The sequence below is a fragment of the Monodelphis domestica genome, chromosome 1 (assembly GCF_027887165.1).
Source record: "Monodelphis domestica isolate mMonDom1 chromosome 1, mMonDom1.pri, whole genome shotgun sequence".
NCBI classification, from domain to species: domain Eukaryota; kingdom Metazoa; phylum Chordata; class Mammalia; order Didelphimorphia; family Didelphidae; genus Monodelphis; species Monodelphis domestica.
In genome coordinates this window covers 600,005,373-600,077,461 of record NC_077227.1, presented here as the reverse complement: position 1 = coordinate 600,077,461, position 72,089 = coordinate 600,005,373, and the positions used below count along the sequence as shown (strand labels likewise).

The following is a 72,089-nucleotide window of genomic DNA, read 5'->3' as shown; positions in this document are numbered from 1 at the left end:
AGTGGAATCTGGGTCAAAGAATATGGCAATTCTAGCTGTTTTCTTCACAGAATTCCAAATTGCTCAACTCACAGCAAAACCAAGCATGAATTCCTGTGCCCATCTTCCTACAGCCCTTCCAATATTGACTACTCCCATCTTTTGTCATTTTTGCCAATTTGATGAATGTCTGGTAAAACATCAGAATTCTTTGGATTTGCATTTTTCCCCCTATGGTTGTCAATAGTTTGTAATTCCTCTTTAAACAACAACAACAACCTACCCTTACTTTCCATCTTAGAATCAATACTGTGTACCGGTTCTAAGGCAGAAGAGGAATAAGGACTAGGCAATTGGGGGGGGGGGGGGGAATAAGTGACTTGCCAGCTAGGAAATACCTAAGGTAGCTCCCATCTCTGGACCTCGTGTAATTCCTCTTGAGAATTGTTTGTTTATATCCTTTGATTACTTACTTCACTCATTTTTACTAAGCTACTTTCTTTTTTTTTTAACCTTCTATCTTAGAATCAATACTGTGTATTGGTTCTAAGGCAGAAGAGTGGTAAGGGCTAGGCAATGGGGGTCAAGTGACTTGCCCAGGGTCACATAGGAAGTGTCTGAGATAAGATTTGAACCCAGGACCTCCCGTCTCTGAGCCTGACTCTCAATCCACTGAGCACCAAGCTGCCCCCTTTACTAAACTACTTTCTGTTCCTTGATCAAGAAAGATTCTTGTCCCAGATTCCCCAGGACAGCACTATAGGCAGACTCTCTCTGTTGTTGTTTATTTAGTGCTTCACTTTTTGAAAGGGACCAGTGGCATAATGGAGTGATAGCTTGACTCGAATGTGAATTGGATTTAAGTGAGGCAGAATGGCACAAAGCTGTCAGCTTCACTCTCTTTTCCAGCATCATCTTAGTCCAGTGGCAAAACCAAAATCAGAACAACTGGCAACAACCTGAGATATGGTGGATGTTGTTGGTGTTGCTCTCTGAATAGGTAATGGAACCATGGGCACCATCTTTTTCCTTCTTCAAGGAGCATGATGCATCAAGAAATCCTTTCTTTCTTCGTAGATCCAGTGCCCAAATCTCAAGCACGGGCTCTCTTTTCCATAAGGCAATTCTCAATGCTGAAATAGCCAAGGCATCTTCCTCCTCTGCTAAAAACTAGATTCTGAGATCGCGTTGCCTATGGCATTCAAAATTTGCCCTGTCCTTTACAAATAGGGTTGAAATTTAGGACCAACCTCCTTAAAAGAACCCCTTAGACTGCATGCAAGCATTTGTTTTTAGATGGCCCAGTGGATAGAGTGCCAGGTCTGGAGTCAGAAAGATTCATCCCCCTGAGTTCAAATCCAGCCTCAGACATGTACTAATTGTGTGACCCTGGGTGCAAATCACTTAACCTTGTTTTCTTCAGTTTCCTCAGCTGTTAAATGAGCTGGAGGATGAAATGGCAAGCCACTCCAGTATCTTTAGCAAGAAAACCCCAAATAGAGTCAGACACAATTGAAAAAAATGACTGAACAACTGAACACTTGTGTTTTTGTGAGGTCCAGTTTGGAGTACCCCTCTTGCTGAACTTTGGAATAAATCTCAGTGGGGAGGGGGAGAGATCATGGTGGAAAAAAAGCAAAGAGTATATTTTAAGAACTCCAACCTTGCTTTATAGGCTATGAAGGAGTGGTTGATACTTCACTACTGCTCCTAGTGTCTAGGAGATTCCTCATCCTATCAGTTTGATTAGTGAACTCTTCATTTGATAATAGCCCACATAATTTCATTTGGTTGATTGATAAACTTCTCCATTGGATCAAGAACTCCCCTTACAGCTAGGTGATACAGGGGATAGAATTCTGGACCTGAATTTAAATCCAGCTTCCGACATGTACTAGCAATGTGACCCTGAGCAAGTCGCTTCATCCCTCTCTCGGGCAGTTTCCTCACCTGTAAGATGGGGATCATACCAGCACCGCATCTTAGATTTGTTGTTTAAACTCAAATGAGATAATGTTTGTAAGCACATAGCACAGTGCCCGGCCCATAGTAAGCACTTAATAAATGCTTATTCTACTCCTTTCCCCTCACTTGCAAGCAAGACCCTTTTGAAATGAGTTTGGTCCATATTACAGAGAATAGCTCGACCATGTGTCTACTTAGCACTCTTTTGTCCTGGGATTTCGGTATGAACTATCACAACTGTCTAAAGTAAATCAATGGTCCAATCTGTTTTGGAACCGACAACTGCTCTGATGTCATTGCCACCCTAGTTTTCTCTCCTCCCCCCATTTTTCTTTCCTTTCTCTCCTTTTTCCCTACATATAGTATGAACTCACTATGTGCTGGGTTTTAATTTTTAAGTGTAGCCCTGCTGGGCTCTAGTAGCTACTCTTTGCTGCCAGGTACAGTCCCATTGGGTGCAAGGTTGTAGAGCTTTTCTCTGCTTACCTCCATTTCTTTTTTTTATTTTATTTAGTCAATTTTATTTATTTTATTTATTTATTTATTTATTTAGTCAATTTAGAACATTATTCCTTGGTTAAAAGAATCATATTCTATCCCTCCCTCCCCTACCCCCACCCTTCCCATAGTCCATGTGTAATTCCACTTGTATTTCCATTTCTTTACATGACCTCATTTACATCTTATAGCTATGAATTGGATGCCACAGATGTTATTATTCCCATTTTTAAGAAACTCTTACCTTCCACCTTAGAATTAATCCTGTGTATTGGTTCCAAGGCAGAAGAGCAGTAAGGGCTTGGCAATTGGGATTAAGTGACTTTCCCAGGATCACACAGCTAGGCAGTGTCTGAGGTCACATTTGAACCCAAGACTCCTCTCTTCCAGGCCTGGCTCTCCTATTCACGGAGTCACCTAACTGCCCCATTCCAATTTTACAGATGGGGAAATCGACTCTCAGAAAGGTCCAGTGACTTGTCTGGGATCATACAGCTTCTAAGTGCCCAAGGCTAAATTTGAACTCATCTTTTTTGACTCCAAGTCCAGCACTCTATCCACTACGCTGCACCGTCTCTCAGTTCTGACATCCTCTTACTCTGAATCCATCAGTCAGACTGGGGGGGACCCAGGCTGTGAATTTCCAGAGGATCCCTTCCTGGTGCATTCTTGGTTCTGAGCCAACATAGGCTGTAATCCGACTCCTACTTCATCTGGGCTCTGTAGAGCTTCCTGTCGCCCCTGAGTCTCCCAACTTAATGAATTGCTTTTAAAGGAAACCCAAGCTCTGCCAGTCAGGCTCCATCGCCTCTCCCCTTAGCAGTAGCCGACAAGGGCTTCGGTTACTGGGAAGCTGTGATTCCTCCTAAACTTCCCAGCCAGGGTCCTCGTTAATATTTGATAGGGAGCTACTTTGGGCCACCCAGAGGCGAATGGCCCATCCCTGCGGGCTCCCAGGGTGATTCCCAAGGATGACTGCACTAGGCTTGGTCTCGGGACACGGAAGAGCTCACAAAAGGGGCAGAAGCTAACAAGGGGCCCTGAATTGAGAACAAACTGAATAGGTTGCTAACAACTCTCTGGTCCCTTTAGCAGCATGAAAATAACAGTTTAGAATCTAATTAACAGGATTGATTAATTAATTAAGATAGGAAGCTACCAAATGTGGAGCTGAGGGGAGCTCCTATCGCCCACCCTCTCCTGATCCCTATAGTCTACCCCCCTTAGAGCTATCTGCCCTCTCTACCTCCCCCACCACATCCCTGGGCTCACGCTAGTGTCTCAGGGTCGCTGATCCCCCTCAACTGAAGGCGTAGCCGGTACTTGTCCTAGGCAAGAAACATTCCTAGCTACCTCTCTGGTGGGGGGAAATCTCCGACCTGGAGAGGGTAAGGCATTTATTGAAGATCTCAGAGGAGCAGAGCTGCCCCCATGTCTAAGCCAAAGAATGGTTGCTGCTCCTTCTCTGTTGTGGGTCCTGGGGGCAGACAGGGGTGTGGCCTTCTAGCTTCCCCCCTAGACAGAGCCGGCATGAGGGGCTGAACATAGACGGCCCCTACTCTGAAACCTCCAGACAGGCTTCTTGGAAACATGTCCAGGTCTGAGCATCGATCCTGAGACTGCCCTTAGGAAGCATCACTCTAGCCCCGGGCTGACCAGTTAAGCCCACAGATGTGCAAAGATCCTAATTTAAACTCCCCCCAAAATAGAGCTAGGGAGCACCTGCCTCTTAAGCGTCTAAGGGGACCCCTGAGGAGGTCAGGAGTGATCTGCTAATATCATCCTCTTGAGCCTCCACTGGTGTACTTCCTCTGAAAATGGTCAGTAGATAATTTTTTTAATAAGCTAGATAAGCAGTTTTTAGGAAGGGGGCAGTCAGATCAAATTGCTTATCTTAATATGGGAAGGAAGGGGAGGAAAGGAGAGAGTTTGGATCTTATAATTTTGGAAAATATGTTGAAAATTATTTTACATGTAATTGGGAAAATAAAATATCTTTGAATAAAAAAGAGGAAAGGGAAGGAAAAAAAAGAAAAGAAGAGAAGAGAAGAGAAGAGAAGAGAAGAGAAGAGAAGAGAAGAGAAGAGAAGAGAAGAGAAGAGAAGAGAAGAGAAGAGAAGAGAAGAGAAGAGAAGAGAAGAGAAGAGAAGAGAAGAGAAGAGAAGAGAAGAGAAGAGAAAAGAAAAGAAGCATTTACTAAAGTAGTTCAATAAGAATGATTTGTACAAAATATCTCCCCAAAGGTCAGGGACTCTTCCACTCATGCAAGCAGAGTCCAGGAGAAAATGGAATTAGACTTAGAGATCAAAAGTGGCAAAGGAATAACTCAAAGTTCTTGGTTGCTAGAAGTCCTGTTCCTCACATTTGTAGGATCCTAAAGATATTTCCTTTAGGCAGCAAGATGGCACAGTGGATTGAGTACCAGGACTGGAATCAGGAAGACTCGCCTTCCTGAGTTCAAATCTGATCTCAGCTACTTACTAGATGTGTGACCCTGGACAAGTCACTTAACTTTGCCTCAGTTCCTCATCTGTAAAACAAACTGAACAAAGAAATGGCAAGCCATTCCAGTATCTTTGCCAAGAAAACCCTATATGGGATCACAAAGAATCTGACACAACTGAACAACAACAAAAAGACATTTTCTTTAGGCATGATGTAGTTTCTTTTCTGGACTCCTCATGGACTCACAAGTCCATTATGTCTTTGGCCCCAGTTATGTAAACACTGTTGACAGCTGTTTCAGAGATGCTGTCTAGGACCCTGAAGATTTTCCATGTGCCATCATCCTCTAGAACCTTTAAACCTGGAAGGTCAAAGTAGGATAGGGAGTAAGAGTTGGCAAAAACCCAGGCTTCCTTCTCCCTTCAATCCAGGAATTTTCTTCCTCAGCACTGTGCTGGAAAATCACACTTGTTCCAGTTTCTGGAAAAGCCTCTCATTGCAGCTAACTTGATGCTTTTATATAAGACCCAAAGGACATCATAAAATCCCACAAACAGTCAGAACAGACCTCTCATCTAGGATTATTACCCTTCATCAAATGGCTTCCAAAGGCTTTTCACATTTAGTCTGGAACTTTTTTTTTTTTATTTAAAAATTTTTTTATTTTGATGACAATTGTTATCTGACATTTTGTGATTCATTTTATCTCCCTCCCTGAGGTGGTAAATAGTCCGATATAGGTTATACTAGTACAGTCCTACCATATATATTTCCACATTCCCAGTGTCATGACAGAAAACCTATATCACACACACAATAAAAAAAAAAACTCATGAAAGAAATAGAAGAAAAATTGGCCTGCTTTGAGCTGCAGAGTCCACTGGTTCCTTCTTTGGCTTTAGCACTCTTCATCATGAGCCCCTTGGGATTATCTTGGATCCTTGTTTTACTAATAATAGTTTAGTCCTTCACAGTTGATTATCACATAATATTTCTATTGCTGTTAACACTGTTCTCCTGGTTCTGCTCACTTCACTCTTCATCAGTACATATATAAATCTTTCCAAATTTTTCTGAACTCAGAGTGTTTCTCATTTCTTATGCCACAACAACCACATACCACAACTTGTTCAACCATTCCTCTATTGATGGATATCCCTTCAGTTTCTAATTCTTTGCCACTACAAAAAGAGCAGCTATAAATATTTTTGTACAAATTGGTCCTTTCTCCTAACTCTGATCTCTTTGGGATACATGAGTTTAGTACTCTTTTTTTTTTTTTTAACTCTTACCTTCTGTCTTAGAATCAATACTGTGTATTGGCTCCAAGGCAGAAGTACAGTAAGGGTCAGGCAAAGGGGAATAAGTGACTTGCCTAAGGTCACACAACTAGGAAGTGTCTGAGGTCACATTTGAACCCAGATCCTCCCATCTGAAGACCTGCTTTCAATCCACTGAGCCCCTAGTCTATTACTCTTGATAAATCTTTAGATCACGTGATGACTAGATGAAGTACCTCTACTCATCAACTAACTGCAACTCAAGGGTTTCTTAAACTTTGCGGGGGGGGGGGGGGGGGGTAAGGCAGGCAGTCTAGTGAAGCTTATGGACAACTTCTCTAAATAATGTTTTAAATGCATAAAAATAAAATATATAAAATTACAAAGGAAACCAATTATGTCACAATATGATCCAAACATTTAAAAAATAAAACCAGTTAATGAATTCCAAGTTAAAATCCCTTACTATAATTAGCAAGTCATTTTGATGTGGGTTGCCTTGTGGACAAGTTGCTGTGAGAATGTGGGTACCCCTGGCCAATCAGCTTTGAATGTCCTCTCCTAACGAAGGAGACCTAGAGCTACCCTAGGTACTTGACATATCATTAGCATATCATTTGCATTACAGTTTGTACCTCCCCCCAGGAGGAACAAAGTGAATCATGGGTAAAAGTGAAGTCAGTCCCTTAGTTACAGCATCTGTCCCTCTGTTATGATAAAGCTTATAACCACCCAAACAATTAACTCTTTCCATGACAACCAAGTAAGGTAAAAAATCCCTCTCAAAATCCTCTTGGGCTCCATCACTGTGGCCATATCACCAATATCCCTTCCTAAAAATAATAAAGCTTGTACAGCCTGGAGATTGCCCGAGTTAGCAGTTCTTTGAACAAGACCCTGATCTGCTGCTCATGTCATTTTAACCATTCTGAGTCTTGGTTTTAACATTTGTGAGATTAAAGTTAGGCAATTTGTTGTGGTAGGATTACCAACTCTTTCACTTGTTCAGTCACTGATATCTTGATGCTCATTTTCCTTATCTGTAAAATGAGAGTTTTGACCATCTGATTTCTAAGGTCTCTTCCAGCCCTGGATCTTATGATCCCTCCTAAGAATTAGACCTTTCCCGGCTATTCTTCAGTAGGAGTTTAAGCTTAAGAACAAAAATAACAAACTCACAAGTGGACACTAGAATTGCATCACTGTAGTTCTGGTTTAAATTCAAGAAGGAAATATTCTACAGTCGCCCTTAGGCATAGACTGCTTGTGTGAGAGGACTCTGTGAGTCTTCTGGGTATGAGACACAAGAATATGTGCATATAGATAAGAACTTTCTCTAAAGTGGTGGAGGGATTAGTCAAGCTCCACTGTGGGGACTTTGCTGAGAATAAAAAAGAAGATGGAAAAAAATTGGATGGTTGAATAGTTCATTTACTTATTTGCTTATTTACTTATTCACTTATCTATTAATTAACTTATCCATTTATTTATTTGTTTATTTATTAATTCATCATTTCTTTGTTTTGAGAGTAGATCATTCTCACTTGCCCATCTAGAAGTCCAATGGTTGAGACAACTGCTGATGAGCACAGAAACTCTTTGACTTGCTCCATGTTTCCAACTGGGGCTAGTTTACTCTCCTTTGGCAGCCTGGGCACCCTTCCCTGTCCCCTTGGGTTCATCATATTGGCAAAGATTCCTGATTTGTCCAACCATCTGTTGTCCAGAATTCCCATAGTCAAGAGATCCACTGGCTTCAGACTTTTCAGTAGCAGAGATAGCAGGTTTGTACCATCACAACTGGCAGGAAATGTTTAAAAAGGAGAGCACTACATTCAGTTCAGTCAAATGAACATTTATTAAGCCCTTACTGTGTACAGAGCCCTGTGCTAGGCATTAATGGAGACTTAGTTTTTTTTAGATAACTTCTCCTTAAAACTGAGGAAGAGTGGTATAAATTGAAATCAGAACCAGGAGACCATTGCACATCATAACAACAATAATATATGTGTATGAAGATTAACTGAATAAATTAACTATTAGCAATTCATTCTGGATCCCCTCTTCTCAGTGTTTTCCAGCTGATCAGTGTCATTCCTAATGGGAAAACAGAGCTGGATGGGCTCTCGCCTTCCTTAAGCCCTGATTCTTCTGCTGGAGCCTTGGATCTCTGTTAGCTTTTTGGAGTCTCACATCACAGTGTTGTGATTCAGAAAAAAATCCTTTTCTTCCCAATTACTATCTAATTATGCACCTCCTATGCTGTGCTTTTGAGAGTTTATTTTTTTGAACCAAGTGTAAGTTTTTACATTTATCCTTATTCTATTTCCTTTTATTATAATTTTAGCCCCATTGACCTAAGAATTCCTTCCTTCCCCACTCCCCACCCAACCTCCAAACCCACAGCCTCCTTGAGTCATTGGCCATTGTGGTGTTGAAAGGAGCCTCAGAGGTCAGGATCTGGGGTAATCCCTGGATTTGGGTACAGCAGTAGCTGTGATAACTTGGATCCTGAATTGGGCAAATACAATCTGGCTTGAGGAGGGAGAGGTTTTTTTCAGCAATTTTGCTTTCTGCTAGTACTAAGTCTTCTTAAGAGGTTTTCAACTTTCTTGTCAGGGAAATCTACTTTTTTTCTTTCTCCTGAGGCTAAAAATGGGTAGAGAGTGAGGATGATGGCAGTGGAGTCTCCCTGGGTAGAGGGGAGTAACTGATGGATGACAAGTTCTTAAATGGAGTTGTTGGGGTTGTGTACTTCTGGGAATCCTAGAAAGGAATTGAGAGGGGGCCTGGTAGGGCCACCTGGCATGAAGGACTATAGTTACATCTCAGCTATCTTTTGTCAGTCTACTGAATCATGCCAAGGTCTTCCTGTGGGCCTAAGAGGGACAGAATACATTTAAGAATCATTTTAGGAGGCAGAAGAAATAGGAGGTTCTCGGTTCAAATCTAGCCTCAGACTTTTCCTAGAGTGCAACCATTAACCCCCATTGCCTTGCCCTTACTCTCTTCTGCCTTGGAATCAATACACAGTATTAATTCTAAGACAGAAGGTAAGAGTTTAAGGGAAAGAAAAAAAGAACCAGTTCATTCCAACCCTTATCTGAGCATTGTCCAACTATTTAGTGATTCAGTCAACACCAGATCCACTTGGTACTGTTTCTTGGTGGATCCAGCCTCACTGTCTCTTGAATTTCTGGATAATATAGTCTATGGACAACTGAAGCAGAATGCGTATTACAGTGGAAAGAACCCCAAAAGCCACCTAGGTTTGAATAATGACTCTATACTTACCCACTGTGTGACCTTGGGCAAATGACTAAAACTCTCTGGATTTGAACCTTCTTTGTAAAATGAAGAGATTGTACTGGACGGTTTCCAAGGGTTGGTCCTGTATAATTAGAATCTGCTCCCCAGGACTCTAAATCCCAGCTTCCCATGTTCCTTCTCATGTTAGGTCCTTGGGATTTGGAGATAAAATTTGTGTGTGACCCCACTCCTCTCTCTCTCTTTTCCCCTGATTATGGCTGGGAGAGCTGGCTTTACTCCGGCTTTTATTTTTGTCTTTCATTTCTTTTACTTCAAATGATTATTAATAAAACTTATAAAACATAATACTTGGAGTTATTGGATATTAATTTAAATCTTACAGTCCTTTTATGATCCCATGGTCTAGAATCCTTAGGCAATGAATTGACTTGATCCAGGTTTTCTAGATAGCTGAAGGAACTGCTATGTGCTAGCAAATGTTTAACTACTGCTCTTCAGGAAAAAAAAAAAATCCACACAACACACGTCTTTTTATTTTTTATTGACATTTTTTATTTAATTAATTTGGAATATTTTTGCCATGGTTACATGATTCATGTTCTTTCCCTCCCCTCCCCCCCACCCCTGTAACCAACATGCAATTCTACTGTGTTTTATTTGTGTTATTGTTCAAGACCTATTTCCATATTATTGATAATTACACTAGGGTGATCTTTAGAATCCACATTCCCAATCATATCCCCATCGAACCCTGTGATCAAGCAGTTGTTTTTCTTCTGTGTTTCTACTCACACAATTCTTTCTCTGGACATGGATAGCCTCTTTCTCATAAATTCCTCTGGATTGTCCTGGATCATTGCATTGTTGCCAGTAGAGAAGTCCATTACATTCGATTGTACCACAGTGTATCAGTCTCTGTGTACAATGTTTTCCTGGTTCTGCTCCTTTCATTCTGCATCACTTCCTGGAGGTTGTTCCAGTTCCCATGGAATTCCTCCAGTTCATTATTCCTTTTAGCACAATAGTATTCCATCACCAACAGATACCACAATTTGTTCAGCCATTTCCCAACTGAAGGGCATCCCCTCATTTTCCAATTTTTGGCCATCACAAAGAGCACCCACAACACACTTCTAAGTTTAATTTGCATTATAAACATCTTCTCTATCACTTTCTTAAAACTACACAATCAACAAAACAATAAAACAAACCCTATTTGTAACTTAACAACCTTCCAAGAGTGGGACACTCAGCTGCTTAACTTTTTGCCCTGGCTGCAAAGTTTATCCCATTAAAGTGATACGGTTAATATTTGAAGACATTTATTTGGTTCTTTAAAGCCTGGGAACTACTTCACATATTTGAGAACACATAGTTGAGTAGTATGAGAATTACTTTTCATTTGAGCCTCACAACAGCCTGTGAATAGCTATTATTATTCCATTGTACAGATGAGGAAACTGAGGTTCAAAGAGTTTGAAAGACTGTCCAATGTAGCAAAACTAGTAAAAGCCCCAGACAGTCAGAATGCTATATATATTTTCCCAAGAATAACATCATTTATTAATAAGGCATGAGATCTGAACAAAGGCTGGGTCTATCTTGCATGCCTTCACACTGAAAGACATAAATGGTATCCTTGGATCATCTTTTATACCAAAGGTGTGTCTCCTTTCTGACTATCCTGGCAGTTCATCCTTCAGACGTTCCCTGGCAGTCCTAGTTGGCATATTTCCCCTAGAAGTCCTGACTGGTGGATATTTTGAAAGAGGAGGTGAACTTAGATGTATACATTTTGAATGGAAGTTTCTAAAATATTTTACATCCTTTCTTGCTATCTTAATTCAAGCTCAGTCTTTCCTTGGCAGTTTCAGGGTCATAGTTAGAAAGATTATTCCAACAAATATTTATAAAATATTTACTTGGTGCAAAGCTCTGGGTTAGATGTTAGCAAAACAAAGATGGAATTAAAATGTGTCCCCAGAACCACCAAGGTATGCAGAGATCAGGTATGTTTACCACCTCCTCCCCTAGGACTCAGATTGATGTGGAGGTTTAGTTCCTACATCTACTTTTTATAGTTTTTCTGTATCTTGCTACCAAGCGAGCAGTGGGTCTTGATAGCAAATATCCCCCCTTTTTCCTACCCTTCTTACTGCTTTTGGCTAAGAAACAAGAGCATCATGCGATTAGAACTAAATTGGGCCCTACCTCTGAGAGAGAACCCCAAGGTCTCTCTCTTGTAGGAGTAAAATGCATTATTAAGTATACCACCTTGATTCAGATTGCTTCAAATTTCCAGAAACTTCTTGCTTCCTTCTGGTTTTTGATGGTGCTCCAAATAGGTGTGAAGTCAAAATATTAATTCTTAGATATCCATTGGCTTGGGCAATGTTAGTCTAGTTAGTTAGTCTAGGCATTAGCTCTTGGTCTTGTAACTAGTTTCTGTGTACTTTGTTACCATGATAAAACCATCCTGTATATCTTCCCTCTCATTCTACCACATACTGTAAAAAATAGACTCGAATCCAGGACTTCAATCCCCAGAATTCCTTGCTCCACTTCCCCAGAATGCTTTATAATATCACTGAATTCTCACCTGGGCCGAGAGTGAGATGGAGTATTTAAACCTGGTTGTGAATGGGCTCAGCCTCTTTTGGACTTCCATTTTGGAACAAACGCGTCTCTTTCATGATGTGAGGTTATCTTGTCTAGGCCTCTCCGGCCTAGGCATATGTTTTCTTATTCTGTATTTTCTTTAATCCTTAACCTTTAATAAACCTCATAAAAATATAATACTCCTTGCAGAGAGCAACTAATTTCTACCTGCCTCAGTCTCCCCTAATTTTTAATCTTTACAATACTCTAAGAAAGGGAGGGGGGAAGTCCATAATCAGTCTCCCTGTACAAGTTGCTATATCTCTGTACCTTGAGGCAGGTACAGAAACCTTAGGCCAGTGATGACAAATCTATGGCACATGTGCCAAAAGGGCTGCTCCCCTCCCCGGCTCCATACATGCCTGAGGATATTTGTCATATGACCCTCCCCTCTGCTCAGCAGCCCTATGGAGTGAGTGGTTCCTCCCTCCCCTGAGTGGAGGAACTGGGCCACTCCCTTCTGTTTCTCCATACGTACCTAAGGACATTTGTCACATGATCTGCTCCTCTGCCCAGCAGCCCAATGGGAGTGCTTCCTCCCAGCCACTCCCCTCCCCCTCTCCATGTGTACCTGAGGATATTTCTCACATGACCCACCCCTCTGCCCAGTAGCCCAACAGCAGCTCTTCCTCCCTCCCCTGTCTGGGGGACACACATGCTGTGTGAGGATTATAGTTTGGGCACTTGGTCTTTAAAAGGTTCACCATCACTGCCCTAGACCAATGTTATCCCCAAATTCCCAAATTAGACTGATTCTGGATCTTAGTCCTTCCCTAGCTCTACTTTCTTTCTGTCTCTAAGACTTCCAGGGGAATAGAACAAATACTTGAGGACAAGGGTTGGAGGAATACAATGGCTGAACCCAGCTGGGTCCTCATCATGGACTTTGTCAACAGATTCTAAAGTTCAATAACATAATATTGGGTTAAATGTAGGCATCATATGTGTTTACCTTTCCTCCTATACTAAGGCAACTAAGTGGTGCAGTGAATAGAGTGTTTGGCCTGTAGTAAGAAGAAATGAGTTCAAATCTGGCCTGAGACACTATGTGATCTTGGGCAAGGAAGGAACTTAACCTCAGTTTGCTTCAGTCTCCTCCTCTGTCAAATGGGGATAACAATAGCACCTAATTCATAGGGGTATTGTGAAGGACTAATGAAATAATATATAAATATAAAGCACTTTGCAAACCTTAAAAGGCTTTATAAATGCTAACTATTATTACTGTTCAAGTGGTAGACTGCAAACTCAGTATGAAAACTAAAGAGCAAGAGGAGGGGAGCCAAGAAACCTTCTAGGCTTTTTAATAGGATGTCAGTCTTCTGGCAAAACTCTTGGAGACTGGGTCCATGACTGAATGAGTCTCAGGACTCCAGCTAAGTTATAGATGACCATTCTCACTAATGGCCTCCCCATTCCCATCAAATCTTCCCTACCACCCTTGGGTGCTTGTAGAGGAGGGGGCTATGCAGAATGGAGAGAGAGATGTGGGGAAGAAGTGGATTCTTCTCTCTGTACCTATAAATACAGACATGCATGTATGTTAACACATGTACATATATGACTATATATGTATATATACATACATAGACAGTTAACTCTTTCCTAATAATACCCCCCATCCTATGTGTGTGTGTATGTGCATGTGAGTTTATACATACATATATATACATATGCACACGCACACACACACACACATATATACACACTGCAGGGATAACTAGGTGATGCTGTGGATGGAATGTCAAGTCAGAGGCAGGAAGGCTCCTTGTCCTGAGTTCAAATCTGCCTTCAGACACTTACTAACTAAGTGGCCCTGGGCAAGTCATTTAATCCTGTTTGCCTTGGTTTCCTCATCTGTAAAATAAGCTGGAGAAGGAAATGGCCAACCACTCCAGTATCTTTGCCAAGAAAACCCCAAATGGGGTCACAAAGAATTAGAAACAATGGAAAACAACTCAACAACAAATGGACACACTATACTGCCTCTGTAAAGAGAGGCCACCTGACTGTGAGCTTCCAGGTAAATTCTCTTTATCCAGCAATACAAGGCAGTGGAAAGCTCAGACATCACTGCCTTCAGAATCTGGAGATTCAGGTTCCAATCCTGCCTCTGATCCTGGCTAGGTTACTGAGTCTTTCTGGGACTTGGTTTGAATATCAGAGATGAGTTTGTACAGTCCTAAATCTAGGAGTCATCTCACTCTGCTGCTTTAGGCTTAGTTTTATCTTCTCTGATATCACCATATTTTCTAGGGGTGGGAGGGAGAAGACAAAAGTAACAACAGCATCTCAGAGCTGGATGAGGAAGACTTAAATACTCATTTTCACACATAAAGGAAATCAGGTCAAACATAGCTAATAAGTAACAAACTAGGATTTGAACCTTTGTCTTCTGACTCCCATCTTTCCCCTATATCAGACTACCCTTTAGCCAAGAAACATTTTTTTGCACTTGAAAATTATCAGCAAATATAATAAAATACTCAGAAACTAAAGATAAGGTAAAAATAGTCTAGTTACTGTGTTCTGTGTATTTCACAATGTATTGACAAGCTGTAGGAACCAAGGAAAGGACTTTGAGCATTTATCTGAAACTTGGCTTGGGATATCTGGGATAGAAGAATGAGATTCAGTGTCCTTGCTCTTGGATTGTGCCTAGGATCCTTTGGGATGCCCTGCCCCTTTATCATCCTTAAGGAATGAATTGTTGAGGGAACACTTGGGAAAGAAGGTATTTGTGGGCTGTTGTTCAGTCATTTCAGAATCTTCATGACCCCAGGGAAAGAGTTGAGTGGACTATTGCAGGAATACTTGGGAAAACTTGTTTGAAAAGCTATAAAGCATGGTGGACAGATTAAACTATAGTATCAGTATTGTAAAACTGACCAGTTCTGCAAGATTAAAGAACTCTGATTAACCCAATGATCAACCATAATTCCAGAGCACTCATGACGAAGAATGTTGCCCTCCTCACAACCAAAGAGAGATGGATTAATGTTGTTGTTGTTCAGACTTTTCAGCCTTTTCTGACTCCTTGAAATCCTGTTTTGGGGTTTTCTTGGCAAAGATACTGGTTGGTTTGTGTAAACCTTAAAATTTCTTAGACTTATGAATGTTGGAAATTTCCCCATTGGGAAATCTCATACTGGAAAAAATTTCCTACTGATAGTAAGAACTCTTTTGGAATGTGAAACCCCTTGGCATGGGAGGATCCTTCTCCTCCCTACTTAAGACTACTTTAGGACAAAAACCTTTTGCTAAACAATGGAAAGGGCTTTGACCTATGCTTAAGCATAGAACAGGAAGTTCTTTGAGTCATGATTGATTTTAGAATTGATACAATAGAGATACTTGGAATGACAGAACCAGGTCTTGGAAAATATAATCTCCACCCTACTTAGAGTAACAGGATTTAGGAAGGGCTGCAGCAAAGGTCAAGATTTAATTATTTGAGAATATGACCTTCAACAGACATGTGCAAAGCCACAGACCTCTGGGCGGTCCTGGGTTAAACTAGAGCCACCATTGGCACAGGGGAGACATCAACAGTGATTGGTAGATGTGAGAATTGAGGGGAGGGAACTTAGATGGTTTCCTTAAAGATAGCGGGGTCTGAGGGAGAGGAGAGTTTTTTTTTTTTTTTTTTTTTGCTCTGAGAGGTTTTGCTGGAGAGAGAGTTTTTTGCTCTGAGAGGTGGCTCTGAAGGAGGACTGAGGAGGTTGCTCTGTTGGAGGACCAGGAGAGAAGGCTGGCTCTGAAGGAGGAGAATTCTCTGGAAACATTTCTTGAAAGGAGGCTCTCTTGAAGGTGGAGCCTGAGGTTGGCATGAGAAGCCTTACCTAGAGAGATCTTGGGTGAGTGATAATTTAAAACCAACTGACTGATTTATTCATTCTTATTCCTTTCTTACTTTCTCTCTTTTTCTATTGATTAATCAGTGTATTATAAATTAAATTTCTCTATAAAACCCAGTTGGCTTGGGCATATTCATAAATTGGGAATATATTCCCTGGTGACCATCTTATATTTATATAAAACCAAGACACAGTAGAAAACATATTTCAGCGGTCATAACTGATATATATATATATATATATTTCCCTTGCTCCCAAACATTTTAATTATCACATTTGCCATTTCTTTCTCCCGCTCATTTAACAGATGAACTGAGGACCAATATGAAGAATCAAAAATGTATTTGGCTATAACCAATGTAAGTATTTGTTTTGCTTGCCCATGCTTGTATGATAAAAAGGGTTTTATAATTTTCTTCCCCTCCTAGAGGGGTAGAGAGAGGGGTGGGAAGAAAAAAAATACTTGGTAATTTTAGAAATTAAATTTATAATTAAAAAGCAAAATAAGATTCTTTCTTGCTTTTGTATTTGGACTCTAATTTTTTTAACTTCTGAAAAAAAATTTTTTTATTTAATTAAGTTAGAATATTTTTCCATGGTTACAAGTCATGTTCTTTCCCTCCCCTCCCCCAAAGCCCCTACAGTACTGGACATGCAATTACACTTAGTTTTACATGTGTCATTGATCAAGACCTATTTCCATTTTATTGATATTTGCACTAGGGTGATCGTTTAGAGTCTACATCCCCAATCATATCCCCATTGAACCATGTGATCAAGCAGTTGTTTTTCTTCTGTATTTCTACTCCCACAGTTCTTTCTCTGGATGTGGATAGAGTTCTTCCTCTTAAATGCCTCTGGACTGTCCTGGATCATTGAATTGCTGCTAGTAGAGAAGTCCATTACATTTGATTGTGCTACAGTGTGTCAGTCTCTGTGTACAATGTTCTCCTGGTTCTGCTCTTTTCACCCAGAATCACTTCCTGGAGGTCATTCCAGTTCACATGGAATTCCTCCAGTTCATTATTCCTTTGAGCACAATAGTATTCCATCACCAACATATACCACAATTTGTTCAGCCATTCCCCAATTGAAGGACATCCCCTCATCTTCCAATTTTTTTGCCACCACAAAGAGAGCAGCTATGAATATTTTTGTACAGGTCTTTTCCTTATTATCTCTTGGGGGTACAAACCCAGCAGTTGTATGGCTGGATCAAAGGGCAGGCAGTCTTTTAGAGCCCTTTGGGCATAGTTTATTTGGACTCTCATTGCTTGTCACATTACTTGTTTAATAAATGCTTCTTTTCTTTAACCCTTTTTTTTAACCTTATCTTCTGTCTTAGAATCAATACTGATGACTGGTTTCAAGACAGAAAAGAGGTAAGGGCTATGCAGTGGGGGATTAAATGACTTGCCCACACAGCTAAGAAATGCCTAAATCCAGACTTGAACCAAGGATCTCCTGTCTCCAGGACTAGCTCTCCATCCACTGAGCTACCTAGCTGCCCCAACAAATGCTTTAAACTATTTTTTTAACTTTTAAAAAGGAAATAAAAGTTGTAGCCAGAAATCCCGAGTTTGATCCTCAATTCTATCACATCAAAAGAGAATAAAGATCCAGCTAAAATTCTACCCATCTTGAAATCTTTCATGAATCTTCAAGCCTATATTGATTTCTTCTTTTTCTGAGCTCCTACCATATTTACCACATATTTCCTTTCTCTTTTACATATTTTACTGCTATATTCTGGTTTCACGTCACCTTCATTTTCTCTTCTATCCCTTTCCCCTCACCTTCCCAAAGATCCCTCCCTTACAACAAGAAATTTTAAAATTAGAAGAGAAGTCTAACAAAATTAACCAGCAAGTCAAAAGAAGGCTAATATTTTATGCATTGTTTTACATTCATAGTCTTGTTTCTACAAAGAAGGAGGTTAGGCAGAAATGCTTTTTTACATTTCTTTTTTGGGGCCAAAGATGGTCATTATAATTTTTCAGCATTTAGGGCTTTTGTTTGTTTGTTTGTTCGTTTTTAAAACACCTACCTTCCATCTTAGAATCAACATTAAATATTGGTTCCAAGGCTGAGCCCTTGGTCTGGAGGAAGGAAGTCCTGAGTTCCAAATTGACTTCAAACATTTATTGACTAAGAGACCCTTGGCAAGTCACTTAACCTCTTTTTGCCTCAGTTCCTTCTCTGTTAAAATGAGCTAGAGAAAAGTATGCCAAGAAAACCTTACAAAATGGAGTCACAAAGAGTTGGACATGGCTGAACAACAACAAACCCTTCCGTATTGCTATGTATTCATCATATTCATTGTTTCTTAGAGCAGAGTAATATTCTACTACATTCATGGGCAACAATTTCTTTACCCAATTCCCCAATCAATGAGGATCTACTTTGTTTCTAATTCTTGGCTACCACAAAAAAATGTTATGATAAATAATGTGGTATGTATGGAGCCCTTCTTTTTGTCACTGACTTCTTTGGGAGATATGCCTAGTAATGGAAACTCTCTAGATCATAAACATTCACATCTGGGGTTGGACTCAAGAAGAGTTGAGTTCACATCTTGCCTGGTACCAGACAAGAGGGTAGTTAGGTGGAGTAGTGGATAGAGTATTGGACCTGGATACAGGAAGATCAGAGTTCAAATCTAGCAATCAGACACTTATTAGCTCTGTGATCTTGGAAAGTTACTTAACTTCTGTTTGCCTTAATCCAATGGAAAAGGAGATGGTAAACTACACCACTGTCTTTGCCAAGAAAATCTCATGGGCAGTATGATTCTTAGGATCACAAAGGAGCAGCAACACAATGGAAGCTGGAGAGAGAAAAGCCCCTTCAGTCATTTTGTAGTATTAATTCAGATACTCGGGTATGGGCCTAATATACAGTGTTGGCTCAAGCCATCTCAAAACAAAAACAAAAAATTTACTTCCAGTGGCTATGGCTAGATTGGAATGACTTGCTATTTTCATTCCTTGAGATCTAAAAAGATAAACTGATGGTTCAACTCCACTCTTTTCCTTTAGTGGGAATATTTCTCTACTTCTTTTTTTTTTCTTAAACCCATCCCTTCTGTCTTATGTCCAAAGATTTCTAACTTGGAAAGACTGCTGACCAAACTGGCATCAGTGCTTGTAACATGACATTCAGCCCTGACACAATTTGAGATGACATTTTTAGGACTCTTAAACAATGAGTTCCATATTATTATTAAGAAAGAGTTTTAGATTAATACCACAAAATAATTTAGTATCGAGGTCACTATTTATTTCCCCCTGGACCAATTTCCTCACTCCAGGAATAATAAAAGGACCTCTTCCCTTCAAGATCATTATCTTCCATTTAAAGAATGGTGGGTCCTAGCTTAATCCCTTTCCATATTGGGGGAAGGCAATGGTGGCAAGGGTTAAATTTGATTCCTTTCCCTTAAGCAAGGCTTTACTTTTGGTCCTATCTTCTTTCCTAAAAGGAAAAGTCTAGAAAGGTTTTAGAATGGAGAAACATTGCTTCTAGAGAAATTAAAAAGGAGCTTTTAAATAAGCTCCCAGGAGGTAGATAACCATTTAAGAAGTGCCCAGAATGTATCAGACCCTGTGCTAAATGCTGGGGATACAGATATAAAAAATAGCCCCTGCCCTCAAGAAGCTTATAATCTAATAGGAGAAGACAACACACAAAAGGAAGCTGAAAGAGGGATGGGGAAGAGGGGAGAAGACATGGGTACAAGGAATGATGGGGAAGTCCAAAGAAGAGCAGCTCTATAGGAAAAGAAGAAAGGATTGTCCTGGGCTACCTCCTTAACTGAAGGTTTTGGAGCTCATCACTCAGGCCTCTACTCCGAGAGGGAGATAATGCTGAGATCTGTGAGTAACAAGGCTGATGGGGTTTTATAGGATGAGGGTGTCAACACCACTTTCAGTTACATTAGACAAGTTTACTAGAATATACCTATTTCTATTGCTTTGTGAAGTGAAAACTGTTCCAAAAATACATTTGCAAAATGTATCCTTTTTATCACATTCTCTAAGAACTTCTAGAAATCCTCTTCCTCCTTTTGACAAGAAAATCTGAATCTTTCTATAGCTGCCTTAAGATAATAGGATCTGTGTCTTATTAATATCATATAGATTCTTGTTTGGACATCTTCTAGACCAGGGATTTTTAATCTAAGGTTTGCATATCCCCAAAGGATCTGTGAATAGATTTCATGGGGTCCATGAATTTAAATAATAGTTCAATAACTATATTTCAATATACTGTGATTGGTTTATTTTGTCATCTCATAAAGGCAGCTAGATGACACAGTGGGCCAAGTACAATGTATGCAGTTGGGAAAGACTCGAGTTAAAATATGACTTCAAACACTTAATAGCTGGGTGAACTCATGGCAAGTCATTTAATCTGTTTGCCTCAGTTTCCTCATCTGTAAAATAGGGATGCTACTAGCAGCTACCTCTCAGAGTTGTTGTGAGAATCATATGAGATATTTTTTGAAGTACTTAGCATAGTGCCTGGCACATAGTAGATGCTTAACAAATACTTATTCCATACTATTTATTTTATTTTTTTCCATTTAAAAACATTTTTTCTGAGAAGAGGTTTTAGTTTTCATTTACTTCAATGTGTATTTATTCCATATCTGATTTTTATGTAGCATAAAAGTGAACTAGAAAATGTCTACATCTACACTTTTCAACAGACTACCAAAGGAGTCCACATTAATGTTTATTGTTCTTGTTGTTATATGTTGATACAATTTTAATAGTTTTCTGACATTTTGCAACCCATGTTTTCTTCTTCCTTCCTCTCCAAGATGGCAAATAATATGATATAGATTTTACATGTGTTATTATACAAAATTATATTTCCACATTTGTTATATTTTGAAACAACATATTGCTTACACTAGAGAAAAATTCATGAAGGAAATAAAATGAAGAATGGCATGTTTCAATCTGCATTTGGACTCCATCAATTCCTTCTATAGCAGTGGAAAGCCTTTTTCAGCATGAGTCCCTTGGAGTTGTCCTGGATCCTTGCATTGCTGATAATAGTTGTCATTCACAGTTGATCATCATACATGATTGTTGTTACCGGGTACAGCATTCTCCTGGTTCTGCTCACCTCACTTTGCATCATATCATAGAAGTCTTTCCAGGATTTTTGATGATTGCTTTGTTTGTCATGTCTTATAGCACAATAGTATTCCATTACAATCATGTATCACAACTTCTTTAGCCATTCCCTAATTGATGGAGAACCCTTCACTTTCCAGTTGCCACCAAAAAAAGAGTTGTTATAAATATTTTTTTTCAAGTAGGTCCTTTTCCCCAGGATCCTCTTTGGGATACAGACTTAGTAGTGGTATTGTTGAGTGAAGGGGTATGCCCAGTTCGATGGCCTTTTGGGCATGTTTACCAATTGCTCTCCAGAATTGTTGCATCAGTTCATAGCTCCAGGGAAAACACAAATGTTTAAGAACTCATTTTCTAGACTCACTACTGTCCGTTTTACCATGTAAAAAGCATAGGTTAAGGATGATATTCTGTAGGTTTTAATTACTCTAAATATGTTCTTCCAGTTAAGTTTTGATTCAGGATGCCACAGTCAAAATATTCTTTTTTTAATAAGGGTTTACAGATTAAATATATATATATGTATATGCATACATATATAAACTCTGAACACTCTGTATAAAATACACAAATATATCATTGACCTATATTTGGAGAAGTCACTGATATTCTTGGCTAATGTGTAACCCAGCTCCCAATTATATTAAGAAAGATGAGATCATTTGCATCAGGAAGGAAGTTGGTAAAGTGCTTTGCTAGTAATTCATGTAACACTGTGAAGCACTTGAAACAATATTTATGGATCTTCTCCAGCACTACTGCTTTCCAGTTTTTCAGGGAAACTAGAGTTTGTCATCTCCTTTGATATAACTGTTTTGTTGAATTATATTAATGATGCACAAGGTTTTTGTTTTGCATTTACTCTGATGTACACCTTTTGCTCACTCCAATGTTTTTTTTTTTTTGCAAACTATAAAGAGAACCAGTAAATGTCATGTCTTCATTATTTTGTGGGGAGGGTTGTAGTTTGTTTTTGTTTTTGTTTTGCATGTCAAGCCTCCATATTATAGTTTTTGAATGGTAATGGGTTATTTTTATTCTTTGTACTATTTGACTCCTCACATCACCATAAGCTTTTGGCTTTGACTTTCAGTTGTCAGTTAAGGGTATTTAAGAACTTCAGATAGATTTTTGCTTTCCAGATTCCATTCCATATGTTTCTTTTTTTCTTTAATTGCATGATATAGTGCAAACATTTTCTCCTTCAAGTAGAAGCTAGATATGTGTGTAATCTTCCAAGGTTTTTCCACAAGTCTGCAATAGGTATCTCAAGGTATTTCTGTAATTTGAAGTCGATCCTGAGGTATATTTCTTGGTAGCTCCACATCTGTCACTTAGTTTCTTACTGTGGCATTACTTTTGCCATCCATTTCAATATTAGGTACCACTTCTAAAGTTTATGTTTGATGTAGATTTTCATTGTCTTCAGGTGCTTCAGCTTTTCCTTTTTTAGATTTCAGCGTAGCAGTGAATCCCTTTGTCCCCCAGTGCCTTAAAGCCAGAGATGTTTCACTTTATCCTTCCCCAGGGTTCTCCAGTATCCTTAAGGGGGCCTATGTAAAGGGTGAAATTATGGCTGAGACTGAATGTATAATCAATTTAGGTTGCCAAGGGTTTTATTTATAAAAATCCTTATGAAAAACCCAAATAACAAAATACCCAAGTCAGCTGCCAAAATTTTATGGTGATTTAATTGATATAGTGGAGAAGATTAAGAAGAAGGGAGAAGGAAAAGGTGAAGGATTTCTCCCCCAACCTGGTTGATACCTGGCGGGGAGATTAGAAGATCTGGAAAGTAAGGGTTTGGAGTGTGAAGGAGGAAGGAATCAATCTGAACTCCAAAAAGGGGCTTAGCTGAGATGCCTGAACCTGAATCAAGTCAAGGACAAAACTCACCGCCAAAACCCAGAGAATAAGTTCCACCACTCCCAAGATGTTGGAATGCCTAGCACGCTGCCAGCCAGAGTCACCTCTCCAGGGAAAGAGGAAGAGGCAAGAAGTGACATGCCTTATATGGACGTTTTTACATCACATTTCTGCGTCTCATCTGTACCAATGAGGACTTAGCTTGACTTAAGACAGCCAAGAGGTCTGTTCTTTTTTTGCACATGTCTGTTGAAGGCCATCTCCTCAGATAATTAAATCTTGAGTTTGATGCAGACCTTCAAAATCTTGTTAAACTGAGTGGGGTGGAGAATGTAGAGTTTCCAAGACTTGATTCTGTTATTCCAAGTATCTCCATTGTTACTGATCAGGAAATAGCTAAATCACATCTTCTAAAGAATGGTCTGATTAGGGTGGAATAGTTTTAAAATTCACATCTGGGAATATCTAGTCTTTCTGTCATTGCTTATGACCTATTAGGGGAGTTCTCCCTGTCCTGGGGGTTTCTTGAATCCCCAGTTGATTTTTTAAAACACCTATCTTCTGCCTTAGAAATCAGAAGAGCAGTAAGGGCTAGGAAATTGTGGTTGTTACTTGCCCATTCACCCAGGTAGGTAATGTCTGAGGCTAGATTTGAACCCAGGACCTCCTTTTCTCTGAACTCCTCTCTCTCTCTCTCTCTCTCTCTCTCTCTCTCTCCCCACTGAGCCACCTAGCTGCCTTGTATCCTATCTATTTTTTAGACTAATAGGAGTAGTTTCATCAGACTGAGTGCTAAGCTAATTGAAAAAATGGTATTGCCAGAGAGTAAATGGTCAGAATTTTTTAGTTCTGGTCATGTCTTCAGAGACATAGTGGCAGTTTCAGGGTGCATAGTCCCCACTACTCATTACTTTGATTGGCACTGATGAGTTGGACTTTAAGAAGCTTATGAATAATTGTTAACAATAGTAATGACTAGCATTTATAGAATGTTTTACAATATTATCACACAGTATCTGAGGTTGGATTTGAACTCAGGAAGATGAGGAGGAGATTTGAACTGAGGTTTTCCTGACTCTAGACCCAACACCCTATCCATTGTGTCATTCTGCTGTTAATGTCATTCAGTTTGAACTTATGATTACATCAGTATGGGGGAACTATCACTGTAAAAACTCCATCTACTGCTATAGACTGAAACTAGTCTAAAGTTTATAGACATAGAAAGTTGCCTGGGGGCTCTGGTAAGTTAAATGATTCGATGTCCACAGTCATACATCTAGTATATGTCAGAAATGAACTTGAACCCATGTCTTTTTTACTCTACTCACCGTTGTTTCCTCTTGCCATACTGCTAACGTGGGGAACAGAGATAGCATAGACTCCTCTCAGGGAAGTACATCTGGCTGATGAGATAGTGTAGAAAGTGAAACTTAAAGAGTAGTAAATAAATAAATATATACATACATATACATATATATATATATTCTTGTTTTGATTGGTTAAAGCACAATCCTTGTTTTGATTGGTTAAACCCTGTTTGAATAACTGGGATAATTGGGTTTGTAAATTACCCATTATAGGATTGTAACTTTCAAGTAACCAATCAATGGTGAATGAGGGGAGAGACCATCCTTGTGTAAGGGATCAGGATAAAAGAGTAGCCTTCAGCACCTATATTTTGTACTTTCTTGCTTGCTGTGACACATAACACTGGCTCATGAGTACCTATTCTTGAGAGGATGAAATAAAAGAGACTTTGACACATTGATGCTGAGTTCAAGATTATTTTTGAGTAGGTGGTCATTCCTTTCAGCTATCATTATTAATAATAAATAATGTTTGCGAGAATAGAAGTAATATCTTACACTTTTTTAGAGTCTCTAGTATTTAGCAGAATGCCAAATCCATAGATATCCTCCCTCAAAACCTTGATTGCCAAGGATGTACAAATCATTTGTCATTGTTTTCAGTCACGCCCAACTCTTTATAACCCCATTTAGAGTTTTCTTAGCAAAGATCCTAGAGTGGTTTGCCATTTCCTTCTCCAGCTCATTTTCCAGATGAGAAAACAGAGGCAAAGAGGATTTAGTGAACTGCCTAGGATCACCCAGCTAGTAAGTATCTGAGCTTGGATTTGAACTGGTGAAGAAGGAATCTTGCTGAATCCAGGCCCATCTGCTATGCCACCACCTAGCTATCCTACACTGAAAAAGGAAGAGGAGAAGAGATATAGGCGAGATTAAAATGGCTGAGAATTCAAGTGTAATTCCTTAGAAAGATTCCTTTTTGTTACAGTAATTTTAGATTTGGAAACCTTCCTCCTCTGTGGGCTTGTCGACTTTGGAATCCCCTCCTGTGGCTCTGCCTGAGAAAAACTATCATGGTACTGGAGTGGCAGGGCTCCCTCTTTCCCTGGTTGGGAAGGATATGGTGGGAGAGAAGATAGAGAGCAGAGGCCACTGATTAATCAGCAGAGGGGCAGGAAGCTGGTTTTCAGTTTGAAGGCGCCTCCAGGTTTCTTTCCTTCACACTCTGCCTTCATTATTCTGAAAGCCTAGCTTTGTGGTTTTTATTTTGCTCCCTAAAACCATAGCTATTTGAGTTGAAAGTCAAGGGCCTTATTCAGTTCCTTAAGTAGCTCCTGTGGGGCTGCCTGGTAAGCCTGAGGATGTGCATTTGAAATGACGCTAGTAAGTTTAAAACCTGCTGTTTGGATCCTTTCTCCCATTTAGCCTCCAGTAAGCCAGCAGCTTTAAACGATCTTTATCTCAGGCTTTTTCAATTCTGACCTTCTGTCTCCAGTAGGACTAGCTACTCAATAATAGCTCCCTCCCCAGGTAATAGCTTCTGCCAGCACTCAACTTTAAAGAGTATTTTGCCTCCTCTCCTAGCTTTCCCTTCTGAGTGAGAGCTGAATAACACACAGTCTGGAGGAGATTGGGTGCTTCTAACCCATCACACACTCTTCTTTCTATCTTGAGGGGAAGGGGGGGAAGAGTCAGTTTTTGCAAACATCCTCAAAAACCCTCTTTGGTTCTGTTGGGAGCCCAGGAGTATATTTTGGTTGCTGGTGGGAAGTCAGGCGAAAATCACAAACCCTCTTTTGTCTTTTCCACCCAATCAGGGCCCTGTGATTTTAATGGCACCTGAGGAACCTGATTTAGGCTGAGTTTCAGAAGTTTCTTCCCCACAGCTTCACCAGCTCCTTTGCAGTTTTGCTAAAAGTTGTCTTGGGAATATTTGCCCAGACCAGAGGTATTTTCTGACCTTAATTCACGTGAATTATATTGAGAAGTTAAAAAAAATAGTGATAAAAATACCTACAGATTTCTCACTCAGGCTATCTGGGTACAATTGGTTGAGGGACAGAGTGATGAGGGGGTTGTGCCACAAAAGCACTAAAAATGGACCGTGGGATTCTCAGTCTAAAGAAAGGCTGGACCATTCCCCCAAGGGCCTAGAAAAGCAGTCAAAACAGAGTATGTATCTAAAGGAAATAGAAAAATAATTCAAATATTTAATTATAATGTTAAATCATTACAAACTAGTCTCCTATATACTCAAGGACTCCAGGGTGAGAGATGAGTGTTACAAATCAGAGTTCCAAAGAGAGGGTAAATTAAAGTGGAGTCAGAGGACAGAGGGATATATCCTTACTACCTGTGACCTGGTCACAGTCATTTAACCTGCTTGTAAAAGGAAAGGTTTGAAAAACCAATGCAAGTAAGATGAGAAGGGAAACAGCAAACTGGGAAAACGTTTTTTTTAGCAACTGTTTCTGCCAAAGGCCTCATTTCTCAATTATAGTAATACCTCGGGTTTCGCTGACATCAGTTATCCTTGGTTTCAATTTTCATTTATTTTTTTCTGAAAAAATTTCTCAGTTTTCATTGGTTGCCTCAGATTTCATCAGCATGCCCACTTGGCCTTGCTGTTAATTTTGCTAAAACAAAATTCTCCTGCTCAGTGTGAGCAATACATGTATTGAAAAGCAAATAAATCCATTTATCCACACAAAGAGCAAATGAAAATCAGATAAAGCATATGGAGGAGAATATATACCTGACAATATACAAAATGAATGAGCTCTCTCATTGGGAGTAGGATATTTCATCTTAGTCAAGTAGAAATTCTCCCATAGTATCTCAACTGAGAAGAGGGACATAATCAAGATAACAACTCTACACATTAACTTCTTTACATAGTGCCTTGATACAAAAGATTCTTATGGAAGGGAAATTTCCCTTCCAAACAAAATAACCTCTCTCTCCCCTCCTCACTCCCTTCCATATGCCAAGAAGAATCTTCAGAAAGGTAAATGCCATGTTAAATGTTCATTTATTCTTTACATTAGTCTTTATATTCATCTTATATTAATTTCTTATTATTTTTAGTATTAAACACTGTATTTCCTATAAAATGTGTTTTTGCTATGTATTTTGGAGTGTCTAGAACAAATTAATTGGATTTACATTTATTCATATGAAAATAATTGCCCCCCCTTTTCATTGGTTTCAGTTAGCAGATTATTTTCAGAGGTATTATCAATGAAAACTGAGGTATCACTGTTTATAGAGAATCAAGTCAAATTTATGAGAATACAAAGCATTCCCCAATTAACAAATGATCCAAGGATATGAACAGGCAATTCTTCGATGAAGAAATGAAAACTATCTTTATTCATATTGTGTAATTAGTATTTGCTCCCCAGGACTCTAAATCCCAGCTTCCCATGTTCCTTCTCACTTTATCTACTTTGAGGATCAAGTTTTGTGTGACCCCACCTCTAGCTCTCTTTTTCTCTCTAATGCAGTCAGGAAAGCTTTCTTTACTCAGGTTTTTACTTTTGTTCTCATATTTCTTTTACTTCAAGTGATTATTAATAAATCTTATAAAATATAATACTTGGAGTTATTCGATATTAACTTTAATCTTACAATATGAAAAAAATGCTCCAAATCACTATTGAGTAGAGAAATGAAAATTAAAGCAACTATGAGATGGTACCTATTATCTGTCAGACTGGCTAATATGACAAAAAAAAGGATAAGGATAAATGTTGGAGAGGATGCAGAAAATTGGAACACTGATACACTTTTGGTGGAGCTGTGAACTGATACAACCATTCTGGAGAAAAGTTTGGAACCATTTCTAAAGGGCAATCAAACTGTGCATACTCAACAATACCATGGAAGAAATAAAAAATCCTTGGAGAAAAGAAACGAATCCTACAAAAATATTTGTAGCAGTTCTTTTTGTGGTGACAACGGACTAGAAACATTCCTTCAGGATGACCATAAATTTTGGAATGGCTGAACAAATTGTAGTATACAATCATAATGGAATACTATTGAGCCATAAGGGATGACAAATAAGATCATCTCCAAAAAAAAAAAATCTGGAAACACTTATATGAAGTGAACAGAACAGAGAGAACATTGTATATACAGTAACAACAATAAAGTGTGTTACAAATCAAAGAGTTCCAAAGAGAGGGTAAATTACAGTGGAAATACACACACACACACATATATATATAGTGATCAACTATTATCACTAATGCAAGGATCCAAGGCAACTCCAAAGGACTCATGACAAAAAAAAAGTTATTCACTGCCATAGGGGGAACTGACAGAATACAAATGTACATTGAAGCATGACATTTTTCATTTTATTTCCTCCATGAATTTTTCTCTAGTGTAAGTGATATGTCTTATTTCACATGATGAACAGTATAGTATATAATATTATATAATATCATGTACACCTATATCATATTACCTGTCATCGTGGGGAGAGAACAAGAATTGCAAAATGCTAGAAAACAATGATTGAAAATTATATCAATGTGTAATCTAGAAAAAAATTAAAAATGTATTTTAAAAAAGAGGTTTGGATTAGATGATCTTTGGTGCCTCTTTCCAACTTTGGATCCTACTAGAACAGGAGACCTTTGTCTCTAAAACAATCTTAGAATATTCTAGAGGAGTCAAGTTAATTGGTATATAGACATCCAATAGCTAGTGGTTTGAGTTACTTTAGCTATAGCATTTAGGCTTTTTTTTTTTTAACTTCTGCGTTAACTATAAATGTAACTAGAGGTTGGAGATTTTAATATTCTGCTGCTTCCCCACATTCCTTTGGTGTCTCTTTCCTTGCGCCTCTGGACTCCTGCCCAGCCCCTAACTGACCTCTTTGCTATTGCTTTCATAAGATTCTTCATCTTCCAACTCTTAAGTATCTTCACTGGTTTTATACCTAGCCTCTTCTCCCTCATCTCCACCATCTAGCTGTCTCTGTACACAAGGAGAGTTTAACAGCTGCTGGCTGAGAAATGAGAAAAGGAAAAAACTCTACCTTTTGAAAATTTCAAGTGAATCACTAACATTTTAATCTCATTTTTAATCTAAAATTTAACCTTTAGATCTAAAGAAAGTTAAATTAAGTTAAATTCATGAAAAGGGTGAGTTCCAGCCCTTCGCGGTCAGAGAACAGGCGATCCGGCACAGGTGACAACTCCAAAATCAAAGTTCACATCCGTATCCTCAGTTGTGATACTAACTAGGCGCTTTCTCAACGGTGACGCCCCGGAAGGCCTCCGCCCCCTCCTCCCCAGCCTCCAATTGGCTAGCCTTGACCGGGAGTTTCGGAAGGAAACGCGAAGCTTCTCGGGAGTTGTAGTTTTGAAGGAAACCGATCACTCCTGAAAGGTCCCATTCCCAGAACCTTCTAACCTTTGCCCTAAGTGCCCCTGGACCTTTCCCTCCCTGGCCAGGCCTAATACGTCATTGCTGCACGCGAAAAAGGCAGAAGCTGCCGCCGAAGGCCAGGTAAGGAGTTCTTTTCCGCAGCTCACTCTGAGGCTGAAGGAGGGAAGACGAGAGGGTGGCCTGCACCTTCCCTGCCCCTTCCCTGCCCCTTCCCCTTCTCCTGCTCTCGGCCCCCTGTGCCCTGCTCCTTGTCCTAATCCCATGCCCCTCACCCTACCCTGCTCCTGCCCTCTGCCCCATGCCCTGCTTCTCCCCGGTCTCATGCCCCCTCAATCCCGTGCAAAACCCGTGACCCTGCCCTCTGCCCCTCCCCCATCTCTGCTCCTGCCCTCACCACAGGGATAGAATTGACAGCATTTTGACTCTTGACTACCCTACCTGTGCCTCAGTTTCCTCTTTGCTTTCTTTTTCCTGAGAGGGAATGTTGGACTGCTGGGTATAATGGAACCCACTCCAGAGAAGGGGGGAAACCAGTACTGCACTCTCTACTCTTCCTCAGCAATGGTTGTGAAGGTGGGGGCATATGTGGGGAAGTGGGTCATAAAAGGATCCTCTGAGGAAGGTTTGACTCGGAAGATATGGGTTTCGTCTTATCCTTGATTCCAGCTGTGTGATTATGGGCAAATCACTTAACCTCTCTGAGCCTCCTTTGTAAAAAATAAGAAATAAGAGGGGAAATGTGCTGTCATAGATGGAGAGTGGGCTTCAGGAGCCAGGAAGATTTGAGTTCTCATGGACTCACACTAGTTGGGTAAACCTGGGTAACTCTTTAAGACTATAAATTACCAAGGGCAGTTAGGTGACCCCGTGGATAGAGTGTCCAACCAAAAGTCAGGAAGACTCATCTTCCTGAGTTCACATCTGATCTCAGACACTTAGTAGCCATGTGACATTGGGCAATTCACTTAATCCTGTTGGCTTAGTTTCCTCACCTGTAAAATGAACTGAAGAAGGAAATGGCAAACCACTCTAGTATCTTTGCCAAGAAAATCCCAAATGGGGTTATGAAGAATTGGACACAATTGAAAATAACTGAGCAACAAAATTGTAAGTTAAAAGTGCAGATCTTCATTGGTAAAGGAAATTTTCCATGTCTGATGAAATTATAGGTCTAGTTAAAACAAACAAACTGCAGAAATCTCGGGGTTGTTGTGAAACTCTGAGACAGAGTATCTAAAGCACTTAGCAAACCTTGAAGAACTAAAAATATCCATTTTCTAGGACTGAAAGTTGGAAGGGACCTTAGAGAAATGGTCAGGGTGTGTGTCCAGGAGGAGGCTGAAGGGCTGGGGAGGGCTGGGGAAGATGAAAGTAAAAGGAAGGAGACAAGAAGAAATGTAGGCCTCCAAAAGGCATCCAAGAAAGGTTGCTATTTGCTTTTAAGCTTGGATTTTTATTATGACCTTGGGTTTCAGCAGATTCTATTTTATCCTAGAATTTCTGCATGGAGTTTTTGGCATAAAAGGAAGATGGTTAGAGTGTCTTGCTGACCTTGCATTTAAAGCAGGCTGGGCTGAAGCCCTCGTGCAATCAACTTCCCAGTCATGTTTATCTTTGCATTCTCTTGGGAACTTTATGAGGTCAAATCATTTGTGCAATGCAGCATTATTAAATATCTTGTGTTAGTGCAGGCCATTATTTAGAAAGTTCTGTATTTTTGAGTTGTTTTTCCATTGTGGAAACATCTACTCTTTTCTGGTATGTTTTTTCACCAGTAGGACAACTGGCTGTAGGTAAGAAGTAGTCTTTTGTGAAAAATGATCTTGCCTACACAGGGATCAAACCACTGTCCTTGGCCTCTTTAGTCTTTAACTGTGCTTAGACAAATCTGTAATGGAAAATCATGCTTGACTAATCTAGTGTTCTTTAAGGGAACAGATAAATATGTGAGCCACAGAAAATCAAGGAATGAAATTTACTTAGCTTTCCCAGAATCCTTGACCAGATTCTGACCTGACGGTTATTTTTAAAAGTTGAATAAATGGAATTTGGAGAGGAAAAGAGAGAATGTTTTTCATGAATGGGGACCTGACAAAAGAATCATTCTTTTTGGATGGAGAAGTAAAAGTGTTGGGATTGTTCAAGGATAAGTGCTAGAATTGGTCTTGAACATTTTCATAAATAGTTTGGGAGAGGTACTACATGACAAACAATCCAAGTTTTCAGATAACCCTAATGTTTTCTAGATAGTGAAACGATGACACCTGTTCCAGTTAGCCTAACTCTCCATGTCTCATACACTTTACTCATTTCTGCCTTCATGCCTTTGCCATATCGCCCCATATAGATTCACTAATTTCCATTCATAAAGAAAGTATGGGGTTTTCTTCCCTGAAGCCTGCTGCCATCTTTTTCAACTCTCAGTTCCCATTTTGCCCCGCAAAATATCACTCAGTCATATGTTGTCATGCATTATTCTCTAATTTTTTCATGTGTACACGACTTATTTTACCTACTACCCTTTCAGGATATGGACTGTCTTCTATTGTTTGGAAATTAATAAATGATTATTCCATAGCATTAAGTGGCCTGTTGTTATTCTCATATTCTTTTTGGGCTTTTATTTTTCCTCTAGGTTCTGATGTTGGTGCCTGTTTCAAGAACTCTACTTTCAAATCTACTGCAGAATCATAAGGTGGTCTCTCAGATCTCTAGAAGCATGAGACTGGTTCAATTCCAAACCCCTAACCTGTCAGGGCCTCATCTGGGCCTGGAGGAGAAGGTTGGTGGTGGAGTGATTAACCTCAATGCCTTTGACCCCAGCTTGCCCAAGACCATGAGGGAGTTCCTGGAGCAGGGAGAAACTGCCCTTTCTGTGGCAAGAAGGTAAAAATAAAAATTTCTAGTATGATAAGGCTCTAAACAAAAAAGCAAAGATTGTCATGGAGAATCAGTATTAAACTAGTAGAGATCCAACCTTTTCTCATGTCTTGTTTTCTTGACCAGAAATCCATTCAATCAGTAAGCATGTATTAAGTACCTACTGTGTGCCAAGCATTTTGCTAAGCAAGGTTCAAAGGAAAAAAAAAACCCAAAACTACCAGATCTCAAGGCACTGTGGTCTAACAGGGGAAGCAATATGCAAACAATATAACCAGATAGAATTGGATATATTCAAGGTAAATTGGAGATAATCTCAGAGGGAAGGCACAGATATTAAGGACTAGGTGAGACTTCTTATAGAAGAAGAGACTTTAGCTTCAACTTGAAGGAAGCCAGGGAAGCTAAAAGGTAGAGATGAGGAGTGAGAGAGTGCTTTGAATAGGGAATGTCCAGTGAAGAAGCAGGAGTTGGGAGATGGATGTGTTGAGGATGTGTTGCCAAAAGGCAAGGGTAACGATCACAGAGGATGTGGCAGGGACTAAGGGGTAAAAAAAACTGGAAAGGTAGGAAGAGACCAAGTTATGGAGGACTTTAAATGCCAAACAGGAGTTTATATTTGATCTTACAGGTAATAATGAGCTCCTGAGATTTACTGACTTGGGGGATTAGGGGAGAGGTGACATGGTGAGACTTTGGGGAAGATTGATTTTACAGATGAGTGGGAGATGAGCCAGGGTGGGGAGAGACTTAAGACAGGGTGACCAACCATCAGGGTGACACATTAGTCCAGATCTAAGGGTATGAGGTCCTAGACCAGGGTGTTGGCAGTATCAAAGGAGAGAAAGAGGCATATAGGAGAGATAGGTAGAAGCAATTGAGAGTAGCAGCCAATGAACTATGGGGCAAAGAAGAGGGGTGCAGGATGAGAAGTTGAGGGTGACACCCAATTATAAGGTTGGGTGACTGGAAAGATGCTTGGTACCCTCCACAGTTATAGGGAAGTTAGGATGAAGAGAAGGTTTGGGAGAAAGATCGGTTTGGGACATGTTTAGTTTAAGATATAAATAGGTTATCCAGTTTGAGGTAGCCAGTTAAAGTTGTGAGACTGGAGGTCCCCAGAGAGGTCAGGGCCAGATGAATCTGAGAACCATCTTATAAAGATGGTGGTTGACTCCATGGAAGCTTATGAAATCACCAAGTGAAACTGCATAGGGATAAAAGAGAAAAGGGCCTATGAGAGAGAGTTGGAGTATATTCATGGTGAATGAGCATCAGCTGGATGAAGATCCAGAAAAGGAGATTGAGAAGGAGCAGTCAAATGGTACCAAGAGAATCAGGAGACCCCAGTGTCACAAAAACTTAGACAGAAAAGAATATCAAATAGATACTGATATCAGTTGAATAATGAGCTCAGAAATGAGGCCAAAGAGAGTCTGAGGAAAGGAAGTAGATACATCAGCTGTAGATGGCTTTCTAAAGAAATTTAGCCACAAAAGGGAGAAGAGATGTAGGACATACAGGATGGTAGCTAGCATGGATGGATGGATGAAGTGAGAGGTTTTTTAAGGGAAATGTTTGTAGGTAGTGGGGAAGCAGCCAATGTTCAGTGAGATTGAAACTTAGAGAGTGAGAATGGTAGAGGGGACAGTTGGTTAAGATTAGAGAGGGTAGAAAAGAATCACTTGTGCTTATAGAGGGGTTTGCCCTATTAAGGAGAAAGGCTGCCTTTTCTTTTGAAAGGAATAAAAGGAGAAAGTGGCATTGGACAACTATGAGATAAGAGAATGGGAGGAGGGTGGAAGTTCATGGTGAATGGCCTCCTTTTTTCAGTGAGATAGGCAGGGTTCTTCAGAGCAGGTGGGAGGGAGGAAGGGGACCCTTGGGAGGTTTGAGGAGAGTTAAAAAGACTGAGAAGGGCCCCTGGGGTAAATGGGATAATGGGTTAATTAAGGTATTGTCAAAGGATTGCCTAGCAGCAGTGAGGGCCCAGTTGAGATTATGTAACATAAACTTGTAGTGGATCCAGTCAGCATGGTTTTGTCATTTCCTCTAACTTTGATTAGCAGCATGTGAGTCAGGAGCAAAGATAATGGAGGGTGGGAGTAATTCTAGAATGAAGTTTTGTAGGATAAGATCTTCTTTAGGTTCAAGGGGAAGGAGACTTAGGAAAAGAGGACAACATACTGCATTGGCTTACCCAGGGGTCAGTGAGGAGAATATTGCTAGCGCAGAATAATGGTCAGAGAGGGAACTAAGGGATGAAGGAGGGATTAGAGGTGGTAGTAAGGATGAACAGGTGTTGAGGTCACAAGGCAGAGGGAGAGGTGGAATGACAACAGGTGGTGATCAGATAAAGGAATTTCAGAGTGAACGTGGTAGTGGTGGGTCATGGTAAGATCAAGGGTAGGTAGAGGGATAAAAGCAGGTCATGAGAAATGAATAAATTGAGGAACTAAGAGGATGGGGGTATTCAAAAGAGTTGGCAATATGTATGTTGGGGTGTTTTTGTGTGAGGACAGGATCTGAAGTCATCAAGGAAAGGAGGAAAATGTCCTGGGGGTTGACAGAAAGCAGCCACTAGAATCTTGATTGGGCAATAAGTATGTTTTGAGAACCTCAAAGGAAGAAAAGTTACTTAGTGATGGTGGCTGATGGAGAGGGTAGAAGGGGCAATGAGGAACGAAGAGTATTCTAACTCCCCCATGATGAGAATTAAGAAAAAGGAATTTATTTGTTACTGACTGGTTGCTGTTGAGAAATATTTATTAAAGGGCCAGTTATGTTCAGAGTATTGTGTTAGCTCCACATCACAGAATGATAAGTGGGGCTAACAATATGCTGTAAGAAATTTGAGGTTAGACAGATGCTTTCAGCCTTGGCATAAGGGGAAGGGGAAAAAAGCTTTCCTGAGGAGGTCACCCCTGAGTTTGGACTTGAAGAAAAGGATAAACTTCTTGAGATGAAGTTGCAGGCTGTGAGTTTGAGCCCATTACAAGTTTGGGAAATATCAAAAGCAAGGGAAAAGAGACAGAAGAGAGCAGAAGAGAATGAAGAACAGAGAGCAGTTGAGCATGAGACAAGGCTGGAAATATTGCTTGAAGCCAGGTGAGGAAGCTAAAGATTTTATATTTTCATTTGGTATTGGGAAACCACAATGTTGGGGGATTTTTTGTTTGTTTGTTTTTTAAACTAGAGGTATGATAACTAGTCAGTTAAAAAGATCACTTTGGAAGCAATGTGAAGGATAGATTCAAGGAAGGACAACTTGATGTCAGGGAGGCTAAATAGAATGTTACACATACTCAAGAGAGAAAAAATGAGATCCTGACTTAGTATGATTGAAATGGTAATGAAAGGAAAGTACCAAGGCAAGAGGTGTTTCAGGGGTTCACATGATTCGGAAACTGATTAGGTGTGTGGGGTACAGAAGAGAAATCAAAGATGATTGACATTTGCACCTGGGAGGTAGTAATGAGATCAACAAAAATAGAGAATTTAGGGGAAAGATGGGATTGAAGCCATACAAGTAATTCATGTCATCAGGGCTAAAATACAGATGGAGAAGGCTGTGGACAGAACTTGGGTTAAAGTGTGGGAGGAGGATGACAAGAGAGCAAAGAAATAACATGCCTGCATTTGGAACCCTCCTGCCTGATCCTAGTCCCTCTGTCATGTGTGTCCAGTTCCACTCTCTCCCCTCTAAAATTCCTGAAACTCCTTTCAGATTCTTATTAGTTGAACTACAATGACTTAGTCCTTGTTCTTTACAGCAGGCGTAAAACTATGAGGACTTCACAAGCAAAGGCAGAATTTAGGGGCAATATTTAGGCATTTGGATATGTTTCCCTTGGAAATTGTTATTTTACCATGATTTTTTTACAGTAGAGACTCTTTCAACTTCCTCCTAAGACAAAACCAAATCAGCCTTTTCCCAGAGAACTTCCTGAAACTCAGTATGGAAAGGTCCTTTGGACCATAAGGCTCCAAGTGAAATCTAATAGAAGGGGGCATAATAGACTTTCCTGTCTCATGTTGATTGATGTAATATAAAATGTATTTTAAAATCAAATGATTTAATTGTTCAAAGGGAAACTGCATCTGGAAATAAACTGCAGAGTCCTGACTCCCTCACTGTCTTCCTTCAACCTTTCTCCTTTGTTTTCTACAGAGCTTTGGAGTCTAAACAGCCAGTTCTGAAACGGTCAGAGGTTACTTTTCTGTCCCCCATCACCTTCCCAGACAAAGTGGTGTGTGTGGGCATGAACTATGTGGATCACTGCAGGGAACAGAATGTGCCAGTGCCCAAAGAGCCCATCATTTTCAGCAAGTTTGGCAGCTCTATCGTGGGACCCTATGATGAGATTGTCCTGCCTTCTAACAGCAAAGTAAGTGTTATACCCCTTTTGCCCTGATTTCTTGCTTTTTCCCCACCCACATCATGTAATTCCACTCCTAAGAGAAATTCTTGCTCTTTGCTCCATCTCCTGCCCAAGAATTTAATTCCATCCTTTCCTTTGCTTTTCTCCTTAACCTTTTCAACTTGCACACAGCCTAGATTTCAAGGGCTTTCTGGACTGAGAACAGTGATTATTAAGCTATAAACATAACCTGAAGTTTAAGATTATTCATTTATTTCAAATCTTGCCCCAGAGGTACCATAGCTATGTGACCCTGAGCACGTCACTTAACCTCAATGGCCTAGCCCTTGCTGCTCTTCTGCCTTAGAACTGATTGATTCCAAGACAGAAGATAAGGGTTAAAAAAAAAAAAGATTGTTCATTTCTGAATGAGATTTATTATTATATTCTACTAGATTCTTTCTGACATTTAAAGGGGGACCCGAGACATGACTTTTAGTAAGCATATTAGAACTTAACCATCTGAATGTGTTGTCCTTCATGGTAGTCACAGTGGGAGGCTAATGGTTTGTCCCACTGATGCTACTGAGGCTTAAAACATGTTGTAGAGTCCCTCCTTGGGACTTGCCTTCTGCCTCTGAGTCCTGGTGGATGGATGGTTGTGGACGTGGCCAGCTCACCATCAGAAGCGCTGTCCTAGCGACAGCCTCTTGGCCTCCCACCCCAAGTCTCCCGAGGGCGTCAGGGAATAGGAAGAGGCTTTTAGCCTCACAGCACCATTCCAAAGAGCAGGAGGCGTTTGTGGCAATTACTTATTTACTTTGAATACTGCCCGCTTAGACCCTTGCCCCAAATCATTTGCTGAGGGCTTCATAGAATAGAAATGGAGCCCTGAAAGTGTCACTACTCCAAATGCTGCTTTCCTGCCTTACAGGAGGTGGACTGGGAAGTGGAACTGGCCTTTGTCATTGGAAAGAAAGGCAAAGATATTAAGGTAATAGGGATGGGGTCATATGAAAGCGGGACCTCCCGAGCCCTGAGATAGGAATAGAACAATGGGTCCGGTTACTTCGTTATTATTAGTATTAATGATATACATAATGATCATATTTTTATAATATATGTTATCTAATATGTTATATATAATTATAATATTTTATAATATACAATTATATTTTTATAATATATTATATATGTTATATATTGTTCATCCTACTCGTTCTCTTCAACAAAGACAATAGCAGCTGTTCATGACATTACGATGTTGCCCGCAGGAACAGCTAAATGTTCTCTCTGCCTTGGCTTTGTTCCCTTTCGTCAGGGACTTGCTGAGGCTCCAGCTAAGGCAGTTCCGGTCTAGCCGAATGTCAGAAGCAGGTGTCCCTGCAGACCCCCTGCTTGTGTGTTGCCATGGGGGGCTGGAGCTCCCGTAGTAAGGGGAGCCAGCACCGCCACTTAGCCAATCCCCAGCTGCCCAGGAGGAAGCAGCATGGCGGCACAGGGTGGAGGGGACAGCCTGGCTTGAGGGCCTGCCTCTGCCGGATGCCAGCTTTTTCTGACCCTCGTCTCATTGCGCCAGGCGGCTCTAAGGCTAAAAGTTGCCAAGAAGAGGAGGCGTTCCCTAGGCCATGTCAGTCCCCGTCCTCATCCCGGTGCAGCCTGCCTGAACTATCTCCCTTCCCACCCCCATAGGCCACAGACGCCATGGCTCATGTGGCCGGCTTCACTGTGGCCCATGATGTGAGCGCTCGTGACTGGCAGATGAAGCGCAATGGGAGGCAGTGGCTGCTTGGGAAAACCTTCGACACCTTCTGCCCTCTGGGTCCTGCCTTGGTGACCAAAGATTGTGTGGCAGGTAGGACCCTGGATCTCGGACCATGGGCCTCCCCTTTCTCCTCCTTTCTCCTTTGCTCTAGTCTGAAGGAATACGGGACTACTGGATGGTAAGGCAGAACGCAGAGTCTGGGTGTTGGAATCCGGGGTCTTTGGGGGTCTGGCACAGCTGGCCGGTCGGAATGGGGAGGGCTCCTCTCAGTCGATACCACACATTCTTGGCCCCAGCGGTCACCTCTGAATCGAGGGGCCTTGGATTATAATCCAATGTGACTACAGATGTTCTGTATTGATTTACAGTCATGCCCCGCTTCTTGGAGGGAGAGATGCGTTTGGCTTTCTAGAACCCTGCTGGGAATGAGGGAGGCCCCCTGGACACAGCCTCTGAATAGCCAGGAGAGTGGCTGCTGGGAAGCCTGTGCTCTTACTAAGAAAGGTCTGAGCCCACTCTTGGGCCTGCATGTGGGTTTTTGTGGGTCAGGAGGCAGGCATGGATGAGAAGCGTTGGTATCCCAGGACCTCCTGAAAGTAGGAAAAGAGTTCTAAAACACAGTTGTCTGGGCCTATTTACTTTTTTTTTTAATTTTCTTTATTTTATTCCAGTGACACATTTACATGTAAGTTTTCCAAGGTTACTGATTCTCATTGTCTCCCTCCCCTCTGCCCTCCCTGCTCCCAGAGCCAACAAGCCATTCCACTGGGTTTTACACGTGTCATCACTCAAAGCCTGTTTCCATATTGTTCATTTTTGTCTTAGAGTAATCTTTTAAAACCCAAACCCCACATCCTATAAGGGTCTATTTACTTTAGGAGTAAAGAGTTTTCTGCCTATCAGCAATACTAAGGGCTTCAGTATTTTATAGCACAAAACTGAGTCAACATGTTGAAAATATGTTCATTAGAATGAACTTAGAGAAAAAGTTTTACAAAGATGTCCATTACAAAGGTTAAGGAAAAACACTTACAGGAGTAAATGTCAGCTACCTAGAAAATTCACTTATGTGAAACAGTCATCAAATAAATGGGATGTTATTTTTAATTTGCATTTCATTAGATGCATTCATTTGGGGGGGGGGAATAGCAGCGTTTTAATTAGGCTGTCATAAAACCACTAAATTGTGGATTTGTGATCCTCTCAGAAATCAAAGATCTGTAAGCATTCCTAAGACATTATCCTATGTATATGTGGTCTGTCTCTGTTTCTAATCCTGAAGGCAAGGTATAATGCTTCTCTTTTTTTTTTTTTAAACTCATTAGAACATAATGCATCGTTCTGCACATAGAGACTGTTTAGCAGATGTTGAGGACTGTGTTACCCTGGATAAATGACTTAAATTTCATATGCCTCTATTTCCTCATCTGTGAAATGGAGATAACTCTTCCTAGCCAGGAAGAAAGGACCCCAAGCTTCCAAGATGTCATGTCATTTCAGATCCGCACAACTTGAAGATCTGTTGCCGAGTGAATGGGGAGGTGGTACAGAACAGCAGTACCAGCCAGATGGTGTTTAAGACAGAGGACCTGATAGCGTGGGTCTCACAGTAAGTAGTGCTGTGTTTCACCTCCCCCGGTTGTAGGAGGGGGAGATGGCGGGACTCCGGCTGCTCTGTTCCCTGTCAGTGCCAGACTGTGCCACCGAACCTGGCCCTACTCACCCTCATCCCAGGGCCCAGAGGAGTCTAGCCCCTTCCTTGTGTTCTCCTGCAGATTTGTCACTCTGTATCCCGGTGATGTCTTCCTGACTGGGACCCCTCCGGGTGTGGGTGTCTTTAAGAAACCCCCCATGTTTCTCAAGGTATGTTAACTGGGGAGTGGGAATAGAGGAGCTGCCTTGTTTCCGGCTCACGCCTCAAGGGGGATCCCTCACATCTGTATCAATGGGGCTCGTGAGCCCTGGAAAGTCATCGGGGGATGTTCCAGAAGAGAAAGGTAGCCAGCAATGAAGTGACTGTTCTCTGTTACAGAAAGGAGATGAAGTCCAGTGTGAGATCGAAGGACTGGGCACCATTGTCAACAAGGTGGTGTAACCCCAGGTGGTTACTTAGCCAGTTGTCACTGCTCAGCCCCACGGCCTTTCTTTCCCTTTCTTCCTTGACAAAAAGGCACTAAGGAGTACATATTATAAAGAAGAGGAAGGTGATCTGCTGAGTGCCTTCCCCAGTGAAGTGCAGCACCAGGGTCTGGTTGACTCCCAGCATCTTCTCAACCAAGCAAGGATTCCAAGCAGAGACAGAAGTCCACAGAGCTGATACTAGCTATCTCTCCTGGGCTTTTTCTGTTCATATCTGGTTAATTTGCCATCAGTGTCATGGAGAGAACTGGCCTAATCAATAAATTTCCACTAATGAAGACAACTCCCTGGCTTCTGCTCCTATGTTTATCTTCCTTTCAGGGACGGGTTAGGAATCATTCTCTCCAGAGGAAGCAGATTGGCACCTCAAAAAGGACTGGCACACTCTCCAGGCTACCATTGGTAACTTCATCAGAGAAAAGAGGAAAAGGGAAGAAATGGAGAATTTAGAACCAAACCACATGGTGGTTTGGGATCATGGTGGAATGGGAAGAGGGAGTATTTAATGTTTATTCAGTCCTTGAGACTTTTAGAAAAAAAAACATATAGTCACGCCTTTGTTACAGGCAGACAAGTCTAGCAACCCAAACTCAAACTTAAAGGAATTGAGAATAACTAAATAAACTATCAGCATTGTCCTTATTCTGAGAAGCTTTATTTTGCTCTAGGAATGGGAACCAACTTGCTGGGATAGGGAACAATACCCCTTCCCTTGCCAAAACTACTAGGTTCCATGCTAGGACTTGTCATTTTTACAGATCCATGGCTTATTTCTCATGTAAGAATTGGTTCTTGCCTCATAGTGAGGGAAGCCCATCTTCACTAGGCATTAAAGGAGCCCCATTTTGCATTAGGGTTGATCTGGGCATACCCATTTATTCATTCAAGTATGCATTAAACACTAACTATGTGCTAGGTACTAGGGATTCAGAACCTTAAAAGTCAGCTCCTGCCTACAATGGGCAGGTAAGCACAGTGTAGGATGAGGAATGAAAAGTGATTTGGTATATTTGTGCACAGAGATGTTAAATCATTGTCAATTTTTTTGTTTTGTTCAAATTCTTTGATTACTTAGCCATAGCTGAATGATTCTCATTCTTATATGTTTGCATTAGTTTCCTAGGATTCTTGGATATCACATCTTTATCAGAAATATTTTGGGCAAAATGTTTTTCCAAAAGACACTATCCTTTGTCACCTACTTGCATTGATTTTGTTCATATGGAAATCATTTCACTTAATGTATTAATGTTTATCTTTTTTATCTTTTGTGATCATCTTGTTTACCTAAGCACTCACACCCTCCTCAAAACTGTGAAAGGCACTTGATCTGGTTCTCCTCTAATTTAAAAGAGATGGTTGTGGTCGTTTAAAAAATGCAGCTCATTTATACATTTTTCAGCTTATTGTGGTAGATTTTAGAAGTTGGTTTCCACCTAATTTCTGCCACACTATTTTTATATTTTCCCAGCAGTTTTTTCAAATACAAGATTCTTCCCTAAGTAATCTATTTCCTCAGGATTATTGAACACTGGGTTTTTAAAATCAGTTGTTTTAACCACTATCAAATAGTTTTGATGACTGCTGCTTTATGATACAGTTTGAGATTTGGAGATGCTCTCACTCCTTTTTGAAAATGATTTTTTTAAAGCTATTCTAAACCTTTTTTTTTCCCCAAGTGAATTTTGTCTTCTTATTTAACTCTATAATAAAAATATAAAAAACTACTTGATAGTTGATTAGCATATTACTAAATTCTTTGTTAAACTATTAAAGCCCTCGATAACCTGACCCCTTCCTAATTTCCAGGCCTCTTACATCTTATACCCCTACATATACTCTGATTGGACACCAGCTTCCTTGCTATTCCTTATCCACAACACTTCATCTCTCAACTCCTAGCTTTTCCATTGACTGTCCTACAAGTTTGGAACTCTCTCCCTCCTTCTGTCTGCCTCTTGGTTTTTCTGGCTTTCTTGAAGTCTTAGCCCAGGGTCTACCTTCTCCAAGATGCTTCTCTTAGCCTTCCTCAATCTTAGTGCCTTCCCTCTGGAATTTAGATATTAATATTTTGCATAGTCTAATTATGGACAATGAATATGCCTTCAGTTAATTTGTTCTCCATTTCTTTTAAAATGGCTTCATATTATGTCTTGAGTATGCCCTGGCACTTTGACCCTTTCCCCCCGGGTCTTTTATTGTGTTTTTATAGTTATTTTGATAAGTACTTTCCTTTCTAATGAATTCCTCCTGGGTTTTGTGCTTAAGTATATAGAAATGCTACCTGCTACTTTACTAAAGCTACTTGAGAGGTTATATTTACAGTATATGTTTATGTACACAAATACCAGACTACCTCAACTCCTTTTGAAATGATTACCAAGCTGATCGGTAAGGGGCTCTCTTAGATTTTAGCAGATAATTTGATGGACTTTAATGCTTGATATGGGCCAGTCATAGTTGAGTAGTCAGACCCAAAGAAAAATGATTAATAGTTTGTTGTCAGTTGTGATGATTAAAATAGTGGGAGTCATAAACTGTTACAGATAAAAGAGTGGTTGGCTTAAATTGTGACCGCAGAAAATATGGTTTTAAGACAGCGTCTTGTTTTAAATCAAATATAAGGTGGTTGCCAGGGAAAAATTCCCAAATATTAAATATACCCAAGTCATCTGGGTTTTATAGAGATTTTAATTAATACAAATGAGGAATTAATGAAAGAGAGAGAGAGAGAGAGAGAGAGAGAGAGAGAGAGAGAGAGAGAGAGAGAGAGAGAGAGAGAGAGAATAATGAGAAAAAGGGTTAAACCAGCCTAGGCCTGCATGAGCCAGCCTAGGCTGAAAACCCTAAGAGAGAGATCAGTCAGTCTTTTATCCACTCACCACAAGATTTGTCCAAGCAAGATTCTAGTGTTCAGAGAGACACCAGCTGCCTCCTCCAATTCAGCTTTACCCAGCTGAATTTCCCGAGACCTCCTTTTTGACCTCCTTTTAAAGGGAATTTTCTCCTATGTCACCTCCCCTAAGTTCTCACATCTACCAATCGCAGTAGACATTTTCCAAAGGACAGACCATTCTTAATTCACACCTGAGTAGAATTAAACTTTTGATTAAGTTCACACCTGAAAAAACCTCTGAGTAAGTTCTCACCTCTTTGCTCCTTGTAAATTCACAAGTTGCCTGACCTTTATAGGTTCTTAGCACCCTTTTGTATTAGATCTAAAAATAGGCACAGTTTAAGAACTTTTGCCTTACTATAGGTATGGGTTTAAGTATTTTTCATTGTTCAGCAAGGAGTTTCTTCCCCTAAAGCATGCTTAAGTAGGGGTGGAGTAGAGGTCTCACATTCCTGATCTAAGTTCCTTCATTGTTTAAAATGGGGAATGGTCTTAACCAAATCTTACGAAGTAGGGTCTGAGAATTTTTAAGATTCACACAGTTTGGAAGAAAGTCTCTAGGAAGTGCCCTAAAGATATATACTTGGTTTCATGCTGTTTAAAATTTTTTCAAATGACTTGGATAAAGGCATAGGTGGCATCCTTCTTAAATTTACACATAACAAAAAAAAAAACCAAAACAAAACTGAAAATACCTAGCTAAGACACTAGATGAAAAAGCTTGGGTCCAAAAAGATCCTGGGAGGCTAGAATGCTGAAACAAGACTTATAGGATGAAATTTGATAGAAATAAAGGTAATAAAGTCTTATACTCCGGTTAAAAAAAATTAGCTTCACAAGCAAAAGATGGAAGACATCTGGTTTAACATAAGGTCATCTGAAAAAGATGTGAGTTAGGTTTGACTCATGACCTCATTCCATTCTCTTCTATTAAAAATAGTTAAGGGGGCAGCTGAGTAGTGTATAAAGGGAAATTTTGAACCCTAGACTTCAATCCCCAGAAGTCCTTGGTATTTCCCAGAATTCCCTATAATCTCACCTGAGTCTCCCCGTTGTCGAGATCATTAAATACCATCATGTCGATGGTATTTAACTGGCAGTAACGCCTCCCACATTCTCTTCTCTGCCATTGCAATGATGTAGCAAGTAAGCTAAGCTAAGGGTGGGGATTTTGAATGGGCTGATTAGCCATGGGAACCTGGTTTTATTTTGTATCTTCTCTATTTCTTGATTTCTAATCATCCTTCAAAAAACTCATAAAATATAATATTTTTATTACTAGATACTAATTTAATTTTTACAGCAGCTCAGTGGATTGAGAGCCAGGTCTAAAGATAAGAGGTCCTAGGTTCAACTCTGGCCTCAGACATTTCCCAGCTGTGTGACCCTAGGCAAGTCGCTTAACCCCCATTGCCTAGCCCTTACCATTCTTCTGCCTTGGAACCAATAAACAGTATTGATTCCAAGATAGAATGTAAGGGGCTAGATTGTGCATTCATTTGGAGAGAGGCAATTTGGAGCCTAGAAAGGCAGTTTAGAGAGCCAGCCTAGAGTCAGGAAGACTCAAATTCAAGTCCCTTCTCTTAAGAAGGAAGGCAAGCATTTGAAATCAAATGAGATAAAGCCCTTTTCAAGCCGTAGATGCAATCTGTGTATGTGCATATGTATATATGTGTATGGGTAGACATTGATCACCCTTCATATTGCTCTCTCTTTATGTCTTTAAGACACTGCATTCTCCATGTTCTCCCAACTCTCCTTCCCTGGCAGTTCTTTCTCAGTCTCCTTTGCTGCCTCTCCATCCATTTGTTGACCATGGGTATCCCCCATGGCTCTGTCCTGGGCCCTCTTCTCCATCTCTACTGTTTTGTTCCATGATCTCAACTTTTTCAGATTCAGTGATCATCTCTATGCAGCTGATTCTTGGATTGATTTGTCTTCTGGCCTCTAGGCTTTCTCCATATCTTCTTGATGCCCCAAACTTTCCCTATGTGTGATTCTTCTTACTACTCTAATGATGCATACAATTTTTGAGGGTTACACATTACATTTTCTCCACATATTAATATATAAATTGATATAAATGTAGTCCTTATAGAAGAGAGTTTGAATAAAAGAAAAAGATAACATTTTTCTCCTTTTCCCTTTCCTTCATATTTACCTTTTCATGTTTCTCTTGCTCTTTGTGTTTGGATATCAAACTTTCCACAGAGCTCTGGTCTTTTCTTTACAAACATTTGGAAATTTTGTATTTTGTTGAATGCCCATACTTTCCCCTGGAAGTATATAGTCAGTTTTGATGGATAGCTGATTCTTGGTTGAAGACCCAGCTCTCTTGCTTTTCTGAATATCATGTTCCATGCCTTAAGGTAGTTCAGAGTGGAAATTGCTAGGTCCTGTGTGACCCTGATTGGTGTTCCTTTATATTTAAATTGTCTTTTTCTGGCTTCTTGTAAGATTTTTTTTTCTTTTGCTTGGAAGCTTTGGAATTTGACAGTTACATTCCTGGGAGTTGTCTTTTGGGGATTAGTGTAGAGAGTGTTTTGTGGACTCTTTCAATGCATATTTTGTCCCCTTTTTCTAGAATCTCTGGGCAATTTTCTTTAATGATATCATGTATTATGATATCAAGATTACTGTTTATCTCTGGTTTTTCGGGCAGACCAATGATTCTCAAGTTGTCTCTCCTTCCTCTGTTTTCCAGGTCTGTCACCTTGACAGTGAGATATTTTATGTTGTCTTCTAATTCTTTAGTCTTTTGACTGACTTTGCTTTATTAATTCTTGCTCATTTGCAAGATTATTGTCTTCCAGTTGCCTGATTCTGACCGTTAAAGACTGGTTTTCCTTTTCAGTTTGGTCTGATCTGTTTTTTGAGGCTTCGAGCTGTTTCTTCATTTGCATATTTTGGTCTCTCATATTGCTGAGTTCCTTTTGCATTGTTTCCCATTTTTCCTGCCATTTCCTTCCATCTTTTTGATAATTTCCGATTTAAATTCTTCAAGAGTTTGTGGAGAATTTCCATTTCCTTTGGAAGGTTTTGGAGCATTTGTTTGTGTTTCCTCTTCTATTTCCTCTGTATTTTGTATTTTTGCTCCATAAAATGTGTCCAAAGTCACCCCCTTCTTCTTGCTTTTCTTGGTGTTTGCCAACTGTCTGCCAGCCATTTAGAACTGGATTCCCCACAAACATCTTAAATTCAAAATGTCCAAAATGGAATTTCCAAACCGTACCTTCTTATTGACTTCCCTCTTACTGGCAGAGGTCCTCCATCCACCCTCTTCCCAGTGTCATTCTCAACTCCTCTCTGGTGTTCATCTCTATCCAGTCTGTTGCCGCGTCATGCTTCTACTTTGTAACCTCTCTCCTATATTCCTCCTTCCTCCTCTGACACTGCTACCAGCCTGATGCAGCTCATCCCCTCCTTCTGGGACTGTTGCCTAAGTCTCCCTCATTCTAGTCTGTTCTTCACTCAGCTCTCAAACTGCTCTTTCTTAAGGCAAGGTCTGACCATATCTGTCTCCCTCTTCCATCCATTCCAGTGGCACTTTATTTCTTCCAGGATCAGATAGAAAATCCTTTGTTTAGCTATTAAGCCCCTCCTAACTTTCCAGGCTTCTTACAGCCTGCACCTTGACATATGCTCTGTGATTGGCTTCCTTGTAGATCCTTAATACAACACTTCATCTCTCAACTCCTTTTTAATCAACTATCTTTCCTGTCTGGAACCTCCCTCCTTTTATCTGCCTCCTGGCTTCTTCCCTGGCTTTCTCCAATTCTTGGTCCAAATCCCACCTTCTAAAAGAAGCCTCTCCTGGTCCTCCTTAATCTTAGTGCCTTCCTTCTGCAGTTATCTTCACGTTATCCCATAGGTATCTTGTATGGACACAGCTGCAGACATGTGTCTCCCTCAATAGACTGTGAGTTCCTCGAGGACCGGGACTGTTTTTGTCTTTCTTTAGCATAATGCCTGGCACATAATAGGTACTCAATTAATGCTTCTTGACAGAAAGGCTAGTTATTATTACTATTATTACTGTTACATACTTTAGAAAGATATCCATGCAAGATAGAATAACAAAGCTGAAACTTTAAAAGATAAACATTTAATTGTGTAAATTACTTGTTTCTCCAGAATGACTCTATTCCCATGCCTTCTGGCTAGTTGTGTTTTGCAATCATTTTTATTGTGGTAAATATTTTAATCACAAAATGGTCCTTTGGCAACTCCATTCCAGTAACTGATTATATGACATTGAGCAAGTCACTTTGCTTTTGGGGACCATGATTACTTTATTTGTGAAAATAGATCCAAACAGCCTAAGAAACTAGACCTACAATGTAGAGTTGAATTCATCCAGAGGGTACAATTTCCAGTTTGACTCACTGATTCAGGGTGTTACAATTAAAATTTGGGAGATTGATTTTGGGTAAGAATATTAGCTTATTGATTAGGCCAGTATCACAACCCTAAAGTGAGAGGTCATTGGCCCTCTTGACGACAAAGACCTGGGAAGTCCTGGATCAGGTACCTATGTACACTTTTGGGAGCTTGTTTTTCAAGCTCCTCCCTTGATTGTCCCAAGACATGTCTCATTGGTAAGTACTTAATTAGGAGGTGGTCTATCAAACTCCTTCCCACCTACATGTAGTGGGGAACACACACAGGAAAAGAACCTTGGTCCCCTTTATTTATTAACCAAATTTTGTTAAAAAGGAATACCTTCATTGCCATTTCTAAGGACAAAGAAAATGCAAAAAAGCAGTGGATAGGCTGGAGCCTTATCCTCTAGGACCCTGATAACAAGAATTCTCCCTAATATACAGGAATCAATTGGAGCTTTTCTAATCCAGAGCCCCACTGAAGGAATTAATATAGTATATGAAAAGTAAATTCTCATAAGGGATCATACTGCCATGCTGTTTGCTCCACTGGAGGCTGGCTTGCTTTCAGCTTAATATTGATCCTTTAGTTACTGTGGATCACAGAATTTTAGAGTTGGAAGGGATCCCAGTGGCCATCTGTCCTACTTATACCTGAACAAATATTCCCTCTATAACATACCTGTTTAGTGGTCATCTAGCCTTTGCTTGGTTCCTTCTTCAGTGAGAAAGAACCTTCTACAAGGGAAGTTGCATAGGAGAGTGAAAAGAATGCTGAACTTGGCATCACAGAACTTGAGTTCAAATCCCAGCACTATTGCTTATTATCTGTGTGACCTAAGGCAAATAATGTGATCTCTCTGGGCCTCTATTTCCTCTTTTTAAAAATGAGATGGCTGGACTAGATGTCCTTTAAGGTGCCTCCCAGTGTATGTCTGTCTATGATCCTATGAACTACTGAGGCAACTCATTCTGCTTTTCATTTATTTTTCTACAGTTTTTCCTAACTTAATCCAGTCTTAATTTGCCTCTTTGTGGCTTCTACTCATTCTTTTCAATTCTGACTTCTAGGCCAAACAGAACAAATTTAACTCCCCCTTTCATGTTGGAACCTTTCTTATATTTTTGTTGTCCAGAATAAACATCCCATTTCTTTCAACTATTATTGGATGATCTCAGTCATCCATCACCAATCAAGAATCAACATGCACTTAATGAAATATATGCTATGTGCTGGGTAACATGCAGGACATCAGTAACTATTGCCTGATCTCTGGGCCCTTCCCCATCCTGGTTACCCTCCTCTGGGCACTCTGGCTTGTCCATTCAACTCAGCAAACATTTGTTAAGCACTGCCTGTGAATTTGCATTATGTTCTTTAACTCCTCAGAAATCATTTTCTTAGTAGAAGTTTCAACTTTACCCACTCTAGAAATAGTCTCATACCTATTACAAATCTCTCTCTCTCTTTCTTTTTTTCTTTCCCATACTTTCTGTTTCAGTATCAATTCTAAGGCAGAAAAGCAGTAAGGGCTAGATAATGAAGTGACTTGCCCAGGGTCACACATCTGCTAAGTGTCGGAGACCAGATTTGAACCCAGCACCTCCTATCTCTAGGCCTGGCTCTCAATCCCCAGAGCCACCTAGCAGTCTCTCATGGCAGATTTATGAAAAGAAATAGGTAAGGAGTTCACAGTGATATGGGGAGGCAGGGGTGCAATATGTACCTATGAAAGGAGCACATTCTCACCTGTGAGACCATGGAATCGTCAAGTATCCAAGGAAGCCATTTGCCCCCAAACAGATCCCCTAGAAGTGGACCCTAGACTCAGCAGACAAAAGACTAGCAAGCTCACGGGGAACATCAATTCTGAGAAGGAAATGATTGACATTCACAGGCTGCCTTGCAAGAAGCTCACCAGCTTTGTATGGCCTGCACTTGTCAATCCATGTACATAGCCAAGATCTTCTATAGCGGGATCAGGGAGGGGATAGAGCAGAGGAAGGATTTTTTTTTTTTTAATTAAAAAGCTTGGGAGCTACTAGATGGCTCAGTGGATTGAGAGCCAGACCCAGAGATAGGAGGTTCTGGGTTCAAATTTGACTTCAGACACTTCCCAGCCCTGGGCAAGTCACTTCATCCCCATTGCCTAGCCCTTACCATTCTTCTGCCTTAGAACTGATACTTAGACTCGATTCCAAGGTTTTTAAAAAATTAATTAATTAAAAAGCTTTTATTTTTATATCACTTTTCCAAATTGATCTCTTCCTCTCCCAGAGACATTCCTTATGACAACGAATAAAAAAGAGGGGAAAAAGTTCATCCAGACCATCTAGCACGTCCTTGAAGTCCGGTATTGTCCGCCGTGCTGCACACTCCCAGCTCTGAAAAAAAAAAAAAACAACTTCCAGGCCTAGCTTGGCCGCTGTCATTTCAGAGATTTCATTCCCTTTGATTTGTTTTGATACTTTCCATCTAAATGTCTACTTCCAGAGAAAAGCTTTTAAGATGGGCTCCAGGGCCTTTCTGCCTTCTCCTCCCCACTCCCCGGCCTGGTTCTTGCAGCACCCAGAGCAGCCCTAGCAAACAGCAACTGGGCCCTGTATCCTTGGAGTCCTCAGCAGATGTCATCCTCTCTTCTGACCACTAGGTGGGAGGCGTGGGCTGCTGTGCGCTCCTGCGCTGGTGCTCAAGGAAGCACCTGGCAGAGAACTCAGAAGCAGAATCCCTTGGTTTTACAGATGAAGAAACTGAGGCTGAGAGCTCTGAAGTCATTTGCTCAAGGTTATCACTTAGCAAAGTGGCTAGCACCCAGTAAACAAATAACAAATGCTTGTTGATTCACTATTGTTGCCAAAAAGCAGGGATGAGAACCCAAATTTCTGAGTGAAATGAATGGAATCTCAGAGCTAGAAGGGATCAGGCAGCTAGGTGGCTCAGTGGATAGAGCATCGGGTCTGGAATCAGGAGGACCTAGCTCAAATCTGACTCAAATCAGACACTTCCTAGCTGTGTGACCCTGGGCCAGTCACTTAAATTCTATTTGCCTAGTCCTTGTCCTTTTGTCTTAGAACAACAACAACAAAAGAGAAACATAGAATCCAACCTTTGCCTGAATACCATGAATCTTTAAACAAGTCATCCAGGCTTTACTTGAAGACTCCTAACGAAAAAAATCTACAAGGGAGAAGGCATCCAATTCTCCTTTTAGGGAGTTTTAATCATTAGGAAATTTTCTCTTACATCAAGACTAAATCTGTTCTACCTTCCATGACTACTAGAATGTCATCTCTCCCCAATTTTCTTTTTTCCATGTTAAACATTTCCAATTCTTTCAATGGATCTTCACGTGGCCCAACCTCAAAGAGTCACCATTTTGGTTACCATCCTCTGGGATGATCTCTGGTTTATCAATATCCTTGCTAAAAATGTGGTGGCCAGGCCTAAACACCATGCTCTAGATGAGTATGATCAAGGCAAGGTCTGGGATTGCCATCTCACTCTTTCTGGATATTGTTATTACATTTCTGATTACATTTACTGTTTTTTTTCCACCATGTCACACTATATGATTATTTACTGTATCACCTCCACAAAGACCTACTCTGATAATCATTATGTGGAGATTATCCTGCATTATCAAAAGCTATGTCAATGGAGTACAAGCTTGCCCATGTTCTACCATACTAGAAAGGCTTCCAAAATGGCCCCAGAAACAGACCAAGACTTTTTTACAAGGACCAGAACATATGGAAAGGCTTATCCTCTATGAGCTAGTTATGTGGTGATAAATTATATTACCACAGATCTAGAGTTTAAAGGGACCCCAGTGGGCGATTTGGAACTATGCCCAAAGGGCTATAAAACTGTGCATAAACTTTGATCCGGTAATACCACTGCTGGGTCTATATCCCAAAGAGATGATAAAAAGGGGAAAGGATCTACTTGTACAAAAATATTTACAGCTGCTCTTTTTGTGGTGACAAAGAATTGGAAACTGAGGGGATGCCCTTCAATTGGGAAATAGCTGAACAAATTGTGGTATATGTTGGTGATTGAATACTATTGTGCTATAAGAAATGATGAACAGGAGGAATTCAGAAAAAAGCTGGAAAGATCTGTGTGAACTGATACAGAGTGAAATGAGCAGAATCAGGAGGACATTGTACACAGTAACTGAAACATTGTAAGATGATCAACTGTGAAAACTTGGATACTGTAAAAATTAAAATTAATCTCAAATAATAAAAAAATTATATTTTAAGAGATTTATTAATGATCATTAGAAATAAAGGAATAAAAGGGATAGAAAATAAAGACCATGAGCCTATGGCTAATTAACCTATTCAAAATCCCCACACTTACCACCACCATACTTGCCATGGAGCCAAAGAGCAAGCAGGACCGCCCACTGAATATTTATTCCATGTCTACAGGCAGTACGTAATGACAGGAAGTCAGTGGGTTCCCGGGAAATGTAGTTCTTTTTTAAGGTAACAGATTTTCAATTATACACTACTCTCAGCAAGGCAATGATCTGGGAAAATCCTTCTGAAAGACTTATGATGGGGAATGCTATCTACCTCCAGAGAAAGAACTGTTGGAGCTAGATGGATACAGATCAAAGCATACTTTCTTCAGTATATTTATGGTTTTATTTTGGGGTTTTGATTTTGTGTGTGCTCTTACAACAATGACTAATATGGAAGTGAGATTTGCATGACAATAAAAATTAAATTAAAATATTTTTGCACAGAGAGAGAGAGAGAGAGGGAGGAAGAGAGGGAGAGAGAGAGCTCAGTGCTCATCTACTTGTTTTGGCCAAGGCCAAACTTACCCAAGGTCATGTTGGCATTAAAAAGTCAGGAATGGGGGCAGCGAGGTGGTTTGGTAGAATCTGATTTCAGATACTTCCTAGCCATGTGACCCTGAGCAAGTCACTTAACCCCAACTGCCTAGTCTTCACCATACTTATTTTATTTATTTATAGATATTTTTCCATGTTTCCATGATTCGTTTTCTTTCCCTCCCCCCTCTCAGAGCCAACAAGCAATTCCACTGTTTACCATACTTCTGAATGGAACCAATACACAGTATTGATTCTAAGTTAGATGGTAAGGGTTATTTTAAAAAAAAGGCATGGATGGGAGCAACTAGGTGGTACAGTGGATTGAGAGCCAGGCTTAGAGAAGATCCAGGGTTCAAATCTGATCTCAGACACTTCTTAGCTATGTAACTCTGGGCAGTCACTTAACCCACATTACCTGGTTCTTACCACTCTTCTGCCTTGGAACCAATATACAATATTGATTCTAAGATGGAAGTTAAGGGTTTAAATAAATTTTTTAAAAGTCAGGAATGATTTGGATACAGGTCCTTTGCCTTCATTTAGTGTCAATATCCCCCCACCCCTTGTAACATTCACAGTCTCAACTATGGGAATCCATTAAAATGGCCTTTACTTCATCTGCTTCTTTAGTTATAGTGGCAGGATGGTGGCAAAGAGAGAAGATACTAAAAACTGATGGCTTGTAAATATATACACTTAGGTACCCACGGTGTGTGATCTTCAGTAAAAAATGAGTCCAAATATGATTGGAGGAACAGAATATCAATACTGAAATTCTTTGTAAAATAGCAGTAGCTCCTAAGAATATTCTCAGTATACTTATAAATACCTATTCTGCTGTGTGATCCCGGGCAAGTCACTTAGCCCCCATTGTCTAGCCCTTACAGTTCTCTTGCCTTGGAACCAATGCACAGCATTGATTCTAAGACTGAAGGTAAGGGTTAAAAAAAATTTTAATCTGAGCAGGCTACCCATACTGAGAGAACAATTATTTCTCAAGGTCAGTCACTCAGTGGATAAGTGCTTACTATGTGTAGGTACTGTCCTAGGTGCTGAAAATATAAATAGGAGCAAAAAGAGACAGGCCCTGCCCTTAAGGAGCTTCTAGTCTAACAGAGACCACATAAAAAAGGAAGCTAAAAAGGGGGGGGGGGTGAGGAGGAGAGGTGTCTGAGCAAAGAGGCTTGAAGGAGGAGTTCATTGGGGTACAGCCTGATGGGAAATGAAGAGATAGTTTGCCTAGGAACCCTCCTGAAAGGAAGTTCTGGGAGGAACCCTCCATCCTCCAATCAAAGGAAGGGACCCCAGGAGCAGAGGGGACTTCAGAGATCTGAGTTCCAGGCTGAAGTGATCTTCCAGGATAAAGAGATTTCTGGGGCATGATAAAGAAGTTCCAAGGAGTGCAACCAAGTGAGAAATGAATAGATGGCTGTACTGGGCACCCTCTGAAATGGAGGTTAATAGATGCAATTGAATGTATGCAATATTTAGGTTAATTGTGAGAAACAGATCATCATAGACTTCTCCCCTGGAAAACAAATGCCTGCATTTGAGACCATGAAGGATCTTGGATATTTGCCAAGGTCAAGTTGTCTAAAAGGGCAATCATAAGTTCAGAACACTCTCCAGAAGCTCAGTCACTTGTGACCTGGCCAATTAGTATTTCCATATCTTTAAGTCTGGTTGACAACAGAGACTAACAATAAATGGCTCCAACAGTGTTGATTTTCTATGCATAAGGAAAAAGACCCAGCTTCAAATTGCATTGTTGTCAATAATTCATTCTGTGACCCTTGTGTAGATGCTGGTGATCAGAGCAATATGTTGATAATTGTCAGAGGATCAGGAACTCTAGAACCCCAGAGGAACATATCCCTCACTGAGAGGCACTAAGGAGGGGATCCTGGATGCTTTCATGTTCCCTGTACTCCCTTTCTGTCTGAGATCTAGCTGGCCATGAAAACCTTTAATGAACCCCACTGGAACATAGCTGGCATTTACACTAGGTTTTACTCTCCCCTTTGCCCTCTAACCATCCATTTAAAATTTTTTTGTTGTCATTGCTGTTCAAATATTCAGTCATGTTCAACTTTTCATGACCCTATGGACCATGACTGTCCACGAGGTTTTCTTGGCAAAGATACTCAAGTGATTTGCTATTCCCCTTTCCCCCTCATTTTATAGATGAGGAACCAGGGCAACCAAGGTTAAGTGATTTGCCCAGGGTCACACAGCTAGGAAGTGTCAGATTTGAACTCAGAATCTCTCATCTCAAGGTCCAGCAATCTATCCACTCAGCCAATTATCTGGCCTTCTTGCATTTCTTATTTGTATTTTCTAACGTATTTTTTGGGCCATATTTCCCCATGTTCATCTTTCTATTGGTATCAGCAAGTAATTAAGTATATGCTAACTGAATTTGGAGGAATGATATTCTGGACATGGGAAACACAGAAAAACACTACAAAAAAATGAAACTAATTCTGTAATAAGAGAGGCAATAACTGGTCACTGATAAGAGAGTTATTTCAATATCCATTGTGTGTATATATAGAGATTATTGAATTTGCAGAGGGAGATTCTTAACCTTTTTCGAGTCATAGACCTCCTTGGCAGCCAGCTAAAACCTGTGGATTTCTAAGAATAATATTTTAAATGAATAAAATAAATACAGAGGATTACAAAGGAAACCAATTATATTGAAATAGAGATATCCCTCCCCCCCTTCCAAGTTCATGGACTCTCCTGAAATCGATCTACAGAACCTGGTTAAGAAACCTTGTTACAGAGCAGAAATCAAATCAATACCAAATTAGAAGAATAAAAATGAGAAGATGTAATTAAAACAACTCCAACTTGACATATTTAAATAACCTACTAACACTGAAAAATGGGAAATGGCTAGGAACTGACATTGATATAGACTATCATTAATTCTTAAGGAACTTAACCAATTTAAATTAGTCTTTGTAACAAAGGGACAAAAAGAACTTAGAAGCTAGCAAACAGTTTCCTTTGCCAAGAAGAGATATGTTGAGTCATGGGTCATGGGTAATACTGGTTTAGAATATGAACTCATTTATAAAATCTGGTGAAAGACAATAGTGGAAAATGGTGATAAGTATTATTTCATAAAATAGTAAGAAGTGATAAAAGACAAAGCAAGTTTATAGCAAGTTTGGCAAGAAACCCAAATAAGCCTAAGCATTTAAGGATTAAATGAGAACAATAAACAGTTGAAAAATGGAAAAAATCTGTCAAGATTGTTATGACAAACTATCTTTCTCCATCAAAGGCAATAGAGTCATCACATATGATTTCTACTGTCATTCCAAATGTACTATATCAGGAAGTAAAAATGGCACCAAGTCAAAGACAGAAAGAACAGTTTGACTAGATTAAGTCTGCACAGAAGAGGCTTTTGAAGGAGATTACACTATTTTAAAAAATAGTTTCTGTCTTAAAATTGATAAATTAATATTAAATATCTGTTCTAAGGCAAAAGAGCAGTAAGGGCTAGACATTTGGTTAAGTGACTTGTCTGGAATCACAAAACTAGAAATTATGTAAGACCAAATTTGAACCCAGGACCTTCCAACTCCAGGCCTGGCTCTCTAGTCAATGAGCCACTTAGCTGTCTCAAAATGACGCTATTTTGACAGCATTGAGGCCCTAAATGAGAGAGTGACACCCCCTTTTAGCCAATTAAAAGAAAGAAGAACAAACCCTTGAAAAAAAGTAATAAGAAAGCATCTATAACTCCTGACCCATATGCCTATTTTCCTAATTCTTCAAAGTATTTACAGAATTATCTATACACATATCAAAGACATTCTTGAAGAGGGTATGAAAAGGGAATAGGCAGACTTTTGCAAATGATATTCCATAGTAGAACTCCTCTTTACAGTCACATAATTCAATCAGCAAGCATTTCATTAAATGCCTCCTATGTATTCAGTGCTGTGCTAGGAACTGCGAGCACAAAGACAAAAATGAAATAGTCCCTGTTCACAAGGAGTTTGTATTGCATTGGGAAAAGGGAAGGAGAGTAACAGCATTTGCATATGTAAGAATAGGAAAAATATGGAGAAAATTACTATAAGGTGATTTTTTAAATTATAGTGTTGAGAGAGGAACTATCATTGAAAGGATCAGGAAAAACTTCATGCATTAAAAGCTCTTGGGTACACAAGGCTAAGTATATAATACAGTTTTATTGACAAATGAATGGCTACAGAAAAGACTTGCACTAGTGACCTTACAGACTCCATGACTTGGGACATAAGAGGTATTTAATAAATTCTTGTCAATTTCACTTTTTGATTTATTGCTTTTGCCCTGGGTGGGGTTCTGGTAAAGGAGAGGTCAGTATTTATTTTTATGCATTGATCATCACTTTCTATAGACTCCTTAACATTTAGTAGGTGTTGGTTGCTCTTTTCTCCATGCTCACCATCTTCCTGGAGTCTACTCATTTCCCAATAACAAGGTCCTTTATAGGTCTGACTACTGAAACTCAGCTCCTTTGCTGAATTTTGCAATTAAGCCATGCTCCAGCAGATGGTGCTCATCATCTTCTCCAGGGCACCAGCTTCCTAATCATTGACTAGTGAAGACATCAGTTGGGTGAATGTATTAAATAATTCAAAACAAACCTCCAGACCAGAATGCTTCTGTCCTTATGAATTTTTTAAAATTTAACAGAAACTCGTAGCCCCTACTTTCCCACCTCAAATATTTTCCAGAATTCTTTAGATTCTTGTTATTGTTTCATCATTTTTCAGTCATATCTGACTCTTCATGGCCCCATTGGGATCTTTTTGGCAAATACTGGAATGGTTTGCCATTTCCTTCTCCAGCTAATTTTATAGATGAGAAAACTGAGGCAAACAGGGGTAAGTGACATGTCCAGTGTCTCATAGCTAGTAAGTGTCAGAGGCCAGGTTTGAAATTAGGGAATTAAGTCTTTCTGACACTTGATTCACTGCACCACCTAGTCTTCTATTTTAAAAACATGTTTTGTTGATATTTCTTTCTTTACATCATAATCCCATTTGCCTCATGTTTCATTTGGCATCCACTAGGTTGTATGTATAGAGAGTTTTGTATAATCTCCACTGTATTTCAATTCAATAAATATTTGTCAAGAATATGTTATATACAAGGAATAGTGCTAAGGGTTATTATCAGTACTAAGACCAAAACATGGCCACCAGTCTCTTGGATCTTGTCATTTGATCTCTATATATCTTTATTTTCTATTACTCCCTAACATACACTTATTATTGTAGTCAGGATAATTGTATTCCTTGTCTCGAGAAGAAAAGATTTTTATTCTGATTTCTGTGTCTTCATTCAGTATGTCCATTACCTACAAGTTTTCCTCTGAATTCTCTCTCTCTATCTCTAGCTACCTAATGCATATACTGTTCTTGTTGATTAGTTGTTCAGTTGTTTCCAACTTTTTGTGACCCTCTGCACCATACTCTCTGTGGAGTTTTCTTGGCAAAGTTATTGGAGTGGTTGTAATTTCCTTCTCCTATGATTAAGGCAAATCTAGGTTAAGTCACACATCTAGTAAGTTTCTGATGTTGGATTTGAACTCATTCCTGTCTCCAGACCTAGTGCTCTATCCACTGAGCCATGTGAAGGATAACTTAATTAAACAACTTCAAATTCATTGTTTAATGTCTCTTTATAGCTTCTTCATGTAATCTCATTAGATATTCAGTTTTTAATGATAAATTATAAATAATAATTCCAGTTATTGATTGAATAACCATCTATGAGAATCAAAAACCAATAATCAGAGCATGAATAAAAATAACAAAGATGTAGTGCCTTGCAAAATATCCCTGCAAGGGGAATTTATGCTTGCCTTCAGCATCTTGGAAGGTGTTCAGATATTCCTGAGGCTGTGGATTTGTGATATCTCATTTAGCTACAGAATTATTTTAGATGTCTTTATATCATCATATATGGAACAGAGGCTACATAATTGGTCCTATAGAAAAAAAAGATAAAATAAACCCGACCTTTTTGAAAGAGAAAATTCAATGGCTAGGCCTTTGTCAATGGGAATTATAGCTGCCTGGCCTTCAGGAAAACAAAGTTAAGGTTGCCCTTCTTTCTAGGGAAGAAGAGATGTATTTGATCTACCCTCCCTGGGGGGGGGGGGGGGATTTGTATAATCTGATTATTTTGCATAAAATGTAAATATCTGCTGAGATGAAAAGTTCAGTGTCAGATCATCCTGGGTGTGTTCTACAGACCCTGATTTATGTGATTGGAGCATTCACAATAAAGTCATATTGGCTCAGAAGACCATTTTCGGTATTTTTCCTTTATAACCATCTAGCTGCACTAATAAATGCAGGTGTATATATATCCATATACAGACAAATGACAGATTCTTCCCTTACTTCAAGAACAACTTAAGTGCCATCCCTTATCGTCTAAACCCCCTCATCCTCCTCTTCCTCAAACTAAGGGTTTAACCCCCCCCCCAACCTATCCTGGTTATTTGTTCCATTAATCAGTCTAATGTAGATTGGACAGAGCCTTGTGACTCTTCTCTCAATGTCTTCTCTGATGACTCAAGCTGACAATGAATGATCTCTCTTTCTCTGAATCCTTGTAGTGTTGATCATCCATCCATAGATCTTCATTTTTGTTGTTCAACTTTGGTTCTGTCCAATTCCTCATGACCACATTTGGGATCTTCTTGGCTAAGATACTGGAGGGGTTTGCCATTTCTTTCTCTAGTTCATTTTACAGATGAGGCAACTGAGGCAAATAGGATAAAGTAACTTGCCCAGGATCATACAATTAGTAAATGCCTGAAGCCAGATTTAAACTCTGGAAGACTTCCTGATTCCAAGCCCAGTGCCCAATCCACTTCACCGCCTAGCTGTTGTCATATATATATTATTGTTCCATGCTCCTTCTCTCTGTCCTTCCAGCCAGATTGTGAGCTAGAGGCGACAGGGTTCAATGGAAAGAGTTCTGGGATTGGAGTTAGAAGATGAGGACCCAAGGCCCTGCTCTGATATTTACTCATGTGTGATTGTGGACAAGATATAACTTCTCTAAATCTCAGTTTCTGCATCATGAAAACTGGCTTAATCATGCTTGTTACTTGCCTCCTGGGGCTATTGTGAACTCGACAGCTCCCCAAATACCCTGCACTGTCCACAAGGCCCTGTCCAATCCACATAAGACTGATTAATGGAACAAATAGCCAGGATAGGCTGGGGGTGGGGGGAGTGTTTCAACCCCTAGTTTGAGGATGAGGATGATGAGGGGGCTTGGAAGATACGGGATGGGAGGGAAGAAGGGTATGACTTAAATATTATTCTTTATAGAGAGACTCCTGCTATTCTGCATTAACTTTAGATTTGTCAAATCCTCCTCCTCTCTAGGCTTTATTGGCTTTTGAATCCTCCACTCCCCACCGTGACTTTGGCTGGGAAAACCTATCAACATCCCTGTAGGAACAGAGCTGCTTCTCTCTCTTCGTAGGAGGGAAATGATAGAAGAGAGGAAATAGAACAAAGAGAAGCCTCTGATTCAGCATCATTCATTAGCAAAGGGGCCGGAAGGGTTTTTAACTTTGTAGGAGCCCCCAGATTTCCTTCTTTTACTCCCCACATTCCCTTCGAGGTAAGTGTAACTTTGTCATTTACAATTTTTTCTCCCTTAAACCATAGCTATTTAAATTCAAAGTCAAGTGCCTGGTTCTATTCCCAGAGAAGCTCTAGTGGGACTGCCAGGTAAGCCTTAGCTTGCCCATTTTGAAATTACTCTAGGAAGTTTAAAACCAGAGGTTTCAAATCCTTTCCCCTATTAAGTTTCCAGAAAGACTGGCAGCTCTTAAAGATCCTTGTCTGCAGGTTTTTAATTCTGCCCTTCTGTTACTAGCAGGAGTCTCTCAATGAGGTCTCCTTCCCAAACACTTAATAACTTTTCTCAGCACTTCGCTTTAAGGAGTATTCTCCCCACTCTCCTAGTTTGACTTTGTGAGTGATGGTTTTTACCATGAACTAGGTCCACCCAACCCTCCTTCTGGGACCCACATAGTCTTCAGATAATTTCTCCATTGAGAGATAAATTGGGATGAGATATAGAGAGTCATTTTATTCCTTCCATCTCTGAGACACCAAAGTACAAGTCAACGGTTAGCCATGGTTCTTGTCCAAATGCCGCTTTGGGAAAGTTGGGCCCTTTAGCAGAGCAACCCTTGCAGATGACTGGAGGGTAAGTGAATCAACCATGACTCAGCCCCCTAGAACCAGGGAAGGTCCTTCCACTGAGTATCTTGTCATCTGATGTGACACCTTTCATTTAGGGAATAGGAATGAAGCAGATCAGTGGAACCAATTTCTGCCAGCAGAGGAAGGGATCTAGTACCTGTCTGCTCCAGGCCCTGGGAGCAACAAGGGTGATTGCCCCAAGGGAAAAAGGAGAGATAATCCACTCTTCCTTCATCTTGAAAATTGGGGGGGGGCATAAATTTCAGGAAGAGTAAGAATTGAGCAAGGAGATTTGGCAGAGTTCTCCAGTGGGGAGTCTGAGAAGGAATGAGGGAGTCAGAGAGTCATTGCAGCTGCCTCCTGAATGAGGGTGGTGGGGTAGCACTAAACTATGTGATGCTACTGGAGGTGGGGGAGAGAAAGAAAGATATGGACATGGACAGAGGCAGAGAGAGGAGCTAGAGGTAGAGACAGAAACAAAGAGACCAAGAAGAGAAAGAGAGGAGGCAGATAGAGACAAACAGACAAAGAGAGAGGAAACAAAGATAGAAATAGAGAGAGACAAAGAGACAAAGACAGAGAAACAGAGAAAGAAACAGAGAGAGAAGACAGAGACAGACAGACAGAGAGACAGATAGAGACAAAGGAGAGAGAGACAGACAGACAGAAACAGAGGCAAAGGAGAAAGACAGAGGTAGAGACACAGAGAAAGAGAGAGAGAGGCAAAGACAAAGACAAACAGAGATGCAAAGGAGAGAGAAGACAGAGTTAGAGACAGAGACAAAAGAGAGAAGAGTCACAGAGATAGAGACAAAGACAGAGAAACAGAGACAGAAACAGATACAAAGGAGAAAGTTTAGAGACAGACAGAGACAGAAACAAAGGAGAGAGAGAAGACAGAGACATAGAAAGAGATGAGACAGAGAGACAAAGACAGAGAGAAACAGAAACAGAGGCAAAGAAGAAAGGGAGAGAAGACAGAGATAGAGACACAGAGAGAGGTTTCAAAAGTTTGTGTTGAGGCAAGAAAGCATTTCCTAGTAAGGAGACATGGGGAAACAACTTGTGTAAAGGTCTGGAGATAAGAGAAAGAATTTTGAGTACAAGGATAATAAACAGACCAGTTCCGCTGGAAGAGAGAGTGTATGAGGACAGGTTGACTAATATCTCCACTACTTGATATGGAGCGATTTTCCATCACTCTCCTTTGTTACTTTAACACCAAAGTGTCTTAGTAGACCCTGCTACCTTGTTGAAGTTCTTAACAATGAATTTGAGCATCATACCATAGTTTGTTTCTGTCAGAGCTCGTCTAAGTCGCTAGCTGGGAGTTTTTCTTCAGGTAATTTCTCAGTTGAGAGATGTATTGGGATGAGGAATAGGTAGTCTTTTTATCCCTTCCATCTTCTGAGACATCAAAGCACAAGCCAATGGTTAGCTGTAGTTCTTGTCCAAATATTAGCATATTTGCTGTAAATTAACCTGCCATATCATTCCTGGTGGCAATGTTTTAGAAGTGCTAAATGCTGATTTCAGAAATTTCTTTTTCTAAAAATATTTTACTTTCCCAATTACATGGAATAGCAATTTTCACCATACATTTTCCAAAATTATAAGACCTAAATAGTCCCCCTCCCTCCCTTCCCTGCTCCATCCTGGAGAGGGTAAGTAATTTGATCTGGGTTATAAATGTAGTATCATATACAACTTAATTCCATATTGGTCATTGTTGTATGAGAATATTTATGTAAAACCAAAACACAAAGAAAAATAGTATGCTTTGATCTGCATTCTGACTCCAACAATTCTTTCTCTGAAGGTGGATAGCATTTTTTAGATTTTTATTGTCATTGCAAAACACACTTCCATATTGATCATTGTTGTAGGATCACACTCACACACTCACACATACTCAAAATCCCAAAATAAAACCAAAAATATACTGATGTGAAAGATGACTCCTACTGGTTTTTCTCTGAGGTGGGTAGCATTCCCTGTCACAAGTCCTTCAGAATTGTCCTGAATCATTATATTGCTGAGAGTAGCTAAGTCTTTCACAGTTGATTGTCATACAATATTACTGCTATTTTGTACAATGTTCTCCTGGTTCTGTTTATTTCTCTCTTCATCAGCTCATATAGTTCTTTCCAACTTTTTCTAAAATCATCCTGCTCATCATTTCTTAGAGCACAATAGTATTCCATCACCAACATAAACCACAATATGTTCAGCCATCCCCCAATTGAGGGACATCCCCTCTATTTCCAAATCCTTGCCACCACAAAAAAAGGGGCTGCTATAAATATTTTTGTACAAATGGGTCTTTTCCCTTTTTCTTGATCTCTTTGGGATAGAGACCTATTAGTGGTATTACAGGATCAAAGTTTTATAGTCCTTTTGGCAGAGTTCCAGATTTCCCTCTAGAATGATTAGATCAGTTAACAACTCCACCAACATTGCATTAGGGTGCCAATTTTGCCAGATTCCCTCCAACATGTATCATTTTCCTTTACCACTGTGAAGTGGTACCTCAGAGTTGTTTTAATTTGCATTTTTCTAGTTAAGAGGGAGTTAGAATTTTTTTCAGATGATTACTGGTAGCTTATATTTCTTCAACTGAAAACTGCTTGTTCATATCCTTTGACCATTTGTCAATTGGAGAATGACTTGTATTCTTATAAATTTATCTTCGTTTTCAATATATTTGAGAAATTTGCTGCAAGAAAATTTCCCCAGTTTGTTGTTTTCCTTCTAGTCTTGGTTACATTGGGGTTTTTTTATACAAAAACTTTTAAATTTTAATATAATCAAAATTCATTTATATCTTGTATTCATTTATATCTTGTAATGCTTCCTCTCTCTTATTTGGTCATAAATTCTTCCCTGCTCCATACATTTCATGATTTCAGAAATTCAGGCTCCAGGGCTCCCAGTCATTATGCTTTGCCATTATACAGTTAAAATGGACTGGCTATGAGTTTCCTTGAGGACGGAAAGATATAGTTCTAGATGTTTATTCCTGCCAAACTTGACATTTGAGGGGCAGGTAGATCAGTTAATAATCATTGTATAGACAGTACAAAGGGCAAGTAAATTCCTGAGCCACCACAAAGGCTTAGCTCTCACCTTATCAAATACTACATTCCTTTGAAAGGTGCATGTCAGGTTAATCTGCACCTCTTTGGTCTCATCATTGTCAATTCAACCAGTGTTAAAACCTATGTCATGTTACATATTCATGGATCATCTTCCAATCCACATTCCTGGAACTACCAATAAATACTGAGGAAAGAGCGCTGATCTCTCTTTTATTTCCCTAGATCTTCAAAGTCTCTCTGTCTTAACCTTTTTCTGCTGATCCTTCTTTCCTCAAGACACTGTCACCTCCATGCTTTCTATCTAGGAGTTCTCACTCCCCATGTGTTTTCTTATTTCTCATGTTTTCCTTTAATTGATTATCCAAGGAAGACGTTAAGGAGAGAGCGCCACTCCTCATATCTTTTAACTTGTCTTTGAGTCTCTTTTATTCACCCATTCCTTAGTCTCCCTTCTCCTTCTCAGGTTATTACCCACAGATAAAAAATTATATAGCAACCACAGGATTGGGTTGTTATAATTGGGTAGCCCACACATGCCTGGTGAGAGATCCAGTCACTCTTAAGATATAACTTACGTTTTTACTATCTTCTTTGAAGGTAAGAAGTCAGTTCACATAAGCTCCAAAGGCTCACTAGCACTTATGCTACTCAGTAGTGTGCTGGTAAATGTCTAACAATCAATTTCCCCTTCAGGCCTCTTTTGCCAGCCCCCCCCCCATATTTTTCTACCACTTCCTAAAGTCTAGACAATCAACAAAACAATAAATCCAAACCTCTTGTGAAGCATTTGCCAATTTCCAAGATGTAAATGCTCCTACCACAAATTTAACAATTGGCTCTTGAGAGCCAGTTCTAGCTGGCTCCAGCACATTACCATTTATACTCTCCAAATATGCAAATCTCTTTAATGCCTGACTTAATGAAAGGCAGCTGGAGTCTCATATTTGCTTCTGTATTCAATCTTTTGTCATTTTTTTTACTTCAATAATGTGGCAATAGTTTTAACCTTGTGGATCCCCTAAAGGATATTGGGGTCCATGGACCCTACTCTGGGAACTGCTATTCTAAATAAGTCCCCATCTTTAATGGTCATCTTAATGGTCAGTTTCCAAATACTACTCCTGACTTCCAACATCATGAATTTTTAAGTGGTTCTAGGAATTGTCAGAAAAGAAATGGAATGGCCTCTCCTATTGTTAATGGTCCTTGTCTTAAGGCTCTAAGACCATACAGTCAATTAGGGAACTTCAGAAGAAGGCTGATTTGGTGGGGAGAAGGAGAAAAAGACTTATTTTGAATATGAAGAAGTTGAGATGACTAAAGGACATCTAGTTTGAAACTTTTATATTTGGTGACATAAGGCTAGTACTCAGGAGATACATTAGGGCAAGATATATGGATCTGGGAACCATCTCCATAGAGATGATAATTAATAATCATGGGACATGATGAAATCTTCAAAAGGAAGTATGGAGAGAAAGAAATGTGTCCAGGACAGAGTCTTGGGGTATAGCCTCCATTAGGAGATGTGACGTGAAGATCCAGCAAAGGAAATTGAGAAAGAGTGGTCAGACAGGTAGGAGAACCAGGAGAGAACAGTGGTTGACTGACTGGGGAGGAAGTAGACAAAGGGGAATTCTCTTATTGGGTCCATCCACATTTCCTGAAGGTGGCTCAGTAGATAGCAGTTTTGGGTGGACCAAGTCAATATATGCCTCTCAAGGGACATCCCATGAATAAATGACCACTTAAGGACCACAAATTGTAGCAGAATAAAGTTCTGTCTGATCAATCAGTAGCCTTTTGTCAGTAGTGATCCCATATGCCTTTATTTTTCCACTTTAAAAAACACCTGAATTTCCTGGTGACTGAGTAACTGAGTTGAATGGTTGATCCATACTCTTTCCCGTTCTTCCTGGGAGGCTGATAGATCATTTTCTGAGAATATTATTGACTTGATTCTGTGATTTCCCAAGGATACTGAATTTCCAGCCTGAGTGATGTAGCTTTTTCAAACTTAGTCAAGCATTTCAGTTCATCCCCTGACAAACTTTCCTGTTGTACTTTCTAAGATCTAACCCAGTAGTTCTCAGATTCTGGTCTCAGGATCCCTTTATGCTCTTAAGAATTATTGACTACTCTTTCATACTCTTAAAAATATTTGCACCCCAAGGAGTTTTTGTTTGTGTGGGTTATATCTGCTAGTATTTATCATGTTTGAAATTAAAACTGATAAAATTTTTCACTATTTAATTTAAAATGACTATACCAGACAAGTACGTGTTAACACCAATAACATATTTCTATGGAAAATAACTGTTTTCCCAAACAAAATATTTAGTGAGAAGAGTGGCGTTGTTTTATATATTTTAGCAAATCTCTCTAATGTCTGGCTTAATGGAAGGCAGCTGGATTCTCATATCTCCTTCTGTATTCAGTCTTTTGCAATATGTTGTTTTAGTTCAAGAATCTGAAGAAAATCTGGCTGCACACAACCATGAAGTGGGGGAAAAGGGGTGTATTTTAATAGGCAAAGAACATCTTAGTATTATCATGACAATATTTTTTACCTTGTGGACCCCCTAATAGCAAGCATCAGAGCTGGCAGCCCCAAGTAATAACCAAAGCAGTAAAATGGATAGCAAATGCAAACAAACAATTAACTGAACAACTTACACCAATAATTAGCATATGAAGAGGCAGGTAGTATCTATTATCGAATTCAAAGAATGTCACATATAATTAAGTATAATTAAGTATAGCCTTTGGGTCATACTTTTTTTTTTTAACTCTTAACTTCTGCCTTAGAATCAATACTGTGTGTTGGTTCTAAGGCCAAAGAGGGGTAAGGGCTAGGCAATGGGGTTTAAGTGACTTGCCCAGGGTCACACATCTAGGAAGTGTCCCAGGTCCATTTGAACCCCTGACTGGCTCCCAATCCACTGAGCCACCTAATTGCTCTGCTATAGACCATACTTTGAGAACTGCTGTTCTTAAGAAGTCCCTCTCTTTAATGGTAATCTTAATGATCAGTTTCCAAGTACTACCTCTGGCTATTCCAACATCAGTAATTTTTGAATGATTCAATGTTCCTAGAAAGTACCAGAAGAGAGCTGGACTAGTCTCCCTTATTGTTAGATTACTTCTTATGGGTCTTTTTGATGTTTTCATAACATTTTTTTCAGCACTCAAGGTCTCCTCTTATAATCTAAGAAGACCTTCGGGTTTCTAGACTCCTAACCTCACACAGCTTAAGTTTTGACCTCCATTTTGTTTTTGTTCTAGTTAAAATCATATTCAGCCAATCAATAATGCAAATAGCAAGCATCGGAGCTGGCAGCGCCAAGTAATAACCAAAGTAGTAAAATGGATAGCAAATGCAAACAAACAATTAACTGAACAGCTTACACCAATAATTAGCATATGAAGAGGCAGGTAGTATCTATTAGCGAATTCAAAGAATGTCACATATAATTAAGCAGCAGAGTAATCAATATCACAGCCCTATTATTAACTCCAAGCAGCAGTGATTTATGGCGCTGCAGTATTACTGTAGGCAACAGGAATAATGCATTAATAATCAATGCTATTCACAAGCACAGGGTATTTGGAATCCAGTGGGATATAGCGGGGCAGTCAGAGTAGGGGGAAGTCTTAAGAGCGGGAGAAGAATCTCGGCGGCGCGGGGGGGGGGGGGGGGGGGGTGAGTGAAGGTGGGGAGAGACAAAAAGAAAATATTTCAAAGCGAGAAACAGAAATGAGAGTTTAGTAACGTCTAGACGCTAGCTTTTGTTTTTGATGACACTGATTTCTGAACACGTCCTTCCCCGCCGCGCCGCCGCGCCCCCCCCCCCCCCCCCCGCAACACTGCGAGCATCAAAGATGAAAAAAGAAAAGAAAAATAGCAATTGAGCAAAGTTGACCAACCCTTCGATGAAAAGTTCCCCAGATAAAGAGAGTGCCTTCATAGACTGCAAGAGAGGGACAAGGGATGTGTGATGTCTCTGCTCAGTGGTAAGAATTCTAGAAGGTACCCAGGACTTCGGAGGCGGCAGCCTGACAGGAGGATGGAGCGAAGAATCATGGGTAGGCAGAGACCTTGTGATGAGAGTCATGGCGGCAAAAGGCACCTGCATAAGATATTGATAAAATGGCACCTCTGTCTGAATAGTCCTAAAGTGGAGCTTAGTTGGTCCGTCGTCAATAAGCATTTATTAAGCAACAACTGTCCTCCAGGTATGGCGATGCGTTGGAAATACAAAGAAAGGAAAAAGACTGTCTCTAGCCGTCAAAGAGCTTCGAGTTTCCTTTCTATTGGGGAAGTATCCCCTTCACCCTTAGAATAGAATACAAATGTCTCTGTTTGGCATTAGAAATCCTTGACAACCTGGCTCCAGGCTAGCTTTCCAGGCTCATCGCACCTTACTCCATTCTGTTCATGCACTTTATGATCCACCCACCCTGGTCTATTTACTATTAATTCCATAAGCCTTCTCCCATTAATGTTCCTCTGCACAAGTTGTTTTCCTGATGCCTGAAATGTCCTCTCTTCTCATCTCCTGCCTCTTGGCACCCGTCAGCTCCCTTTTGCTTGGGCTCAAACCAAAAGCCATTCCTTCCTTCTTTTCTTCCTCCCACTGCTGAGGAGGGCTCATTTAGAACAGCAGTTCTCCAAGGATGGTCCAGAGACCTCTCAGGGTGTCCCCAATCCCTTCAGGGTGTCTATGAGGTCAAAATTATTGTCATGATAATAGTAAGATGTCATTTGTTTATTAAAATACTCCTCTCTTTTCCAACTACTATCTGTGTGAGGCCAGATTTTCTTCATATTCTGGAACCCAAACTACATATTGGCAAAGACTGAATACAGAAGGAGATATGAGTATCTGGCTGGGGGAAATATATGTGAGGGAAATATGTTTACACACATGCAAACACACACACATAGATGTATTTTCTGTATCCTCATGGTATCCTCAAAGAAGAGCACGAGCTCCTTTAGAGCATTTTTGTCTTTGAATCCCCAGAATCTAGAAAGGCACGTAGTAGGCACTCGATTGATTAAGCACTTTTGTTGATTTATTTTTCAAGTATTTGATGCAGTATTGATCAAAATATGAAGGATTCAAGAAAAGTCCATGGAATTTTGCTGAAAAAAAAAATGGGCAAGAATATCCAATGAACATGCTTGGGAAGCAGTAGATGGGGGTGGGATGGGGGTGGGAGTGGGAGTGGGGCGGATGGGGGGGCGGTCTTACACACCCAAACTTTAAATTAAATTAAAAGTAGTGGTGGTCATCAAATAGACTTGGTTGTGTGGGCAAAAAAAGAGAACTCAAGAAATGAAATAGAATTGATGTCTAAGACATCCAACCAAATATATAAAAAAGATTAGTGCTTGATGAACTCAAACAGATAAAACCTAGGGAAACACCTCATTATTTAACAAATGTACTTGGAAAATTGGTTGGCAGTTTGGCAGGAAGTCACATATCACAGTGAATTCTGGCTGGATGATAGACAAACACAACAGAAGCATACAAAAGAAAGCTAATGGAATAAGGTGTTTATTTCAGTTGTGGGAGGGAGATAGGTTTTTTCCTGATCAACAAATGAAAGCAATTAATAGAGACAAGATGAAATTTTAAATGAAAAAATAAACACCAAATACAATATGATTAAGAGAAAATATGCTGGGAAAAGAATTACAGTTAATGTCAGAAAAGAGTGATATCTAAAATACATAGGAAACTGTTAAAAACTTTAAAATATCATTCCTGGTTCATGATGACTAAATAGTCTGATGGATATTATCAGATCATTTTCAAAACAGGAAAAACAAATTGTTAACAATCACTTTAAAACATGTTCATCACCAGTAATCAAACAGATGTGAATTAAAATGACTATGACATGCTACTTCACATCTATCAAACTGGCAAAATAATTAAAAACAATAAAGCTATACAGATATCCTTTCCACATCTCAACTTTCCCCATTGGTTTCACTATGTCAGCGACAGACAATAGGCAAAGGCCAGCACACAACATAGAAAAAATTTAGAAACTCAGAAATGCATAGTAATATATATAGTATTATATTATATAACCATTTATTTTTAATGCCATAAATATACACAATTTATTTTTTAAAGTTAAAATAAGTAAAAAGTTGAAATTTGCAAAAAGAATGCAAAAGCCAGCAGATGACACACAAAGGCTAGAAATGTAGAGATAGCTTAAAAAGTTTAATAACTCACAAATGAATATAAGGTACTGTAAACACCCCATTAAAAAAAAAAGGAAAACTTCAGACTTCTTCTCTGGTGTGAAGAGAGTCCTAAAAAAATTTACCCAGATTTTCCAGATTGGGAGGGGTGGTGCTATGTTACTAACCCTTGTGATGTGGAAGAAATGCTTGTATGTTAGTATAATTGTGGAATGACAGATGCACTCATTCATTACTGGCAGAATTGTAGTAGTAGAATCTTTTTGTCTTTTAAAAAAATTTTATTTAATTAGTTAATTTAGAATATTTTTCCATGGTTACAAGATTCATGTTCTTTCCCTCCCCGTCCCCCCCCCCCAGCTAACACACAATTCCACTGGGTTTTACATGTGTCATTGATCAAGACCTATTTCCATATTATTAATATTTGCACTAGGATATTCATTTAGAGTCTACATCCCCAATCATATCCCCATCAACCCATGTGATCAAGCAGTTGTTTTTCTTCTGTTTCTACTCCCATAGTTCTTTCTTTGGATGTGGATAGTGTTCTTTCTTATCAGTTCCTCTGGATTGTCATGGATCACTGCATTGTTGCTAGTAGAAAAGTCTATTACATTCGATTGTGCCAAGGTGTATCAGTCTCAGTGCATAAGGTTCTCCTGGTTCTGCTCCTTTCACTCTGCATCAATTCCTGGAGGTTGTTCATAGAATCTGTTTGGAGAAAAATCTGACAGTACACAATAAAAATAATCACACCTAATAATTCCATTGTTAAGAACATAGCCTAAAGGTGTTATCAAAAACAACAAAAAATCCATAATCTAAGAATTTCACAGCAGCCTTATATGTAATTGTAAAGATTGTAATTGAAAAGATTGTGTAATTATAATTATAAAGATTTCTAGCAACTTTAATGCCCATTAGTACAGGAGAAATTAAATTAACTGTGTATGTTAGTGTCATTGAACACTTACAAATATACTTAAATATATGTAAGATGTGAAAAGTCTTAAATTTAAAAGGGGGCATTAAAAATTAGGGTGAAATGGATGGAAGTATTTAACAAAACTATGGTTAGAGATATAATTTCCAACTACACAAGGGACAGAAGAAATAAGAAAAGATAAAAGAGATCATTTCAATCACATGAAGTTAAGCCTTTGCACAGATAAAATCAGTATGGCTAAGATGAGAAAGGAAATTGCTGATGGGGGGGTATGTCTTTGTGTAAAAGAAAGCATCCAAGGTACATGGGGAATGGACATAAATATGTAAGAACAAGAGCCATTCCCCAGTAGATAAGTGGTCAAAAGATAAGAATAATTATCTCTCCAAAGAATCATGAACTAGTAACAACCACAGGAAAGCTCATTCCAAATCAATCATAATATGAGAAATAAAGGTAAAAAAACCTTTGAGGTTTCACTTCACAATGATTAAGTTACAAAGAAGACAAAAGTCAGAAATAGTAAGTACTACCGAGCCTTTGAGAAGATGGGTATACTAAAATGTGTTTTTGGTGGAGGCTTAGGAAGAACTATTCTGAAAAGTAATTT

The 72,089-nt window shown here is 39.8% G+C and overlaps 1 protein-coding gene across 2 annotated transcripts; it reads left to right on the top strand.

The window, feature by feature from the left end:
- The first annotated feature begins 29,595 nt into the window (after positions 1–29,595).
- LOC100033195 (fumarylacetoacetate hydrolase domain-containing protein 2A) lies at positions 29,596–41,106 on the top strand. Of its 2 annotated transcripts, none has more exons than XM_001382027.5 (8): positions 29,596–29,798; positions 32,314–32,564; positions 36,730–36,946; positions 37,854–37,913; positions 38,612–38,774; positions 40,185–40,293; positions 40,460–40,547; positions 40,717–41,106. In XM_001382027.5, exons 2-8 carry the CDS (start codon positions 32,320–32,322, stop codon positions 40,777–40,779), a joined length of 945 nt encoding a protein of 314 aa, XP_001382064.2. In that variant the 5' UTR covers positions 29,596–29,798; positions 32,314–32,319; the 3' UTR covers positions 40,780–41,106. The 2 variants fall into 2 exon arrangements, with proteins under 2 accessions (XP_001382064.2, XP_056669720.1); XM_056813742.1 differs by lacking the exon at positions 29,596–29,798 and adding an exon at positions 30,653–30,785.
- Positions 41,107–72,089: the final 30,983 nt, after the last annotated feature.

Coding starts and splice junctions, on each gene's coding strand:
- LOC100033195 (XM_001382027.5), top strand. CDS start 32,320: ATGTTGGTGCCTGTTTCAAGAACTCTACTTTCAAATCTACTGCAGAAT. Junction 32,565..36,729: donor GCCCTTTCTGTGGCAAGAAG/GTAAAAATAAAA, acceptor TGTTTTCTACAG/AGCTTTGGAGTCTAAACAGC. Junction 38,775..40,184: donor GACCAAAGATTGTGTGGCAG/GTAGGACCCTGG, acceptor ATGTCATTTCAG/ATCCGCACAACTTGAAGATC.